The 72,089-nt window shown below is 42.9% G+C and overlaps 2 protein-coding genes across 2 annotated transcripts; both read right to left on the reverse strand.

Moving 5' to 3' along the window:
• Positions 1 to 10,080: 10,080 nt before the first annotated feature.
• On the reverse strand, positions 10,081 to 29,916 carry LOC127571922 (deleted in malignant brain tumors 1 protein-like). Its single transcript, XM_052018671.1, has 8 exons — positions 29,880 to 29,916; positions 28,690 to 29,004; positions 28,542 to 28,616; positions 28,118 to 28,423; positions 27,383 to 27,514; positions 25,439 to 25,525; positions 25,271 to 25,354; positions 10,081 to 10,136 (listed from the first exon to the last, which is right to left on the reverse strand). The coding sequence occupies exons 1-8, from the start codon at positions 29,914 to 29,916 to the stop codon at positions 10,081 to 10,083; spliced, it is 1,092 nt and encodes a 363-aa protein (XP_051874631.1).
• Positions 29,917 to 29,934: 18 nt separating this feature from the next.
• LOC127571923 (deleted in malignant brain tumors 1 protein-like) lies at positions 29,935 to 38,798 on the reverse strand. The gene is made up of 3 exons (XM_052018672.1): positions 38,717 to 38,798; positions 33,321 to 33,632; positions 29,935 to 30,029 (listed from the first exon to the last, which is right to left on the reverse strand). Exons 1-3 carry the CDS (start codon positions 38,796 to 38,798, stop codon positions 29,935 to 29,937), a joined length of 489 nt encoding a protein of 162 aa, XP_051874632.1.
• Between the last annotated feature and the right edge of the window lie 33,291 nt (positions 38,799 to 72,089).

Consider the following 72,089-nt stretch of genomic DNA (forward strand, 5'->3'; position numbering starts at 1 on the left):
GTAGTTTTAAGTTAAGACATCATCTATGCTTTCTTGCTCCATACACAGACAGTCAATTTGTACCCCATGGGCCTTCCTCTATTTATCATTACCGTCATCAGTACTTTCCTCATCCGCCAGCCAGTGATTACCATTGCCCCCTCTTAATCCTTCTTTCTATATTCCAGAAGGATGTCCTTGCTCTTAATTTCTTGACCTGTCATTTCAGTGCTTTTTTCATCCCGTCCTTGAAATCCGTTGCCATCCAGCGTTTCCTTGAATGTCGCTCCTTTCCTTTTACACTGAGGGGAACACGTTGACGTGCTCTGAACTCTCACTGTTCCACATTTCAATTCTCCCGCTTCATTTATAGACTGAATTGCAAGCAGCTTCCATCAGACTAATTTAGTCTGTTCCTGTTTCATGATACCGAAATCTACCTCTCACCGACCCAAGACCTTATAATTGTCACACCACTGAAGTAATTTATGATTGATTAGTTCAATGTTCCAACCTCTAATCATGTTCTTCCTTCTCCGCAATTACATAATAGTCTGTTGCCCTCAATCCTAATTTTCCTTAACTCATGCCCCTCCTCATATGACTATCTAAGAGTCAAGTATTCCCACTATAGCTAAAGTTATTCATCAACCTTCGTGCATATCTACTCCAAACCAAGTTTAATTGTTGATCGTTTCTAATCCTCAGCATGTGAATCATTGCATACATTAATATTACTGGTCTATCTAATCCACCATACATTATTTTTTCATCGATAATATTTCATACTGGTTCTCCTTTCTTTGTCAATTTCTTTCTCCAAGATTCTGACCTTCCAGCAATTCCCAGTTCTGTGTACATGTAAATGTATGACATCAAAGGATTCTTCCATTCCTGGAGTCGGATGTATAACCCACGGAATTCCATTGCAACATTTGTCCAGCCACGAATGAACACATATTATTCAACAATTACCTTATGATCTTATTCCTACCATCACCATGGGATGATCCTGGTAGCAATTCAGAGATGGCGACCATTGATTTTTAATTTCTCATATTTCTCTTTCTTTCCTTAAAGTCTGGCTGAAGAATTCCAACAGCTTTTCTTCCTGTCATTAGGTGCCTCATAATCAGGGGCTCTGGTTGCTGCCATTCCTCCTCAAAATTCTTGGCACATTTGCAGTTGTGTTTTCACTTTAACGTCAGAACTCCAAGGTTAAGATGCATGTGAAATCGAAGTAGGCAAACACTAGATTATTATCAACTCTTCCCGACTCTCGTTATTTCGAATTGGACACACCCCCTGTGTCCCGACAAATGTTACTTTTTGTATTGTGGTGGATATGCCCTAGATACTTTACTTAACATTTGCAAACACAAGGGACGGCAACTGCTCTAATGTGGAGCGAGATATATTATGTTGCGGGAATTCAACTGGTGAAGCAACATGTGTGGAAGCAAAGGGACGATGCAGGGTATCGACCCAAATCGTCGATCGTCCCTTTGCCTCCTTAGTTGCCGTTTGACCCGGCGCGTTGCTCCAATGGTTTTTGGGGTTTTTTTTGCTTAAAATTTGGAAAGTCTCTAGGTTATTTATCGTAGACACCTGCTTCAGAGTGCGAAGCGACCGGCTCCAACTACAATGTCTGCCTCTGTATAATCCGCTGAAAGAATATCAATTTACCAAACTTCTGAATTCTCCTCAGTTGCCAGATAACTTGTAAATGGTCTCCAGGACATTTGGAGTCCAGGATATTTGAAGCTCCCTCACAGCTTAGATATTCTGTGCTCAGGATTGTGCAAATAAATGCCCTTTCAGAAATGAAGCCATCATCTTGGAGTTGCCACAAAGCTTAGAAGTTCCAGGCAGCTGGATTGAACAGTCTCCTTGTTTTTCCTACAGTGGACGAAAAAACGTGTCTTTGATTACTTACATAACGACAGAATTTGGCATGGCTTACTTTGTTCCACCGCCATGTCTGCCTTTCCCTCACAAGCGAGGGCCCAGGCTCATACGTACTGTTTATGCATCGTTATCTTTTTGAATAATCTTAATTTACTGTGCAGCCGTTACCAACAGCAATTGGTTATCTGTAAATCGTTCAGCATGTCAGGCAGTACCTGCAGAAAGAGATTTCCATCACATGCGCTTGTTTTTTCATCTGCACATCTCTGGTTGGTGTCGGTGCGATTTTTCTGAAGTGAAGCCTGTAAAAGGGGTGCATGGTGCAGCCACCGAATGGGTGCAGGATTAACGTTCTTGTCTGATTAATGACAGGGATTACAACAATACTGCAGTTCAAATGCAGATTTATTTGCCACGGACAAAATCTGAAGCAATTTCAATTTAAAATTTGTCATTTCGAAGATCGTGTGACTTTTTATGCCTTTTATTTTTCATCGAACGATGGCCCCCAATTTGTGCAGTTTTCTGAACCTCGGAGCTCCCCAAATCAGTTTTCAATTAGGTGGGGTTGCGTATCACACTGGAATATTTCAGCTGAACTCCGACACAATGCAGGCGGTTGGAACGTCTATTCCCGACACAGGAAAAAAAAATGAAAAGAGACAGTATCAGGGAGTAAGGGTAAACACGACAAAGGACATTAAACGACAAAGGAAAACAAAGAAAAGAACATGTCAGAAATACAAAAGAAAACCTAAGAAATTCTTCAGCTGCCATGTTCATCCCGGTTCTACTTCCGCTGACGGGGATGAACTCATTGTTCTGTCATGACTTTTATATTTCAATTTATTCTTTTGGAAATTGATCTGATTTGCTGCTGATATGCAGTTTTATTCAGCAGCTTCTAAACAGAAATAACTGACGATTCATGAAGGAGGCAACTTGAATATTTCATTGAAGTGGAGGATACTGATTAACGCCAATAAAACTACACCTAATGGCATATCTACCGGGTTGATCCAAAGCACTTGAAAGCAACAACAGAATAATATTAGGCATTTCCATGCACCTGCTTCCATCTTCCTTATTGGCAATGCATGTCACATTCAAAGAGAATAGAGCACAGTAACAGGAACTTCTGCGCAGAGTGTCTTGGTCAACCATAGAACCATAGACTCGTAGAATAATACAACAGGGAAACAGGCTATTCGACCTCCACGTCCATGTGAACAACCATCCGCTTTCTACCATCTTCCCATAGACATCCCACACTTGCCTCGTTACCTTCTATGCCTAGGCGATTTAAATGCTCGTCTACACATTTCTTGGAAGTTGTCTTCAACTCTGTTTTCACTCTTTCCGGTCGTGTATTCTAGGTACTCATTATTCTCTGGATGAAACGGTTCCCCCTCAGATTCATTCCAATTCTCTCCCTCCTTATCCTAAATCTATGTCTTCTAGTTTTATTTACCTCTGATAAGGGGAAAACTTTCCTGCAGTCTGCTCTATCTTTGCCCCTTATAATGTAATATACTTCAATCATGTCCCCTCTTAACCATCTGTTCTCCAGGCGAAATAGGCATAGCCTCTCCACTGTCACCGCATAACTTAAATGCGCCATCCCAGGCAATATCTCGGTTTATCTCCTTTGCACTTTCTCCGTGAGATCACATCTTTCCTTTAGTGTGGTGATCCGAACTGCATTCAGTTCTCCAACTGAGAACTGATCGCTGTTTTATGATTTCGGCGAAGAATTTCCCTTCTCTAATAATCAATGACCCGACTAAGGAAAGCCATCTTCCAATGTGCCATTTGACAACGCCATATACCTGTATCACCATCTTCAAGAATTGTTAGGCTCACACACCAATGTCAATCTACAATACCCTCCAGGAATTTACCAATCAAGGTAAATGTTCTGGCCTCATTAGTACTAAAATTAATTACCTCACATTTATCAGGACTAAATTCGTCTGCCATTTCTCAGAAAATTTCAACAACACATCGATATCACGCTGTAGCCTCAGACTACTTCTACACTGTCAACAACTCAATCAATCTTTGTGTTATTTGAAAACTTACTGATTATGCCATAAGTGTGTGTGTGTGTGTGTGTGTGTGTGTGTGTGTGTGTGAGAGAGAGAGAGAGAGAGAGAGAGAGAGAGAGAGAGAGAGAGAGAGAGAGAGAGAGAGAGAGAGAGAAACTGCAGGGGATCCAGCACCGCTAACTGGTTAAAGGCATCAAATAACAAAAGGAAATACTCTATCATCATCCTGACTCCTATTGCCAGGCCGATTTTGGATCCAATTCGCCAAATTTCCTGGAACCCATGTGCCCTAACCTCACATATGGGACCACACCGATGGCCTAACAAAATCAATGTGCACGACATCTACTGCACTTGCCTCGTCAATACATTTCAAAATGCAAAAATGCAAAAATGTCATCAGATCGATCAGACAAGATCTCCCTTTGGCAAAGCTATACTGACTATCACTGCTTAGTGCCCACCTTTCCAAGCAAGAATGAATAATGTCCATTAGAGTTAATTGCATTATCCTCCCAATTGCTAATGCTAACCTTACGGGTCTGTAATTACCAGAGTTTACCCTGCTGCCGTCGAGAAAACGGGGATAATATTTGGCGTACTCCCGCCATATGTCACCTCACTTCGGCTGGAGACTATTTAAAAGATTCAAGAAGAGCCCAAGCAATCCCGTTCCTTGCCTTCCATAGTAGCCTGGGATAAATCTCATTCGGCCATAGGGATCTATCTACCCGTCAAGGCATCGAGCACTTTCTCTTATTTATCAGGACTTGCTCTGGAATTTCAGCTTCCCCTCAATGAGTTCTCCAATCGCAAAATCAATTTCATTTGTGAACACCGGTGAAATGCATTATTTTAGGACCTCATGTACACCTTCTGGCCATGTTTCCCCACATGGGCCCAAACCTTTCCTGATTATTATTTTATCCTGGAGATTCTGAAAACGCCGCCTTCAGTTTACCTTAATCATGTCTGCCAGTGATATTTTGTGACTCTAGGTTGCCTTCTCAATTTACTTTTTAAGCACATCTATGCAATGTTTGTACTCTTGATGAGTTTTCACTTATTTTCATCTCTAATCCTGCCAAATACTTCCTTCCATCTTTTGATAAGATGGCGCCGTGCTTGGTGACTTGTTGCATGCTGCTCTCTGCAGATCTACACTTTAATTTTGCTATACTCGTTCTACACTTTTAAATTTAAATTCTATGTCACTAACTATAACTAATAATGTTCTGTTAAATCTTCTTACAGGGCTGGAGATCCTCCGAACGTCAGGAGCGCCTGTGAAACAAACGCGATTCGCTGACCCGGATGGAAACAACCAGCGAGGCCTTGGACGGGCCGGAACACGCCGATGCCTTCGCAGTGTGAAGCGCCAACCCCATGGAACCCCATCGCCGAGACCCGATTCCCGGACCCCACTGGAGCTCCTGAGGCTGAGACCCGAGTACGCGGAGTGAACACCAGACTAACCGGAGCACCCGACGCCGACCCTTGTGTTCCAACCTGTCCGGAGGCCCGACCTGTGGAGGCCGAGTCCTGGGGCCCGACCCGACGGGAGGGCCAACCTGCGGGGATGCCTGATGCCCGAAGCCCGACACTATAGAGCACCCGGGGCCGAGTCCCAACGCCAAGGCCCCCCGAGACGTCCCCACATACCTGCTGGGACTAACCACTTTTCTTCACGACCCTCAGACCTGCATGGTAACAACAACTTACCTCACAGGCTATTACTTCCACTCTAGGTCTTCCAGGTATGTTCACAAGCAGCCAGTTACTTCCATTCCAGGTGCATCCGCTCCAGGTCTTCAATGTCTGTTCTAAAGCAGTCACTTCCAGCCCTGGTCAATCCGCTCCTGGTCTTACAGTTATGTCCGAAAGGAATCACTTAACCAGGTGGCTCCACTCCAGGACCAACGAATCGCAGCCACTTACCTGGAAGCGTGGTAAGAGGGTTGAGCTGCAGGTGAGGCTGAAGCAGCGTGGGTACCAGACCCACCTCCCAGCATACTACTGGCTAACGTCCAGGTCGTTGAGAACAAAGTCGATGAAGTAAAGGCAAGACTGGCCTATCAAAGAGAACTGCGGGGCTGCTGTATGCTATCTCTCACCGAAACGTGGCTTACACCTGCTTCACCTGACTGTGCCATTCAAGATGAGGGCTTCTCAATCCATCGAATGGACCATACAACGTCCTCGGGCAAAGTTAAGAGTCGGAGGGGTCTGCTTCCTAAACAATAACTCATGGTGCTTGCACGTGACAGTCCTGGCGATCTCCTGCTCACCCAGCCTGGAATATCTAACGGTGAAGTGCCACAGGAGTTCCCTTCAGCAATCTTGATGGCAGTCTACATCCCACCCCAGAAGGACATGAAGCCTAAACTCAATGAACTCTACTCCGTGGTCAATAACCTCGAGACAGGATACACTGAGGCTCTCTTCAACAAGGTCTACCTTAAGGGTGTGTTAACAAAGTATTACCAGCACATCTACTGTCCCACAAGGGGTCCTCACATCCTTGAACATTGCTAATCAACCATCAAAGCTGCCTGCCGAGCCACCCCTCGTTCTCAATTTGGTAAGTCTGACAGCCAGACTATGCTTCTCTTCATTGCATGCAAAGAGAAACTGAAACTGGAGGATCCAGTACAGAGAGTCGTACAGTGCTGCTCTGAGGAAATAGACGAGCTTCTATTACCTACTTAATAGCGACTGCTTTGAGTCAGTGGACTGGTCCGTGTTCAAGAACCCAGCTGCCAGCCTTCATGCGTATGTTACCACCATCACGGACTTTATCAGCAAGTGTGTTGAGGACCAAAGAGGATAATATTCTGTTCCCAAACCGGAAACCATAGATGAACAGGGAGATCCACTCATTACTAAAGTCAGTGACTGCTGTATTCAAATCAGGTGACCCTAACCTTTACAAGAAATCGAGATACGACCTCCGGAAAACTATCAGGATTGACAAGAGACAATGCCGGTTCCAACCAGAGCCCCAGACCAACTGTCAGTTGTGGCAGGCCTTACACGCTATACCGGGATAGAAAACGAAGTCGGGAAGCACGGCTGACACCAGCGCATACCTTCCTGGTAAGCCTAACGCATTCTATCCGCGATTTGAACAGAAGGGGATAGGATTGTCACCACCCAGCCTTACAGCCTCCAATGCAAGTGAACCCGTAGTCACCGTCCAGGACGGAAGATCAGTATTCCGGAAAGTGAAGCCGAGGAAAACATCTGGCTTGGATGGTATACATGACCGCTTGCTCAAATCTTGTGCTGATCAGCTGGCCGGGGTATTTTCAGACATATTTAGTTTCTCCCTGCTTCAATCTGAGGTTCCCACTCGTTTTGAGAAGAACACTATCATCCCGGTACCTGAGAAAAACAAGGTAATAGACCTTAATAACTACCGACCCGTGGCTCTGACATCCGCCATCATGAAGTGCTTCGAGAGGCTTGTCAAGGCACGCATTAACTCCAGCCTCCCAGACTACATCGGCCCACTGCACTTTACCTACTGCCGAAATGGTTCAACAGTGGATGACATCTCGCTGGCCCTACACTTATCTCTGGAGCATCTGAACAGTAAAGACACCTACATTAGACTATTGTTTATTGACTACAGCTCCGCCTTCAATACCATAATTCCAAGCAAACGCATCATCAAGCTCCGAGACCTGGGACTCAACACCTCCCTCTGCAACAGGATCCTTGACTTTCTGACCAACAGAACGCAATCAGTGAGGATAAGCAGCAACACCTCCAGCACGATTATTCTCAACACTTGTGTCCCACAAGCCGGCATCCTCAGCCCTCTACTGTAGTTCCTATACACTCATGACAGCGTGGCCAGATTCTGCTCTAACTCCATCTGCAAGTTTGTAGATGATACCACCGTAGTAGGTTGTATCTCAAATAATGACGAGTCGTCGTACAGGAAGGAGATAGAAAGCTTAGTGACATGTTGTCATGGCAACAACCTTTCTCTCAATGTCAGCAAAGAAAAAGAGCTGGTCATTGACTTCCGGAAAGGCTGAGGTGTACATGCAACTTTCAACATAAATGGCGCTGAGGTCGAGAAGGTTGAGAGCTTTAGGTTCCGATGAGTGAACATCACTAATAGCCTGTCCTGGTCCAACCACCTAGACACCACGGAAAAGAGAGCACGCCAGCGCCTCTACTTCCTCAGGATGCTAAAGAAATTTGGCATATCCCTTTTGACACTCACTAACTTTTATCGATCCACCATAGAAAGCATCCTATCTGGATGGATCACAGCTTGGCATGGCAACTGCTCTGCACAGGACCGCAAGAAACTGCACAGAGTTGTAGACACAGGACAGCGCATCCCGGAAACCATCCTTCCCTCCATTGAATCTTTCTATACCTTTCGCTGTCTTGGTGAAACAGCCAGCATAATTAAAGACTCCACCCACCCAGGTCATTCTATCTTCTCTCCTCTCCCATCAAGCAGAAGATAGAGAAGCATGAGGGCACGTACCACGAGGCTCAAGGACAGCTTCTATCCAACGGTGATAAGACTATTGAGCGATTCCCTTATAAAATGATATGGACTCTTGACCTCACAATCTACCTCCTTTAACGTTCCACTTTATTGTCTACCTGCAATGAACTTCCCTGTAGCTGTGACACTTTACTCTGTATTCCGTTATTGTTTTTACCCTGTACTACCTCAATGCAATCTGTACTACCTTAATGCACTGTGCAATGAATTGATCTGTACGAACGGGATGCAAGTCATTTTTTTCACTGTACCTCGGTACAAGTGACAATATTAAACCGATACCAATACCAATATATAACTCTCCATATCCCTCATTCAGATATGAATATTTGATTTCTCCCCGTTGGTGTCTAGTTGTTTAAGCAGCAACCTAGCTCCCTAAACAGTACCTCATCCTTTCCCTACATATATGTTTGTTGCCAAGTATGTGCAATGACCGCTGGCTATACACCCTCTCCCATCATAATGCCTCGCAGACTCTCCAAGACATCTATTACCCCCGCACTAGGGAGGCAACATGTCATCCTACAATCTAGATTGCATCCTCTCTAATAGTTTGCTCTGTATATTGATAAAGGAAGCTTTCTGGTACACAGTTCACAAATTGAATTCCGTCCAAGACATTATTTCAAAAGAGTACTGTCATCTTAAATCCACTGAAATTAACGATCAGCTAAAATATGTTAAATAACTAGCTTATAAGAATAGCTTATAAGTAAGACAAGATTCAATGGGGATTATCAATTCTATTTTCCTTACGTTAAGTTGTAGTTTCGCTCATTTAATTATGTGGTAAGACAGACGATCCATGGTGATTATTGTATGCATTTGTATCATCGAATAGGCTTTGTTGGTTGAAACATGCTTGAGTCTTTGAAAATAGACATACTGTATATACCAGGAAGCCATGCTATTATATTTAACCAATAGATTTCTGAAGACTGGTTTCAAATGTGTAGACCTTTATTTATCTCAGGAGTAAATTGGTACCAGTTATTTAATAATAATTCAACATCTGATTGTCAATCCAACGAGATACATGTTTGCATATCTGCAGCTCATGAGGAATGGAGAACTCTGCAGTGTACAACTGGGAAAGACAGGACCAGATCAATAAAGATAGAATTATATATAATCCTTCTGTTAGTTCCCCGATATATTTCACAATTGTCTGCATCAGTCTGTTCTTACGGTAGGTCAAACTTATGTGAATGTACATCAATAGAGTTACCCCTTCATAAAAATCAAAAGGAGCGAAATTTCACGAAATGTATTTCCTCGCAGCATGTAAGCTTTAAAACAGAAATAAGAAGGAAGGTGCCAACGGTGGATGAATAAATCCTGTGAGCTGTGTAAAAAGCGATATACTTAACGACAATAATAAATTCAAACTGAAAGATTTTATATTGTGAACCAGCGACAGCTGCCAAAACGTTTTGGAGTTATCTTTTCCTCGAATTCAAGAGAAGATCTCACTGCAGAACCCATTGGGTGTCAAATTCCATTTAAAATAATACTGTCAAAATAAATTCAAAACATTGGAAAAATGGAAAAATTTTTGCAGCAGATGAATAGCTTAAATGATGGTAATTCTCACATCTTCAAGCATATTTATTCAGCATCGTCATATTCTTCTCCGAAATCACCGTCAGGGGGCGAAAAGGCTCCTGAAAAGCAAATGAAAATTCCTGAGCATATTGCAGACAATACTGCCACAAAATAATAAATTGTGTGAATTTAACTTCTTGTTAAACTACCATTTAAATATCATTTCGAAATATTCCCGATAAAATCGTTTCAAAGTCACGGTAGCGTGGCGGTTAGCGCGACGCTATTACAGCGCAGGCGATCAGGGTTCGATTCCCGTCGCTGTCAGTAAGGAGTTTTTACGTTCTCCCCGTGTTTGCGTGGGTTTCCTCCGGGTGCTCCGGTTTCTTCCCACATTCCAAAGACGTACGGGTAGGTTAATATGGGTTTAAAATGGGCGGTGAGGACTCGTTGAGCCGGAAGGGCCTGTTACCACGCTGTAACTAAAATTTAAATAAAAAATTTAAAAACAGAAAGCTAAATAATGCAGATGTTGTATATCGGAAACAAGAACAGAAAATGTTAGGAATCGTCAGCAGATTAGGCAGCAATTGTTGAGACAGAAAGAGGGCTAATGTTTCAATTTCATAAGTTCTCAAAAGAAGTGCTGATGAAGGATCATAGACCTGAAAGTTATACTCTGTTTCTCTCTGCACAAGGTTTTCCTGACCTGCTGAGTATTTACAGTAATTAGAATTAACATTTCAATGTAGTCAATAGTGAAATTTCTTCGTTCTAAATATTGAGGAGCTCTGCTTTCATTTTTTAAACGTGAACGTCATCTTATTGATTTCATGTCCATCATATATGGTGATTATTTTCAATGAGTTCATTCATTTTCCAGCATTGGACCTTACTGCCAAGTGAAGAATGTATTGCCATTTCCATTTGCTTCTGAATTCTAGGGATGAGACTTGACATTGAATCGCTCTAGTGGTGCTGGTGAGACTATTGCCAAACTGTTGTTCCGAAGCATGTTCCCTGACTTTCTTCAACGGTTATTAAAGTCAATCTAATTTGAAGGTAGGACTTCACGCAACTTGGAGGGAAACTGTAGTGGTGCATCAAGTGGAATATCAAGGGAAAAGTGACCACAGGTCCTTAAGTTTTAAGATGGCTATAGATAAGGATGACTACCTGTGATTGCCTCCAAAGTGCCAGCTCCCAGGAGGCCTCTGATCGGGTCCACAGCATTCTTGAGCGGGAGGGAAAGCAGCCAGAAGTCGTCGTACATGTTGGCACCAACGACATAGGTAGAAAGAGGGATGAGTTCCAGAAGAGCGAGTAAAGGGAGCACGGCAGAAAGCTGGAGAACAGGACCTCAAGAGGAGCAACCTCAGGATTGTTGCCAGTGCCACGTGATCGTGAAGGTAACAATAAGAGGAGATGGCAAATAAATGTGTGGCAGATAAGTTCGCACAGAGGGCAAGGTTTTAGATTTTTGGATCATTGTGATATCTTCTGGGGAAGATGGGACCTATACAGAGTGGACGGGTTACACCTGAACCCGAGGGGAAGAAATATCCTTGCAGGCAGGTTTGCTAGTGTGGTTCAGGAGGGTTTAAACTAGTTTGCGAGGTGTTACGGACTCAGTGAAAGTCCCTTTAAGATAGAGAGTGTGTGTGTATGTGTGTGTGGGGCGTGCTTACGTCAATAGAAGATAAAGGACGTAATGACGTTGTTGAAGAAGGCAGAAGAAGAAGGAGAGAGAGAGAAGGGAGAGAGACACCAGCCTGCTTGTTTTCTCTATCGATGGATGAGAAACAATAACTGTGTTTGCCACTGAAACCCATGTATGGAAGTTGGAAGTAATCCGGTGGAGTTCACTTTGTTGCTGACCTGTAGCAGGAAACAGGTATTTGTGTGTGGACGACCACGGTTCGGATGCTTTTTGGGGTGAGGAAGTCACTACCGAGTAAACACTGCAGTGTCGTTTGGGTTCCATCGTGGAACATTTGGATTTCGTTTGTACTCTCTCTATGTTTTTCTACATCTACATCTTATCTTCAGACAACGGTGGTTGTTGAAGAAGCCCTTGCTCATGTTTCACCTTATGGCTTGCGCAACTGAACTTTAAGAACCATTCCGGAACTGGGAGTTTTGGACTTTGTCACACACACACACGAAGAGTTTAGTTTTGGGGTTAACATTCGAGGTTTAACATTTTTGAATTCTAACATACTAACATTTTTACTTTTATTTTACGTATTATCATAAGTAGTGATTAATAAAATAGTTTTTAACACTAAATCATGCTCAGTGTGTTTCTTTTGTTGCTGGTTCGTGACAAAATTGGGGGCTCGTCCGGGTTCCCAAGGTTAACGAGATTCGTCCGGGATCCAATCCAAAGATTAACGAGTCTCATCTGGGATCGTTCCCCAGATTGACGAGATTCGTTCGGGATTCAATCCAAAAATTGTTGAGGGAGGTCTAATAAATTCTTTCTAATTGGCTTGTGTGTGTGGAAACCAGCAACAATGGATACATTTTTGAAAAAACCCTCTCCTGGAGGATTGCAGGGGATGAGGAAGCCTGATTTGGTGAAAATTGCTGCAGAGTTACATCTTGAGGCAGTAACGCGATTTATGAGGAAGGCAGATATTCAGAGACTGATAGCTGGCCATTATGTGGAAAAGAATGTGTTTGAGAAGGAAGTGTTAAAACAGTTTCCTGGCAGTGAAATAGCAATTTCTGAGGCACAGGTGCAGATAGCAAAGATGGAGTTAGAACAAACACGACTGAAGTTCGAGTTGGGACAAAAGAAATTAGAGGCCGAACAAAAGCTAACTCAGATGAAGATAGAGGCTGATCTAGCAATGAAGCAGATGGAATTGAAGAGGATGGAGCTGGATAGTGAGGAGAAGGAGAAACAGAGGCAGCATGATTTACAAATGATGCAGAAGAGTGTGGAATCTGATTCTGATGATGGTTTTTCAGCCAGTAGGGAGGTTCGATTAGTCCCTACTTTTGAGGAAGATCAGGTTGATCAGTATTTCCAACATTTTGAAAAGGTTGCTGTGAGTTCAAACTGGCCAAGGAAAGGATGGGCTCTTATGGTACAGAGTGTGATTAAAGGTAAAGCTCAAAAAGCTTATTCTGCTTTGTCTGCTGAGGATGCAGCTGATTATACCAAGGTAAAACAAGCTATATTGAAGGCCTATGAATTGGTACCTGAGGCTTATAGACAAAAATTCAGAGATTTGAGGAAATCTGCAGATCAGACTTATATGGAATTTGCCAATGGAAAGAGAATATGTTTTGAACGATGGTGCCTGGCTAAAAATGTAGATGGGGATTTTGATAAATTGAAAGAATTGATATTGGTGGAAGACTTTAAATATGTGTTCCAGCTGAATTAACAACATATTTAAATGAAAAGGCAGCGGAAACTTTACAAGAAACTGATAGGTTGGCAGATGATTATGCTTTAACCCATAAATCCAAATGGGGACAACCTAAAACCTTTCAAAAGAGTTACAAGGAAATCCAGGTAAACCGGAGATTAAATTGGGAGGTAATCAAAAAGGAAAAGATGAAAAGAAGCCAGGGCTGGAGAAACCTGTTGACCGTACTTGTTATTACTGTAGGAAACCTGGCCATGTGATATCTAATTGTGCCCTTTTGAAGAAAAAGAAGGAAGCTGTGCCCAATGCTTGCTTTCAGGCAATTAAAAATCAAAAAGGTTTAGGAGATGCTATTAAAGACCAGTCCTTGCAGGAGGGAAAAGCGGAAAAGTTGGAGGAGGTGAGAAAAGAATTCCGTTCATATGTATCAGAGGGTTTTGTTTCACTGAATGATGAGTCACCCCAGGTGCCAGTGAAAATTCTTAGAGATACCGGGGCTAGTCAATCTCTCTTGCTGGACAGTGTTTTAAATTTTGGTGAAGAAAGTGACACTGGTGAGGTAAATCTAGTGCGAGGCGTTACAGGTGAGACCATGTCTGTCCCTTTTCACAGGGTGATTTTAAAGTCAAAGTTCGTAGAAGGACCAGTCGAGATAGGGATAAGACCTAGTTTGCCAGTGGAAGGAGTTTCTTTGTTATTGGGAAATGACCTTGCAGATGGAGAAAGTGATCCTGTGGTACGGTTAACAACCAAACCAAGGATTGATGAGTCTGAGAATGATCCAGATGTTTACCCATCATGTGCGGTGACTCGAGCTAGAGCTAGAGAATTAGCCAAGACAGACAGTCCGGTGCAGTCTGATGTGGTTCCTTGTGACAGTCCTAAACAGGAAGAAAATTATGATGCCTTATCTGAGACTTTTCTGTCTTCATTGGAGGATCAACATCCTTATAGTGAGCCTGAATTTAAAGATTTGTCTTTGTCGAGGAAGGATTTTATGGTGGAACAGACAAAGGACCCTGAGTTGACAGAATTGAAAGAAAAAGTACTGTCATGTGAGGAGATTGAGAAAGTGCCAAGTGGATATTATGTCAGAAATGGAGTGTTAATGAGGAAATGGAGACCTCCCCATGTCCAAAAAAATTTAAAACTTGGTTGGAAAGGGTCTGCCAGCTAGCGAGAGAGAATTTGAAAACAAGCCAGATAAGAATGAAGACATATTTTGATAGACGTGCTCGGCCTAGGACATTCGCAGTGGGGCAAAAGGTGTTGGTATTTTTCCCTAGCCAAAATAATCCCTTGCAATCTCGTTTTTCTGGACCCTATGTTATTGAATCTCGAGTGACTGATCTAACATATATAATCAAAACACCAGATAGACGCAAGAAAACACAACTCTGTCATGTAAACATGCTAAAACCTTATTATGTGAGGGATTCAGTTGTGGCCTTGGTGGATGGTGTAAAGGTTGTTTCTAGAATGTCTGATGTTGATGTTGAGGAAGGCCAATTTAGACCAAATATTGTTCCATCGAAACTAAAAAAACAAAATATCCTGGAGAACCTTGAAACGAAGTTGGACCATTTACAAGTTTCACAAAAACAACAGATGAGAGAATTAATTATAAAATTTAAAAATCTGTTCCCAGATGATCCAAACAGAACATCGATAATTACCCATGATGTTGATGTTGGGGATGCAAAACCAATCAAACAACACCCATATCGAATGAATGTAGAAAAAAATAAACTTGTTGATCAGGAAATCAAATACATGTTGGAAAATGATATTATTAGACATTCTACTTCAAATTGGAGTTCGCCCTGTGTTATTGTACCTGAACCTGATGGAACTGTTAGATTTTGCACAGATTAAAGGAAAGTGAATGCTGTAACAAATTCAGATGCTTACCCTATTCCTAGGGTGGATGATTGCATAGATAGAGTGGGAAAGGCAAAATTTCTTACAAAGATTGACCTATTAAAAGGGTACTGGTGTGTTCCATTAACAGATAGAGGAAGGGAAATTTCAGCCTTTGTAACCCCTTCTGGATTGTATGAATACAATGTTTTGCCATTTGGAATGAAAAATGCTCCGGCAACATTTCAAAGAATGATTAATTCAGTGATTCATGGGTTAAAACATACAGATGCCTACATTGACGACTTAGTGACTGGGAATGATACTTGGGAGGATCACATCTCTGCGTTAGAAAGGTTGTTTGAAAGACTTTCCAAGGCTAACCTTACAGTTAACTTGGCTAAAAGTGAATTTGGCCATGCCACTGTGACGTATCTTGGTTATGTTGTAGGTCAAGGCAAGCAAGCTCCTGTTCAGGCAAAAGTTCAAGCAATATCGGAGTTACCTATTCCCACAGGTACGAGGTCTGTTAGAAGATTTTTGGGAATGGTTGGATATTACCGAAAATTTTGTAAAAATTTTGTTGATATTGCTCTTCCCCTAACTAATCTTCTGAAGAAGGGAGTAAAGTTTGTTTGGACAGATTCTTGTCAAGAAGCATTTGAGAAGCTGAAAGCCATTTTATGCTACCATCCTGTGCTCAAATCACCTGACTTTGAAAAGCCATTTTCATTAGCAGTAGATGCCAAGTGATGAAGCTGCAGGAGCTGTGTTATTGCAGAAGGGTGACCTTGATGATATTGATCATCCTGTAGCTTACTTTTCAAAGAAATTTAATGAGCATCAAAAGAATGATTCCACCATAGAGAAAGAATTACTGTCGCTTGTTTTAGCCTTGCAACATTTCAGTGTATATGTTTGCACCGCTCAGAAACCATTGACTGTGCATACAGATCATAACCCATTGGTGTTTCTGAGCCGAGTCAAAAACAAGAACAGAAGGCTGTTAAACTGGAGTTTAATTTTGCAAGAGTTTGATCTCATGATAACTCACATTAAATGCAAGGATAATGTGATTGCTGATTGTCTTTCTCGATGTTAAATGGGAAACATGTATCTGTACTAATCTGATAGTCTGTAGTTGTGTAGCATGATAATTATTAACATTACTAACTGTATGCACGGTTAAAATTTTCTTGGGAAAATTCTTTTTTAGGTGGGAGGTGTTACGGTCTCAGTGAAAGTCCCTTTAAGATAGAGAGTGTGTGTGTATGTGTGTGTGGGGCGTACTTACGTCAATAGAAGATAAAGGACGTAATGACGTTGTTGAAGAAGGCAGAAGAAGAAGGAGAGAGAGAGAAGGGAGAGAGACACCAGCCTGCTTGTTTTCTCTATCGATGGATGAGAAACAATAACTGTGTTTGCCACTGAAACCCATGTATGGAAGTTGGAAGTAATCCGGTGGAGTTCACTTTGTTGCTGACCTGTAGCAGGAAACAGGTATTTGTGTGTGGACGACCACGGTTCGGATGCTTTCGGGGTGAGGAAGTCACTGCCGAGTAAACACTGAAGTGTTGTTTGGGTTCCATCATGGAACATTTGGATTTCGTATGTACTCTCTCTATGTTTTTCTACATCTACATCTTATCGACAGACAACGGTGGTTGTTGAAGAAGCCCTTGCTCATGTTTCACCTTATGGCTTGCGGAACTGAACTTTAAGAACCATTCCGGAACTGGGAGTTTTGGACTTTGTCACACACACACACGAAGAGTTTAGTTTTGGGATTAACGTTCGAGGTTTAACATTTTTGAATTCTAACATACTAACATTTTTACTTTTATTTTACGTATTATCATAAGTAGTGATTAATAAAATAGTTTTTAACACTAAATCATGCTCAGTGTGTTTCTTTTGTTGCTGATTCGTGACAGAGGGGAATGGGAACCAGAGGGGTAGATCAGTGGACGAAGCGGATAGAGTAAACTCAGATCTAACATATCGAGAGGCTATGAGGAAGAAGAAGCAGAGTATAGGGTATAAAAGTATAAAGGTGGATGGACTAAAGTGCATTTGCTTAAATGCAAGAAATATCAGGAATAAGGGTGATCAACAGAGAGCCTGGATAAATACGTGGAACTATGATATTGTGGCTCTTGAAGAGACTTGGCTGTCACCAGGGCAGGAATGAATACTGAATATTCCTTGATTTCAGTGTTTTAAAAGAGATAGGAAGGGGGGAAAAGAGGAGGAGGGGTGACGTTACTGGTTAGGGATACTATTACAGCTGCAGAAAGGGTGGATAATATAGCAGGATCCTCTCTAGAGTCAGTGTGGGTGGACGTTAGGAACAAGAAAGGAGCAGGTACTGCACTGGGAGTAATCTATAGCCCGCCCTCCCCCCTTTCCCGGTAGGAGCAAGGATACTGAGGAGCAGATTGGAAGGGTGATTTTGGAAAGGTGCTTGAATAACAGGGTTGTTAACATGGTAACTTCCAACTTCCCAAATATTGATTGGCACATGCTTAGTACCAAATGTTCATACGGGGCAGAGTTCTTTCAGTCTGTCCAGGACGGATTCCTGTTACAGTATGTTGACAGACCGACTAGAGGGAATGTCATATTAGATCTAGTATTAGGTAATCAACCTGGAGAGGTGACAGATCTCTAAGTTGGTGATAATTTGGGGGACAGTGACCTCCGCTCCCTAACCTTTAGCATTGTCATGGACAAGGATAGGAGCAAAGAGAACAGGAAGATATTTTATTGGGGAATGGCAAATTATGGAGATATAAGACTAGAACTTGCAAGGGAAAATTGGGATGACATTTATGACGGCAAATCTACTATGGAGATGCGGTCATTGTTTAGGGATCTCTTGCAGGAAGTTAGGGATAAATTTGTCCCGGTGAGGCAGAGAAAGAATGGCAGGGTGAAGGAACTTTGGGTGACAAGAGAGGTGGAACAACTAGGTAGGAGGAAGAAGGCAGCATACATACGACATAGGAAGCAAGGATCAGATAGGGCTCGAGGAATATAGGGTAGCAAGGAAGGAACCTAAGTAGGGGTTAAGGGGAGCAAGAAGGGGACATGAAAAGGCCTTGGCGAGTAGGGTCAAGGAAAATCCCAATGCTTGTTTCACATGTGAATAGCAGAAGAATGACGACAGTCAAGGTAGGACCGATGATAGACAAAGGTGGGAAGATATGTCTGGTATCTGTAGAAGTGGGTGAGGCTCTAAATTAATACTTCTTTTCAGTATTCAGCAAGCAGAAGGGTCTTGATGACGCTGAGGACAGTGTTGATAACGTTAATGTTCTAGAGTATGTACTGTAGATATCAAGAGAGAGGATGTGTTGGAGCTGTTAGATAATATTAGGACAGATAAGTCCCCGGGGACTAACGTAATATTCCCAAGACTGCTCCAGGAGGCGAGGGAGGAGATTGCTGAAACTTTCGCTCGAATATTTCAGTCCTCGCTGTCCACGGGAATGTTAACGGAGGATTGAAGGGTGTCAAATGTTGTCTCCGTATTCAGAAAAGGTAGTAGGGATAGTCCAGGGAATTATAGACCAGTGAGCCTTACATCTGTGGTTGGCAAGCTGATGGAAAGGATTCTTAGAGATAGGATCTATGGGCATTTAGAGAATCATAGTCTGATTAGGGACAGCCAGCATGACTTTGTGAGGGGCATATTATGTCTCACAAGCCTTATATGGTTCTTTGAGGAGGTGGCCAGGCAGATTGATGAGGGGCGTGCTGGAGATGTGGTCGACATAGATTTTAGTAAGGCATTTGGCAAGGTTCCATTTAGTAGACTTCTTCAGAAGGTCAGCGGGCATGGGATCCTGGGAGGCTTGGCAATATAGATTCAAAATTGGCAAGATGATAGAAAGCAGATGGTTGTGATGCAGAGAGTGCATTAGGATTGGAGGGCTGTGACTAGCAGTGTGGAGGACTGTCGAAGAATATTGATAAGATGCAGAACTGGGCTGACAAGAGGCAGATGGAGTTCAATCCGGAGAAGAGTGAGGTGGTACACTTTGGAAGGTCAAACTCCAAGGCAGTGTACAAAGTTAATGGCAGAGTTCTTGGTAGTGTGGAGGAGCAGAGGGAGCTGGGGATTTATATCCACTGATTCCTGAAAGTTGCCTCACAGTTGGATAGGGTGGTTAAGAAAGCTTCTGGGATGTTAGCATTCATAAGTCGTCGGATTGAGTTTAGGAGCCGTGAGGTAATGATGGCAGCTCTACAAAACTCTGGTTCGACCACACCTGGAGTACTGTTTCCGGTTCTGGTAGCCTCATTATAGGGACGTGTAAGTGCTGGAGAGGGCGCAGAGGAGATTTACGAGGATTCTGCCTGGTTTAGAGAGTATCCATTATGAGGAGAGACTAAGGCAGCTAGGGCTTTACTCTTTGGAGAGGAGGAGGATGAGAGGAGACATGACAGAGGTATACAAAATATTAAGAGGAATAGATAAAGTGGACAGCCAGCGCCTCTCTTCCAGGGCACCAGTGCTCAATATAAGAGGGCATGGTTTTAAATTAATGGGTGGTAAGTTCAAGGAAGATATCAGTTTTTTTACCCAGAGAGTGGTTGGGGCGTGGAATGCGCTGCCTGGGGCAGTGGTGGAGGCAGGTACATTGGTCAAATTCAAGAGGTTGCTGGATAAGCATATGGAGGAATTTAAAATGGAGTGATATGTGGGAGGAAGGGTTTAGATAGACTAAATGGTTTAAAGTTCGGCACAAAACTGTGGGCCGAAGGGCCTGTATTGTGCTGCGCTGTTCTGTGATTCTATGACTATGGACATTGCGGGAAATCATTAAATTGGACAGGGCAATTTATAAGTCTATCAGGCAGTAAATAGGGAGAGCCAAGTGGGGACAGCTGTTCATGGACAATTCCACATCTGACATGCGGAGGGTGTTTAAATACAAATTGCACAGAGTATCGGAGAGGCATGTTCCGATAAGAAGGAAAGGCAATCATGGCCGAAAGAGAACATTGGATGTTGAAAGAAGTGGTGAATTTCGTGAAGAATTAAAAGGAAGCATATGTAAGGCTCAAGAAGCTAAAATCAAAGTGAGCCCTTGTAGTTGATAAAAAAACAAGAAAAGAATTAAGAACGCCATAAGGACAGCCAGGAGGGGCCATGAAATGCCATTGGATTAAAGAGAATATGAAAGCATTATATGCATACATCTCGATCAAGAAGATAACTCAGGAGATGGCCGGACCGCTCAAGGATGCAGGATATAAAGTGCTGGGAGGTGGAGGATGTGAGACAGGCCCTAACTGAGTACTTTGCCTGAGTGTTTCCCAAGGGGAAGGACGTGGAGCATGGTGTAATCTGTGTGTAGAATTCTAATATGCCAGGGCATTTTGAGATAAAGGAGGTCGTGTTGGATCTCTGAAAGAACAGGAAGGTCAATGTCCCGAGAGACTGATGGGATATAAGGCAACGGATAAGGTTGCTGGGACCTTGACCAAGCACCCCGTGTACTCTTCAGCGAATTGCTTGTTCCCGAAGGACTGGCGAGTCTCTAATGTTGTTCCGTTATCCATGAAAAGACATAGGGATAATCCTGGAAGCTATAGACTGGTGAGATTCACGTCAGTGGTAGGGACGATATTGGAAAGAATTTTATGGATAGGATTTATGAGCATTTGTAAAACCATGGCCTAATTAGGTACAATCAGTATGACTTTGTGCAACGCAATTCATGTCTTACGAACTCGATTGAGTTTTTCGGGGAGGTGAAGAAGGTGATTTTTGAAAGCAAATATGTGGATGTTGTCCACATGTCTCTTCGTCAGGCAATTGACAAGCTTCTGCATAGTAGGCCCATTCAGAAGATTAAGGTGAATGGGATCCAGACCTGATCATTTGTATTCAGAATTAGCTTGCACACAAAAGACAGGGGGGTGGTGGTCTTTTGGACTTCTACTGGTTGGAGGTCCATGAATAAGTGCTGTTCCGCAGGGATCCGTACCGGGACCTCTGTTGTTTGTGATATATAAATGTTCTTAAATGACTTTTTTGAAAATGGAGATGGGTGGGTTATTAAGCTTGCTTATGATACAAAGGTTGTTGGTGATGTAACAGCGAAGAATATTGCCAGAAGATACAGCGGGATATAGATCAATTGCAGATATGGGTGGATCAATGGCAGATGGAGTTTTATCCCGCCAAATGTGAGGTAATGCACTTTCGGTGATCAAATGGAAAGGGATGGTACACTATTAACGGCAAGACAGTGTTATGTACCGAGGCATCCTAGGGTCCAAGTGCACAGCTCCCTGAAAGTGGCTGCACGGGTTGATAGGGTGCTAAAGAAAGTGTATGGCATGCTTGCGCTTTGAGTTCAAGAGTCGGGAACTTATGTTTCAGCTTACTCTGGTTATTCCACATCTGGAGGTTTGTATTCAATTATGGTACCCCAATTATATGAAGGATGTGGAGGGTTTGGAGAGGTTGCAGAAGAGGTTTACCAGGGTGATGCCTGGATTAGAGGACATGTGCCATGAGGACAGGTTAGACAAATTTCGGTTACTTCCTCTGTAGCGGCGGAGGTTAATGTGAGATATCAAAGAAGTTTATAGGATTCTGAGAGACAGAGATCAGAGCAGACAGCCGGTATCTTTATACCAGGGTCGAAATATCTAATAAGAGGGGGCATGTATTTCAGATGAGAGGTAGTAAGTTCAAATGATATGTGCGAGGCAAGTTTGTTCCACAGAGAGTCGTGAATGCCTGAATGCGCTGCCAGGGCTGGTAGTGAAGGCAAATACGATAGAGACGTTTAAGAGGCTCTTAGTTAGGTACATGAATATGCAGATAATGGAGGTATATCGACATTGTGTTGGTAAAAGTGATTAGTTTTGTAGGCATTTAATTTCTTGTTTATCAGTTCGACACAACATCATGGCCCAAAGGGCCTGTTCCTGTTCTGTACTGTTCTATGTTCTACGGTGCGTCCAGGTGAGTACGGTCAATGATGCCAGAGGGATACTTGCTGATGCACCCATTGAATATCAAGATCATGTTACTTTTTTCATTCATTCTTCTTAGGGTAGGTTATTTCCTGGCTCTTTTGAGGCAAGAATAGTAACAGCGCCCCTATATAACGCACCCTCCAAAGGAGCACATGTGAATTTTCTTATTGCAGTCGTTAAATTGATCACCCGCTTTATCGGAATGCAAATACCTTTTGGGTAAAAACTGGCATTTCAAAGTCTATATTTAGGTAACACCTATAACAAGCTTAATATCGGTAACATTTAATGGGTGTAGATTTGAGCAAGAAATTTGTTTGCATGGCATGTATTTTACATTGTGTTCATGTTAACCAGATTAGTGCAATATAAACCGTCTGATTTTCGATTAATAAACTCCGGATGAAAGGGGTTGGACCTCACATATTACCTCAGTTTTCTGTCTAGAACATAGAACATAGAACACAGGAAACCTACAGCACAATTTAGGCCCTTCGGACCACAAAACTCTGCCGAACATGTCCCTACCTTAGAAATTACTAGGCTTACAGGTAGCTTTCTATCTTTCTCAGATCCATGGAACCATATAACCATAGAATACTACAGCACAATACAGGCCCTTCGGCCTATCTTGTTATGTCGAGCTTCAAACCACACCTAAGGCTATCTAACCCCTCCCTCCCACATATCCTTCTCTTTTAAATTCCTCCATATGCTTATCTAACGATCTCTGGAACTTAACTAACGTATCAGCCTCCACAACCACGACAGGCATCTCAATCCATGCACCAACCACTCTCTGGATGAAAAACTTCCCTCTGACCTCTGGCTTGAACCTCCCACCCATTACCTTAAAGCCATGCTCTCTTGTGTTGATCATTGGTGCACTGGGGAAGAGGGGCTGTCTGTCCACTCTATCTTTCTCTCTTAATATTTTGTATACCTCTATCATGTCTCTCCTCATCCTCCTTCGCTCCAATGAGTAAAGCCCTAGCTCCTTTAGTCTCTCCTCATAATCCATACTCGCTAATCCAGGCAGCATCCTGGTATATCTCCTCCGCAACCTCTCCAACGCCTCCACATCCTTCCTATAATGAGACGACCAGAACTGGTCACAGCACTCTAAGTGTGACCTAACCAGAGTTTTTTAAGCTGCATCATCACTTTGCTGCTCCTAAACTCGATCCCCCTACTTATGAAAGCTAACATCCTCCAAGCTTTCTTAATTGCACTATCCACCTGAGAGACAACTTTCAGTGATCTGTGGATATGAACCCCGATATCCCTCTGCTCCTCCACACTACCCAGAATACAGCCATTACCCTTTTACTCTGACTTGGAGTTTGTTCTTCCAAAGGTATTAACTCCATCTACCAGAGCTCCGCATCGTATCAATATCCCTCTGTAAGCTTCGACAGGCCTCAACACTATCCAGAACACCACCGGTCTTTGTGTCTTTGTGTCATCTGCAAACCTGCTAACCCTCCCTTCCACCCCCTCATCTAAATCATTAATAAATATCACAAAATGTAGCGGTCCCAGAACAGATCTTTGAGAGACAGTACCAGTCACAATCCTCCAATCCGAATACAGTCCCTCCTGCACAACACTCTGCTTTCTACAGGCAAGCCAATTCTGAATCCACGCGGCCAAGCCTCCCTGGATCCCTTGACCCCTGACCTGCTGAAGAAGCTTACCATGTGGAACCAAAAGAAATGCCTTACTAAAATCCATGTAGACCACATTTACTGCACTACCCTAATCAATCCTCCTGGTCACCTCCTCAAAGAACCCTACCAGGCTTGTGAGGCAAGATCTTCCCTTCCCAAAAGCCATGATGGGTGTCCCTACTCAGTCCATGATTCTCGAAATGATCATAGATCCTATCTCTTAGAATCCTGTCTGACAGCTTACCCACCACAGACGTAAGGCTCAGCTGTCTGTAATTCCCTGTACAATCCCAACTATCTTTTTGAATAAGGGGACAACGTTCGCCACCCTCCAATCCTCCGGTACCATCCCCGTGGACAACGAGGACTCAAAGATCTATCCAACGGTTCAGCAATCTGTTCCTCGCCTCACGAAGCAGCCCGGGGAATATTCCGTCAGTCCGTGGGGACTTATGTGTCCTAATATTTTCTAACAGCTCCAACACAACCTCTCTCTTGATATCCACATAACCCAGAACATTACCCTTACCAACACTGTCCACAGTGTCATCCAGACCCCTCTCCTTGGTGAATACTGAATAGGAGAATTCATTGAGAACCTTACCCACTTCAACAGCTTCCAGGCACATCTTCCCACCTTTGTCTTTAATCGGACCTACCTTTACCTATGTCCATGTACCTACATGCACTTATGTACATATATCCATATAATATCCAAAAGTCTCATAAAAGGTCCCATTGTATCCGCCTCCACCACCGTCTCCGGCAGCATATTCCACGCACTCACCACTCTCTGAGTAAAAAAAAATATCTCTGACATCTCCTCTATACCTACACCCCAGCACCTTAAACCTATGTCGTCTTGTGGCAACCATTTAAGCCCTGGGAAAAAGCCTCTGACCATCTACCCGATCAATGCCTCTCATCATCTTCTATACCTCTATCAGGTCCCCCCTCATCCTCCGTCGCTTCAAGAAAGAAGAGGCCGAGTTCCCTCAACCTGCTTTCATAAGGCATGGTCCGCATTCCAGGCAGCAGCCTTGTAAATCTCCTCTGCACCCTTTCTATTTCTTCCATATCCTTCCTATAGTGAGGTGACTAGAACTGATAACAGTATTCTATCTGTAGATATTACCTGCCTAATAGGTTCCCCGGCATTTTCAATTCATTTAATAAAAATTAAGCTTACAGTCTGTGCATTTGCTTCATCTAATTTTAATTACGTTGTTTGTTATGTATTTATAATTTTCCTACGTCTATTTCAAAGCAAATGCCTGACTTTAATTATCTTTGTTCTGACGGGACTGTCTGATGGGATAGAACTTCTATCAAACTTACCTTCCACGTTTTCATTTTTGTGTTCATGCAAGTCACTATCCACATAATATTGCAATTTATTCTCTGAGCCGAGAGATTGCGAATCTATTCACGAAACAACAAAATAAATGTAAAAAGAACGCATTTACATTGGAATATATCTCATGCATTCAGTTTAAATATAATTACCGAGTACTGCCCCAGACTCCTGAATGCCAATCTCCTCATAAAACGGCTCAGGAAACCCAGTCAGAGAAGGTTGCAATTTTCTAACGCCTGTAATACCAAGAAACGGAAGATATCAGGTGAACAAAAGGAGACAGTAATTCCCTTGATATTTCCCTCTTTTCTCTTTACATCTAACAGCATCTGTTCTTTCGAGGGTCGATTCCTTGCTTATATTGTTATTGTAACTCATTTCTTGCGTGTTTGATGAACTATGCAGTCGTTCTGATTTCTCTGTGTCCATTTTTCTTGAATAAATCAATTGGAATAGCCTGGGAATACTTTGAAGACAAATTAAGTTACTGGCTCTATACTCTGGTTGGACCTACAGTTCTGAAAGGAAACAGACTGTCATATTGCTGTCATTGCTGTCCTGTTGTGGGTTAAATATTCTGTTGAAATTCATGGAGGTGCGAATAACATTCCGAGCTAACAAAAAGACTTGGTAATTCCCGCCATTATTTAATCCCGTTGCACTCACGCACTGGAAATTTACACAATCTAGAGAGTACCAATGAACTGGTAATCACTTTTAATGACAAAGGTTAAGCGTGCCGATAACATCGCGGAGAACTCTTCTGCTTCTATATACACACGAGTACATGAATAGGGAGCAGGAGATGGTCTCTGGACCGTTTGAACCTGCTCTACCATACATAAAGGCAATGGTTGTAATGATTGTAATCTCAAATTTGCATTCCACTCCGCTGGTAGTAGCCACACAGACAGCAAACCACCACGCTTCCCCAACGCACACACACACGCTCGTTCGCCCACACACAAACACTCACACACATTTAACTTTTTAAATATGCATCCGCCTGCCTCCATTATGTCTAGAATCTGTTTCCACTCCGCCAACCACCTCCCCCCACCAGAGTTTCAGGAACAGAATCCCAAACACGCAAGACCATCTGAAAGAAGATTTCACTCCAGCTGTCTCTTCGGAAGGCGAGCTCTTGACTTTAAACACACCTTCAAATTCAAACTCTTACTTTAAATGGTGACTGCGAGTTCACACAAAAGGGGGAAAAAACACTCTCTCTACCATCTACCCCTCCGCCGCTTTTTATGCTTCACTCAAATTAGTCGCTACTGCCTAAACGCCAACGGTTCTATGTTCAGCCCGGCCAATATGTGCTCACAAGACACCCGGCCCTCCGCATCTCAGAATTCCGAATTCATGACATTTGAACAATTAGGTTCCTCTTCTTCTCGTTACTGAAGTGTATAATCTCACATTTTTCCAAATAATGCTCCACTTCCCAGATCTCCGTCGACTTCCTTAACCTATTCCCCTTCGTAAATGCATTGCGTTGTCTTCAAAACTTACTTTTCTATCCATCCTCGTGTTATCAAAGAAAAAAATAACAACCACAATTTCTGCGCCTTCATCGAATTCACGTATAAACTGCAAAGCTCAGGATCCATTCCCAGTGGCACAACATACGTCACATCATCTCAATCACAAACAGAAACATTTATGTACATTTATGTTAAGCAACCTTCAATGCACAGCGATATCTAATATCACCACCACCCCCATAATGTATTATTTTCCGCAATAATCTTCCAGTTACCTTCCTGAGCATTTTATTTCGTCCATCTGAGAGAGTAGATGGGCTCTCCAGCAACATCTCTCCGGAAATATATCACAATCAACAGCACACTCAAACTGCGTTGAAGTACCAGCTTGCATTTCTCAGATCATATACTGGAGTAAAATACGAACTTTACAACCTGCATTTACACAGTTGATACTGGAGTATTCTGGGTGGCCTTTTATAAGCTAAGTTATGTATTTTACAGTTCTCGGTTCCTTGAATATACCATTCAGTCAGGAATATATAAGATCAAAACTAACTTCTCTAATTCCTCATCGAGCTTTCTTATAATAGATTTACCAACCATTCCGGAAACCTCTCAGCAGCCCTTTGACGAGATAAAGTGACATAACGACCAGAAGAGAACCCAGAATGCAAGGGGTAACGTAAATGAAGACTCTCAGATAACTGAAAGGAGCAGCGTGCGGCTGATAACCTGAAATAAATAGAATAAAGATGAGAAAACAAAGCTTTCCTTCCATTAAATCACAGATGCAACTAACAGATCTGACGGAATGGTCAAGGCTATATTCAGTAAGATTTGCATCATATTGCAGGCGTTTTAATTCTGATCATTTGAATGTTAGTTTTTAATCCCACATTTTAAATAATAACCTCTTAAGATAGAGTTTTCTAAAGTTGAAACTCATCCTGCTGTTCCTTCTCCCACAAACATCCAACACCACCCCACCCCCTCACATCAGCGTTCAAATTAGTGAGAACATTTTATATCTATTAACCACCGCATCATGGGAGGAAAAATTAAACGTAATATAGTTGCATGAAAGATTATCGAACACCAGATCAAAAAAATGGCCTTGGAAAAAAAAGGAAGGAAAGACACGTCGAGGTGGAACATTTTGAATAGAAGTAAGTAGAAGACGGGCACAGGCAGCTGAAGACTTCGGTGGCCAACGGTAGGATGATTAACCAAGAGAAAGAGAGTGGCGTTTCATGTAGAGTTGTGGTTCAGAGATAAAGAAGGGTCAAGGCATTGAGTAGAATTGACAGAAACGATCAGAATGGTTAGATTACTCACCAGAACATATCACTCCAACGTCTTCTTTATATCCACAATCATGACGGCCCATTGCAGAAAATTGGCAATCCCACAGGAAGAACTCACTCCCTTTACATTTAACCTCGTCCATCCAAATAGTGCCGTTTCCTTGGGCAAACATCCTCCCACCGGAAGCCAGGACTGGATATCCACAATTTAATTGTTTACAGACGACAGCAGCATCCTGACTATCCCAGGAATCGTCGCACAGCGTTCCCCACGTCCCACCGAAGAACACTTCAACCCTTCCGGAACAATTATCGAACCCTGCCACGAGCCGCAGTTCTGAAAAGTAAATTGCATCCTTTTAAGACTACGATTAAAAAAATGCATTGACCTGTCTGTATGAAATAATTCAATGCATAATTAGCACAGTTTTAATAATTAACATATCAGTAATTACCAGAAATTTCCGGAACTGAGTAGATTATCGTTTCCTTCCTGTTCCCCTCAATTCGGTTTTTCGACGGATGTGATTCTGTAAAACAAATTCCACACATCACTTGAGTGAAATATTCCAAATGCGGGTGGCTTCGTTTTCAGATTATTACCTGAACAAATGACCGCAACGTCCTCCCCGTGGTTGCAGTTATGTTGGCCCCAAGGTGAAGATGGGCATTGCCATAAAAGTGAGTCGTCTGAGCGACATTTCACGTCATCGAGCCAGATCGGTCCAGATCCCTCTCCAAATGCCGCGATGTTCTTTACAGATGCCGCTGAGCCGCAGTTGAGTTGGGTGCAAACCACTTCTGCATTCTTCATGACAAAAGAATCAGAGCAAACCGTGCCCCATGTCCCGTTAAAGAATACTTCAAGTCTGCCCTGGCAGGGATTCTTCCCATTCGCCAACCTTATATCCCTGTGATCTGAAGAAGGAAGAATAAATTTGAGCCTTTTATTCAATTTGAAGCTCATAATTAACTGGACAAAACAACATATCGCTCTCTCTCTGTACTTCAAAATCATACTTAAAACGCATTTTAAACTCGGAAACTTCGAATCACCAATGCATTCCATGTAGATTTACTTAGAAGGAAGGGAACAATAAGTCTCTCTAGGTCGCAGGCCATGCACCACCAGCTTGTGTAGCAAGCGTTCTGTACCAATAAAACCTTAACTTGATAAACAGTTTTCGTGCTGGCCTTTGCTGCATAAATTTCAGCAGATTCATAACCTAAGGGAGCTTCTTCAAAATTCTGCCATTGGTGTTTCAAAGCTATTTGAGAGGACAGGCGGTTACGGCTCATCCCAAGACAGCACATGGAACAAGGCAGAATTACTTCGACCTTGCACTGAAGCATCTCAATTGAACCCGACGTTGAAACCGTTGGCAAGAGACATGAAGAAAAAACGATATTTTATAGTCATGATGGATAGTGGAATATCCACTCAAAATATAACCTACGATTTCTCCGCTGTTAATATGTCGAAACGTTTGTTGTTGGTTGTTTTGCCATCACAGAACATAATAATAAATACAATGATTATCATGAAAGGAACTCGCTGACCCAAGTATGTTGAAAATTGAATGGAATAAAACATTGTGCATGTCTTAAGTAATTTCTCACCCGAAACAGATTACTCCAGCATCTTCTTTATGAATGCAATCGTTCTCGCCCCATGGGTCTCGCCAGACATTGCCACAGGGCCGAATTATTCGCTGAACAGTTCACGTTTTCCAAGCCAGATAGGACCTGAACCTTGACCAAACCAACTGGACACAGTGGCATTAACAGCATACCCCACAACTCAGTTTCTTGGCAGACAACGTGGGTCATCTTGTTAAATCCCAAGAATCATCGCACACGGTTCCCCAGGTTCCGTTGTAGTAAAACTTCCAGCCTTCCGGCACAACGACTTCCGCCGTCCACCAGCCTTATGGGAATATGATCTGCGGAATGAAATAATATTAATTCAATGTATTTGCTTTCTGAAAACAAACTGAGTAACATTTGCATTCGAGTTCTCTCAACAGATATTTATCACGTGTATTTTCGTTACTCTATGTTATATAAATTCGGCAAACATTGGCCGTTTATGAGAAAACAACTTTAAAGCTGGACCTTCGGCCCACGGTGTTCAGTGCATTAGAACTTTCTTCCTCGTCGAGCTGGTATATATGCGATTCATTGCTTAGTTTTCACTTCAATTCAGGAATCCTCTGCACTTCTTGAGAATGAAGATTATCTTAAAGATTTTTCCACGTTTTTGCTTTAATTATTCACAGCATTGTTGTGGCAGGAGTGTAAAGCTCTTGTCTTTATTTAGCCATTATTGCTACTGCGCTTAGAATGCTATTTGGTACTTTAATTAGAACAGGTTGGTGCTCTAACTGTGGCGACAGTACAACGGATTACTGCCAAACCACGTAATTAAAGATTACTTCGTAACATGATTCTGCTGTTCCTGAAGCAACGTAAAAAATCAAGGATTTGCTCAGTATTAAGTCCACATTTTGTCTCTACTGGGATAAAAGTCATACCCACCGGCATTGAGAGCTATATATTACAGGTAGACTGGGTCAATTTTTGGGAAAATGTTGTCTGGGTTTACATCTCTCTCTACTTACAGATTTGTCCTTCAGGACATTACCAAGTTGCATAGTTATGGTACTGTTAAGCCAATCTAAATGCTAGATATTTAAATCCTGACCAAGCCTCCTTTCATCCTTTTGCTGCTGTCTGTGCGAGAGAAGGGAGGGAGGTTTTATTGATTTATTTGCTGAGAATCCAAATGACTTCCCCATACGGACGCAGGAATGCGAACAGCTGATCATTCCCAGCATCCAGAGACTCAATAAGTCCTTCAGGTTCCAGATGCGAATAAATTTCGCATCAAATAATGTAGTACATTGTACTCGGTGCTCACAGTGAGGTCGTCTCTACATTGGAGAATCTGCAAAGGGATCGGCCGCTACTCTGTGGAAAACCTTCATTCACTTGACAAGGGTAAAACCGAGTGTGTTGTTGCATGTCATTTTAATTCTCCATCCTACACACTCTCTCTGAATGACCTGCATGCAACTTCCCACCGTTCTATTGATGAGTCCCAGCATAACGTTGAGGGAAAACGCTGCATTTTCCATCTCGACACTTTGGATCTTCAGAGATTTAATGGCAAATTGAATAATTTCAAGTAACTTGTCGTTTCAGTGTAAACAGCACAGGCCGGTTACAGTCGGCTGTAAAATTGTTCTTGCTCTTCAGTCAATGCCTGCTCTGCTGGACATATCCAGGATTATCCTTATGGATTCGCGTTTAGCAACGGCTCTGACAAGCATTTCACCACCATCAGATGTCCCTTCATTTGTTTTAGTCCTCCCTGGCTATCCCCATTAATCTATTAACCAAACCATTCCATTTCAGTTGGAGAGCATTTTGAGAGCAGTGATCCCAACTCCACAAGTTTTCAGATAGTTATGGATAAGGTGGAAAGGCCAATTTCAAGAGTATTAGTCAGGAGCTGGAGAGAGTAATTAGGAACAGCTATTAATTGCTAAGTCCACATCAGACATGTTGGAGTCATTTATCGGCCATCTCGTTAGAATATGGGACTTACAAGTATCTGTGAAAAAGTAAGACAACTACGCAAGGTTATGGAATCTTGGACGATGATTAATGTTGCAAATTTAGTCAAAAAGTAAATGGAAGCGTATGGAAGTTTGAGGAAGTCGAACAGGGCCTTTCAGGAATATAAAGAAACCAGTATATAACTTAAACGGGGAGTCAGGAGGGTTGGTGATCAGGAAATGTCATTGGTGAGAATGCTTAAAGAGAATCTCAAGGTATTTTACACATACAATAAAACAAGAGGGTAACTAGTTAGATGGCAGGACGATTTGAGGACAAGGGAGGGAATTTATGCCGAGAACTAAATGAAGTGGGCGAGGTACTAAACGAGGACTAAGTGTTCACTAAGGAGAAGGACATGAAGCATGGTGAGATCAGTGAAGAGTATGGTCATATTCAAGGGCGTTGATATCCTGAAAGGGGACGTTTAGGGCTCCTGGAGAAGATTAAGCTGGAGAAGTCCCCAGTGTCAGATGGGATCTATACTGCGTTATTGAGAGAGGCAAGCGTGGAGACGGCGGTCTTGTCAGTGATCTTTGACAACGGGAGGTTGCAGAAGACTGGAGGATAACCAACTATGTCCTGCTCCTTGAGAAGGGCCACAGAGTAAAACCAAAAAATTGTAGTCCAGTGAATCGTATGTCAATGATTGGAAAATTCTTGGGGAAGATTATTAGAAATTGAGCGGAAAAGTCGGTAAATCATGCTACACATGTGTAAAACCCTCGTTTGGCCACATTCGAAGCATTGTGTGGAGTTCTGGTTGCTGCTTTATAGGAAGGATGTTGCGGCTTTGGAGAATTTGTAGAAGACTTTCCCCAGGATGCTGGATTAGAGAGTATGAGCTATAAGGAGAGGCTAGAAAAACTCAGATTGCTTTCTCTGGAGTGCCAGAAGCTGAGGGCCGACGAGATTGAAGAATATTAAATTATGAGGTATTGATTAGCGAGGTAGCCAGAGTCTTTTTCCAAAGGTGGGATATCATAGCTTTCATGTGAGACGGAGATGTTCAAAGGGGATTTGTAAGGTAGGTGTGTTAGCCGTTTGGAACTCGCTGGCAGGTGAAATGGCTGAAATGGATACGGTATCAATGTTTGAGAGGCATTATGAACAGGCACGGAATTGAAAGATACAGAACGTGTTCAGGAAGATAGTATAATTTAAAATTGGCATCATGGTCTGCATAAACATCGTAGGCTGAAGAGCCTGTTCCTGCTCTGTACTGTGCTCTCTGTTCTAATACTGGAGTCGGCCAAGATAACGGCCCGTCCCCTGTCTGCAATATTTTTGGTCGGATCCATAATCTCCACACGAAATCTGCATATAAAGACCAGTTTAGTCACTTTTCCAGCTCTTATGAATGGGGTTTGCCCTGAAGCGCTGAATCTATTTACCTTTGCACAGACGTCCCTGACCTGCTGAGATTTTCCAGTATTTCGGTTTTATTTCAGATTGCCAGCCGTCTCTGATGTTTTGTTTTATTTCCAATTGCGGATAATGTCGTTGGTTGGTATCCGACTAAGTCACTGGAATGTGCAACGTCCTTGCGAGAGGTAGGAATCTTCTATGAATGTACACCAAATATATTTTATGCAATAACAAAATGTTCTTACCAGAACAAAACACGCCAACATCATCACCGATAGGTAAGTGTTTAAGTTGTGTGAACGTGCAGTTCCAGAGGTGGGGTTCACTCCCATTGCAACTGGCATTGTTCATTAACACTGGTCCTTTCCCAATTCCATACTTTGAGTGGTTGTAAACATTTATTGCGGAGCCACAGCTCAGCTGTCTGCATACCACATCTGCATCTTTGAAATCCCACAGACCGTCATTTACTCTGCCCCAGACGCCTCCGTAATAAACCTCCACTCGGCCATCACAACGGCCCACTCCATCAGCCAGTCTCAGCTGCCAATGATCAACTGTAAAAATAAGATGTGAAAGATAAGATATCTTAGTCACACGTGCAACGAAACATACAGTGAAATGCATCTTTTGCGTAGAGTGTTCTGGGGGCGGCCGGCAAATGTCTCCACGCTTCCAGCATTAAGATAGCATGCCCAAATCTACTTAAACAGTACATCTTTGGAATGTGTGAGGCAACCGGAGCACCCGGGAGAAACCCACGCAGAGACGGGGAGAACGTACAAACTCCTTACAGACAGTGATTGGCACTGAACCTGGGCCGCTGGCGCTGTAATAGCTTTACACTAACCGCTTCACCACAGTGCCTGCCCCTAATTGGGTAATCCATGTCATTCAATATTTCACAGCAGCATATTGTAAACAGAAATCATACTTTCAAATCACTGGGGAGCCAGGACCAGACTGAAAAGCTGAGGTTCTAACCGACGTATTTGTCCGAACTGCTGTAGCCAAAGGACAGTCTTTTACTGATAGACGCCAAGTAATGTGATGGTTCAGGCTACTTCAGAGAGAAGGATGTCTGGAGATTCGTGAACGCCAGAAGTGGTGATATTAAAAGTATGCACTTCGAAAATTAGCAAATACATGGATGACAATATATGTTGTCGACCCCCCCCCCCAAAACTGGAGACCCTGAAGACAAAAATAGATTCTAATAATATCTGCTTAATTATTTCAACTGTAATTTAATTCGTCATAAGACGTGTCTCCCTCCAGTTTGTGAATACGAAACAGAGACAGTCCATGCATCTTTTCACGCATATGCCGAAAGCATTCCTCCGTTTTATAATCCAAATTGCTGAATACTAAATTGCCATTTTACATCCCGATGATTTTCCCAGTTAACCGGCTTTCATTATTCTGTGTATAGACATGCGTTAGTTTCACACGACTGTATATTCTCCTTGCCCCCTGCTTCTGAATTTCTTCCGTCATTTATTTCTTTACATTAGAAAACCTGCGTATTTTCCATTATATCTGTCTGACTCTTACTTTCTACCTTAATCCAATGAGTATATCAGAATCTTTGTGCCTCTCGATGACCTTTGGTCTGTTCTGTTTTACATTCCTCCCGGCCAGATTTATCGTTAGTCTTACTTTAAACACCTTACCTGTCATTTTAGGCACGTATGAGCAAAACAAGGACGCTGAAAATATTTCAATGCGACAAACTCCTTGACATACCATATGTATGCACGGGTTTGAATGATTTCGATTTATGAAGTGTATCCATTACTTTGAAATTATTGTTAATTGGTGGCAATAAATGTTCTAAATTTGATTATGTGTGGATTACAAATAACTATAATAACTAAATTATGCGTTCAGTAATTATTGATGAATTGGGGTTGCATTTGAGAGCTGGGAGGTTATGGTGCAACTGGACAGGGTACTGGTAAGGCTGCAGCTGGAGTCCTGTGTGCAGTTCTGGTCTCCTAACTTGATGAAGGATATACCGACACTGGAGGCGTTGCAGAGAAGGTTCAACAGGTTGATTCCGAAAATGAGGGGGTTAGCCTCTGAGGAGAGATTTAGTACTGGGACTATACTGGTTGGAATTCAAAAGAATGCGAAGGTATCAAATGGAAACATGTAAAATTATGAAAGGGATGGATAAGGGAGGCAGGTAATTTGTTTCCACTGGTAGGTCAGACTGGAACTGCGGGATATCGCCAGAAGATTCGGGGGATTAGATTTAGCACCGAGATGAGGAGAGACTGTTTTTCCGAGAAAGCAGTGAATCTACTGAATTCTCTGCCCAGGGAAGCGGGAGAACCTACATCATTAAATATATTTAAGACACAGATGGACAGATGTTGGCATAGCAGGGGAATTAAGGGTGATGGGCGAAAGGCAGGTAGGTGGATCTGAGTCCACCGACAGATCAGGAATGATCTAATTCCTGACCTGGGGCAGACTCGTATTCCTGATCCAGAGCAGACTCGACCAGCCAGACGACCTACTCCTGCTCCTATTTCTTATATTCTTATGATGTTTTCCACATTAAGATTCGGCACCTAACATGATAAATATGTTCGTCTTTCTTTCATTGGTTCGAGTCTCCATCCAATCTGAAGAGAAAGAGCCTGCACGCCTTCACCCCGTCTATACCCCACATAATCTTGTATATTTCTAGGAGATCTCCCGTGATTTTCCTGCGCCTCAAGAAATAAAGCCTTAACTTATTTAACCTTTCCCTATACTTCAAGTCCTCAAGTTCCGGCAATACCTGTGTAAATTTTCTCTGCACTATTTCAAGCTTATTGACAGATTGCCTGCAGGTAGGTGACCAGAACTGCACAAAAAACTCCAAGTGTACCAACGTCTTGTACAACATCAACATTAAGGTCCAACTCCTGCACTCAATTCCCTGATTTATGAAGTTCAATGTGCCAAAACCTCTCTTTGCGAGCCTATCTACCCGCGATGCCACTTTCAAGGAACTATGGATCGGTATTCCCAGGTCCCTTTGTTCTACCGCACTCCTCAGTGCCCTACCATTCACTGTGTAAGTCTCACCCTGGTTTGTTCTCCAAACGTGCATCACCTCATACTTGCCTGCATTAAATTATGTCTGCCATTTTACAGCCCATTTTCCAAGTCGGTCCTGATAACTGCAAGCTTTTATAGCCTTCCTCGCAGTCCACTTCGCCTCCAATCTTGGTGTCATCCGCAAATTTGCTGATCCAGGTTACTATATTATCATTTAAATCATGATTGTAGATGATATACAACAACGGGCCCAACGCCGATCCCTGCGGCACACCGCTCGTCACAGGCCTCCAATCAGAGAGACAACTATCTACTTCCACTCTTTCGCTTCTCCCGCTGAGCCGACGTTGAATCCAGCTGACTATTTCATCCTGAATGCCAAGCGACTTAACTTTCTGAAGTAGCATTCCATGCGGGACTTTGTCAACGGCCTTGCTAAAGTCCATGTACACAACGTCCACGTCTTCCCTTCATCAACCTGCCTGGTAACCTCCTCGAAAAACTCTTGATTAGATTGGTTAGAAATGACCTGCCACGCACAAGGCCATCTTGACTATTTGGAATCAGGCCCTGTCTATCCAAATACTTATATATCCTGTCGCTCAGAATCCATACAAATAATTTAACCACGACTGACGTCAGGCTCACAGGCTCTACTGTCCCAGATTATTCTTAGATCATTTCTTAAACAACGGAACATTAACTGTCCTCCAGTCCTCCGGCACCTCACCTGTAGCTTAAGGGCGTTTAAAATAACTCTGCCAGGGCAGTTGCAAATTCTGCACTAGCCTCCCACTATGTCTGAGAGAACACCTCGTCAGGCCCTGGGGATTCATCCAGCCTAATATGTAGTAATGTTATTTTCTTTTAGTAATTATTTGTGAGTTGATTTAGATTTATATATTTAATTAATTTACTTGTATGTTTATATAATAAATTTAACTATAGATTATATTAATTCCATTATTAACAACGAATAACGTTGTTAATGTTTTTTGATTAGCGCATGGACCTCAGTGATATTCGGGTTTATTAAGAAAGCAAATTGGGCTTTACATTCCTAATGGCTACTTCAGTAACCATGAGTGAATTATAATCATTTTTCGTTCTATGGCATCTTTTATGCAGCAAACAAAGAGGTTCATGTCGTTTCACATGAACCTTATCAAACGAAAGTTAACTCCGGGTCACGTGAGACCTGTGCAGTGGATTGTTCAGCGATGTGTTGAAGATGTACCCACACAGTAAAATGTGACCGAGGGAGATGGAATAACAATGGTGAAAAATTCCAAACTTAATACCTTGGAACGAGTTTGAGGTATGTGGAAAGACAGAATTGCACTCTGCCCTCTCTACCTCAATGGTAATTTCTTTCAATGTATCAATGATGCGAAGATTTATTCTTACATCTCATAAAGTAACTCCTATGATTTCAAGCTGCTGTATGAAGGAGCATTCATTTGTATTATCTTTCAATTGGTTGTAAGTTTCGGAATCTCTTGAAATCGTTTCTAAAATATATTATACTGCATCACGGAGACAAAACATAGCAAATAGAACACTAGAGCACAGTACAGGCCCTTCGGCCCACAATGTGTGCCGACATTTTGTCCTGCTCTAGGATATATCTGACTCTTCCATCCCACGTAGCCCCCTATTTTTCTATCATTAATGTTTTCCATAAGAAGTGTTCATTTCACAGATCGCTTGACCTTCCATTTCATAACATTTCGGACTACACAATAACAGCCAAGCACATGACAGCTGCATAATTCAAACAATTGCGCTTAAACACATTTTATGTACATTCTGGTGCGAGGTAAAAACCTTCTGCATTTGTTCTCAGCTCAAACCAGAAGCCACTTCACCAATTAAAATTACGTTGTGAAATATTTTGCACGGTAATTTCCGATAAATTCATGTCAGGTGCTCATATTTTCTCCCTCCGCACATGCTGCTAGATCTGACGACAATTTCGCATTTATTTAGGATTTCTAGCAAATACCGCATCTGTATCTCACCGTTGCAGAATTTCGTTGGTTTTTCTTTGCTCTTACTGACATCATTCACCTACCCCTGTTTACACGTCACTAGAAAAGTATCTACGATTAAGCTACAGCGTTGAAATTTAATGTTCCACCTGGATAATCTGGGCCTCCACCCTCATAAACATTCTGTTCATTCCCTCCTAACTTTTCCTTTCTTCACCTTAACATAAGTTATTTTTATTTCCACTTTTAAATATCTGTTGAAGGGACATTGACCTTAAAGGCCAACGCTTTTCGCCCTCCACTAATGCTACGCAACAGGCGGAGTATCTTCATCATTTCCTCTTTCCATTTCAGATCTCCAGCATCTGCGATCTTGTGCTTTCCAATTATTGCTCTTCGGTGAGGGCATATTGAAGAAGATTAACTATCCTGGAACTCTGGGCACAAAATACCACCTGATAACTGAACCTACAACTCCCACAGTATTCGAAGATTTCGAGGAAACGACAGCATACATTGTTTAGCATTAATTCCTGCTAGAGAGTTATTGTTTTATCATAATTAACGTGTCTGAAACTTAATAGTAATTCACCTACCGGAACAGATAACGCTGGCGTCATTTTTGTGTGTGCATGGATGTTGTCCCCATGATGCAATGGGGCAGTCATTCAAGCGCATCTCGTTGCCCCGACATTCATTGATATCGTTCCATATCGAACCATTTCCCTCACCGAAGAATGCTCCTCCAGGCGCAGATATCGCAGTTCCACAACGGAGATGATTGCAGACGACAGCAGCATCCTCTAAATCCCAGTAAGAATCGCAGACCGTTCCCCAAGTTTCGCCCCGAAGAATTTCCACTCTACCTGAGCAGCCGTCCTCGCCACCAACTAACCGCGGCCCTTTTTGACCTTTAGATTAAAAGAATGAAAACATACGAGCTGTTATATCGTTTATTTGTAAGCTTATTCATTGCTCACCATGAAAAATAATGGACTTTAGCAAGAAAAGCTAAGCATTGCATGTAGAATTGCATGTCTCGTAAACACGTGGTCAACCGCAAAAATGGCTCTGCATGTCTCCGTAATGCTGCCAAAAGGAACGCCCCACTGCAGCGCCATTGGAAATAAGAATTGTTGTTTGAAGAATGACAGAGGAAATTCGCTTGTCCAAATGGCAGCATAAACTGGATGATGCATCGTTAAAGATGCATGAGTTCAGTGGTTTTCAAATTCATAACAAACCACCACCAAATATGAAAAGCTAAAATGAAATCAGCAAATCCTGGAAGTACTCAGCTGGTTAGCCAGAGCTTGTGAAAAACAAAGATCCAGCTTAATTTTCTTTTCATCAGGAAAGAGGAAAGCTAAATATAAAACCAGTTTTTATTAATCAGAAAAAGGAAGGTGAAAGGAAGACACGAGCATGAATAGCTGGAAAAAGCTGAAGGCAGGAGATGGTATTTCACCAATCGGTCAATTTTAAATAAAACTGATCCATTAGATCAGATATCTTATGTCGATATCGACGTTCATAAAACGCCACTGCAATCCGTAACTGCATTGTTCGCCATATTTTTCAGCCTACCATTACATTTCAAGCAAAGTGATCAATCATGAGTTCATGCAGGATGTAGACGTGCATGGCGGAGCAGGGAAACACTATCGGAAAATCACGGCGTCAAATTTGCGAAGATCCAGTTCAAGTGTATGTGCACGCTGTAAAGTGATTTCGAGTCTATTTTGACATATCCGAGACAAAATACAGGGGTAAAGTGAGAGTCACTCCCTAGCTACCTTGGTATAAAGCAACAGTGCAGGAGCAACAAAAGAAAAATGTCCAAATGTTTGGAGTCACATCTTCAACGAAAGAATAAGGCTGTGTTATTTGGAGGTCAATCATCCCACCGCAGGAATTCAAGTCAGGCGTTCCATATGGCAGAGTTCTTGCCTCAGCTACCTTTAGCTGCTTCATTGATGACATTGCATTCATCACGATGTCACATCTAATGATTGTGTAATTCTCAATTCATGACTCAGCTTCTGAATAGTTAAACATTGAATGCGTGTAACAAGTCCAACACGGCACTATACTTCAGCTGACACTTGGCGAATAACATTTGTTCCACACGTGGCAGGAGAAAGCTCTTTACAGCGATATAGAGACTAGCTACCTGAATTTAATATCGTCTGGCATTACAATGGTTCACCACCATCAAAGTGCTGATCTGAAAACCAACTGAACCAACCACATGAAAACTGTAGGGAAAAGAGTAGCTCACAGGCAGCTTATCCTCCTGAAGGACGCTCATTATCTCAGAGGAGGAGGAAGACTAGAGCGTCAGAATATATTCTCCACTTTCAAAGTGACCAATTCCAAAACTGTTATACAAGATGGACATCATCAAGGACAATGTTTTATAGCAATACATCCACAAATCTAAACTTTCCTGTGACATTGTGGTAAAATGTGCCATCCAAAAAGCACTGCAATTTCCTGCTTGGCATCCACAACTATCACAAATAATTAACGCGGCAAAGGTATGGTGACGCTATCACCGGTCCCTGAGCAAAATCGCCTACCACACTGACTTGGATATATATTGCTGATCCTTCATGGACGTCAGGTCAGAACTCTGAAAACTGTTGCGCTGCAAGTTTGCAGAGGACTTTTCACTGGAAAGACACTCATGGCACGAGGTTGGTTTGCCGCACCTACTCAATGGCAGTATAGAAATGATAATAATGCGAGAACTTGCCAGCGCCGCTCACATGCTGAAGTATGGTAAACCGGGGCTGCATGGAACAAGTGATAGGACAAAATAACCACCAAAATGAGTAGTAAATGGAGATAGATGTTAATAACCAGAAGTTGTCAAAAAAACGATGCACTAAATGCCATAAATCGGAAGAAAAATGCTGGAAAATTGCTTATTTTACTGAAATTATTCGTCACTACTCTGTAAGGCTGTAATGATGCTTCTTTGCAGAAGGTGTACTGTTCCTCAACAGTGTGGTTCTTCCGCAAGTGTGTGTTACCACAATACTTTCAGCACATCTCCTGCTCCACCAGGATGCCATCACCCTTAACCACTGCCATACAACCATCAAAGATGCCTTCCGAGCCACCCCTCGTCCTCACTTTGGGAAATTAGACCACCAGGCTGTGCTCCTTCTCCCTGCATACAAACAGAAACTAAAACTGGAGGATCCAATATGGAGAGACGTGCAGTGTTTCTCTGTGGAAGCAGATGAGCTCCAACGTGACTGCTTTGAGACAGTGGACTGGTACATGTTCAGAGACTCAGCTGCCAGCATTGATGAGTATGTCACCACCATCACGGACTTTATCTGCAAGTGTGTGGAGGACAGTGCACCAAGGAAGACAATACTGGTGTTCCCAAACAGGAAACCACGGATGAACCGGGAGTTCCACACCCTACTGAAGGGGAGGACTGCTGCACACAAATCTGTTGATACTGATCTGTAAAAGAAATCGAGGTATGACCTTCGAAAAGCTATCAGGGATACCAAGAGGCAATACCGTCTTTGACCAGCCGCCAGTTATGGCAGGGCTTACATGCCATAACAGGCTACAAGACGAAGTCGCGCTGCATAGCTAACAATAGCGCATCACTTCCTGATGATCATAACGCATTCTATTCGCGTTTTGAACAAAAGGGAAGCAGATTGTCACCATCCACCCTGACAGCCACCAACGCAGCTGAACCAATGATCACAGTGGAGGACGTACGATCAGTCTTCCGGGGAGTGAACACGAGGAAAGCACCTCGCCCAGATGGTGAACCGGGCCGCCTGCTCTAATCTTGTGCTGATCATCTGGCAGAAGTATTTGCGGACATATTCCAACTCTCCCTGCTTCAATCTCAGTTTCCATCCTGTTTTAAGAAGACCACTATCACCCCGGTATCAAAGAAAAGCAAGGTAACATGCCGCAATTACAACCGACCAGTGGCTCTGACATCCACCATCATGAAGTGCTTTGAGAGGTTGTTCATGGCACCCATCAACTCCAGCCTACCAGACAACCTGGACCCATTGCAATTCGCCTATCATCGAAACAGGTCTACAGCGGATGCCATCTCCCTGGCCGTACGCTCAGCTCTGGAGCATGTGGACAGTAAAGACACATACGTTAGACTATTGTTTATTGACTATAGTTCTACCTTCAATACAATAATTTCAAGCAAGCTTGTCACCAAACTCCGAGTCCCAGGACTCAACACCTCCCTCTGTAACTGGATCCTTGATTTTCTAACAAACAGACCGCAAACAGTGAGGATAGGCAGCAATACCTCCTGCACGATTATTCTCAACATTGGTGCACCACAAGGCTGCGTTTTCGGCCTTCTACTCTACTCATTATACACTCATGACTGTGTGGCGATATTCTACTCTAACTCCATATACAAGTTTGCAGATGATACCGCCGTTGTAGGCCGTATCTCAAACAGCCATGAGTCGGAGTACAGGAAGGAGATGGAGAGTTTAGTGGGATGGTGTCATGACAACAACCTTTCCCTCAATGTCAACTAAACAAAAGAGCTGGTCATTGACTTCAGGAAAGGTGGCGGGTGTACATGCAACTGTCCACATTAATGCTGCTGAGCTCGAGAGGGTTGACAGTTTCAAGTTCCTGATAGTGAACATCACCAACAGCCTGTCCTGGTCAAATCACATAGATGCCACGGCCAAGAAAGCTCACCAGTGCCTCTACTTCCTCAGGAGGCTAAAGAAATTTGGTTTGTCCCGTTTGATTCTCCCCAACTTTAACCGACGCACAATAGAAAGCATCCTTTCTGGATGTATCACGGCTATGCGCAGGACCGCAAGAAGCTGCAGAGATTTTGGACACAGCCCAGCGCATCACGGAGACCAGCCTGCTCTACTTGGACTCTGTCTTTACCTCTCGTTGTCTTGGTGTAGCAGCCAGCATAATCAAAGACCACACCCACCCGGGACATTCTCTCTTCTCTCCTCTTCCATCGGGTAGAAGATACAGGAGCCTGAGAGCACGTACCACCAGACTTAAGGACAGCTTCTTCCCCACTGTGATAAGACTATTGAATGGTTCCCTTATACAATGAGATGGACCATGAGCTCACGATCTACCTTGTTGTGACCTTCCACCTTATTGCACTGCAGTTTCTCTGTAGATATGACACTTTACTCTATACTGTTATTGCTTTTACCTGCACTTCATCACTGCACTCTGTACTCACTCAATGTAACTGCACAGTGTAATGAATTGACCTGTATGATCGGTTTGTAAGACAATCTTTTCACCGTACCTCGGTACAAGTGCCAATAATAAACCAATAAACCTCCGCGCTACGTTGGCATTCGTTCAAAAACAAAGGAGGGAGAGAATAGATAGTTGAGAGAGGGAATAGAACTAGGGAAATTGTTGGCAGGATTCTGGAATTTTGACCAAACTTTGTTCACAAAACAGAAGTGCTCTACAAATTAGCATATAAAACTTCCCCAGAAAAAGACAGCAGGACGTACCCAGCGAATAGGTGAAAAGTACTGAGAGTCTCCTTGTTTGGGGACATATTTTATTCATTTTTAGATGGAACTGAGAAGTGATGACATAGCTGGAGTTAGTTGCCATTGCTTACTGCCCTTGACAAAGTGATGCAGTCGCCTTCCAGCATTTATGCATCTGATCTATGTGCTTTCCAGCTGCTACTGGCAGGGAGTTCCAGATTTACACCAATTAATGAACAGCGACTGACACTTTGCTGTTAGGAGCCATAATGTTCAAGTTGGAACTAAAACTACACCTCGTTATATTTCAGTGCACCAATCCCCCATCCGATCTTGCTGTCAGAAGCCGTGGGTTTGAGATGCTGTCGTTGCAGTTTAAGATGGTGTATAGAATTCCAAAGAAGTAGACTGCTTTGCCTGAATGCTATTGAATACCTCGAGAATTGTCGGAGGTCCATTTGTCCAGCAAAGTGGAGAGTATTCCAACAATGGTCTGACGAGAAACTTGCGATATCAGTGTTCTGATTTGTACCTTGAGGTATCAGGAGGTGAGGCAGTATATCGAACCAGGATCTGCACTCTAGCCAAAGTATTTCTGTGGTTGGTCCGTTGGAATTTCTGGTCGATGGTGACCAGCATTTTAATCATGGATAATCTCATACAGTAACCCCACTGAATTTCAAGCGTAGTATCTTATATTTTGTTTGGTTGGAGATGATGATTTATTTTCATTATTGTGGCCTCGTTGTTACCAGATAATTCTCACTCCATGCCTGAATGAAACCGAGGTTATGCTGCATGCAACCATGGACGATTACTTTTGTTGGCGAATTGCGAATTGATAGAGTGTGATTAATGAAAGGAAAAACGCAGTATCTTCTTTGCTCACAGAGCAACATGCCGTGTGAAGCGATCTAACCATTGGTGACTCAGAACGTCCTAAAATCACAGGGTGAGTGCAGGAAAAGATGCCAATGCAGTCAATCAGAGTGAATTAAAACGTTAGGTGGAAATCCTGTGGATAACTAAAATAATGAATGCTTCATAAATTACACAGAGAAGAAAGCTATCTTGGTGCTATAATGCATTCTCTAGAAGCAATATTCAATGACAGGAAATGTGCGAAATCTGTAAAGAAACTGTTGGATGTGAGGATAATTACAGACAAGTGAATGAGAGTGATGGTGTATCTATATTAGTTTATTAGCAAGGGCACTCTCGCCAACGTGATTGGGGCTTGGGTGTGAAGGGTAGCGGAATTTCACTTCATTTATGAAAATTAGACGGTCATGGCTGTGAAGAATATTGCCATTGGTGTCAGCTCAATTTTTCACTGCTTTTCTTATTTGTTGGTAACACTGTCTGAGCATCGTTATTGCCTTGACACTCATTGCGTTTGGCCAACACTTGCGAGGTACCAACAGCGGAAACTGCCTCCGCTGAGCAGAATAATAAAACATTACAATACAAATGGACTATTGCAGATTCACGTTCAGCTCCCCAGGACACAATTCTGATGTTGCCTGCCTCTTTTGATATATACTTATCTTTCTATGCAAGAGTTAGCATTTAACGACCAGAGGCATTTAGACTAAAAGCTTATCTATTTTTTTAATCCGTTCTCTCCATTACCTGAATCCATATGTATGAACGAATGAAACACTTACCCGAACAAATGACGCTTACAACATTTCTATTCGTGCAGTGTTGTTCATTGTTTCTTGTAGTAGCGCAATCCCAGAGAATGGTCTCATTGCCCTGACATTCATAGGAATCCTGCCAGATTGGACCACAGCCCTCTCCAAAATGTGCCCCTCCGAGTACTGATATCACTTCCCCACATTTCAACGATCTACACACCACACGTGCGTCCTGCAAATCCCAATGGGAATCACACACAGTTCCCCAGGTCTCTCCATGCTGTATTTCCAATCTCCCAGAGCATCCGTCCGATCCGCCAACCAGTCTTGGCTTTCTGTGTCCTGCGGTATATTGGCAGAAGATAAAAGATTTCCAAGGGAAAGTGATTAGATGAATAGTTACAAACTAGAGTAAACAATGTTTTTGAACTGGAAATATATGACGAATTCAAACACGTTAGACGTGATTTTAGATCATGTTCCATTCATCAAATAATTTTACAATTTTTAAATGGTTTACATGTTTGTATCTTCCACAAACTCAAGTGCTTTCCTGAAAAATCTTCGATATTTCCCTTTTCATTTTAATCGTTCTTTTTAGTGAGAGCTGCAGCGACAAGAAGGCAATATGTGTTGCTACGATAACATGCAAATACACAACCAGACTTCCTACAATTAACTCCAAAGAATATAACATGAAAATATAACAAAATAAATTAAATTTTGCAATATTTTTTCGTTGCTGCGAGAAAATGACTATAATCTATTAAATTGCTGCTTTAATCATTGTGCACATCTAGATTAATGAACTATTCAATAGATTACAAAGATATATTCGAATTATGAGAGTCGTCAGAACATTTGATCGGTGTGCACATTTACCTCCTTGGAAATGAAGTGAACTAACTGAAAAAAAATCAAATTCGATGCAAATTGAAAAATCAAAGGGACAACACGAAGTAAGCAATGGGTATAAAGGTGAAAGAATGTGTCTGTTTATTTTAAGACGATTGTGACAAGTTCACTAAATCTTGTATTCTCTGAACTGGATACATAAACTGGTACTATAGGTCCTATTCGTATCTCAATGTGTTGGCAGTGCCATTCGTTCAGTCATTAAACTAGATAATTATTTAGCGTTCCGAAATTTTTTTTAAAAAATCCATGCATGGAAGGACTCCATAACAAGCCGAATTGAGTTTTTGGAGGAGGTGACAAAACAAATTGATGAAGGTGGAACGGTGGTTGTGTTGTGTATAGACTTTAGCAAGGCGTTTTTTCCAGGATCCCCATGGCAGGCTTATCCAGAAGGTCATGAGGCATGGGATCCATTGATACATGGTTTCCTGGATTCGGCATTGATTTGCCCACAGAAGGCCGATGATGCCTGGTGTTTGTATTCTGCTGGAGGTCGGTGACTAATCGTGTTCTGCAGAGATCTGTTCTGGGACAAGGATTTGTAAGTGGAAGAATGGGTTAGTAACTTCAGAAATAACACGAAGATTGAGGGTGCTGTGTATAGTGTAGAAGGCTATTGTAGGTTACAACGGCATGCAGAGTTGGGCGGTGAATTGGAGGATGGTGTTGAATGCGGTTAAGTGTGAAGTAACATTCTTTGGAAGAACGAACTTGCAGGCGGAGTACAAGGTTAATGACAGGATTCTTATCAGTGGGGAGGAACAGAGGGATCCTGTGGTCTAAGTGCATGGATTCCTAAAAGTTGCCGCCCAAGTTGATAGGCTGGTTAAGAAGGCGTATGGAGGGGTGGTGTGCTGGTCTTCATTAGTCGGCGGATTGAGTTCAAGAGCCGAGAGGTAATGTTGCAGCTCTATAAAAGTCTGGTTTGACCACACTTGTGTTCAATTCGGGACCCTTCATTATACGAAGTATGTGGAAGCTTTAGAGAGAATGCGGAGAAGATTTAACAGGATGTTGGATAATGGAATATGTCTTATGAGGAAAGGTTGAACTGCAGGGAGCGACGCAGCATAAGAGGCGGCTTGATGCAGGTGTACAAGATTCTGAGGGGAATAGATCAAGTGGACAACCGCAACTTTTCTCACGGGTGCGAACGGCCAATATCAGAGGACAAAAATTTAAAGTCAGGGAAGGAAAGTTTAGGGAAGATGTCAGGAGTAGGTATTTTACACAGAGAGTAGTGGATGCCTCGAACGCACTGCTGGGGCTGGTGTTGGAGCCTGATACCAGAAGAAAATTTAAAAGAAAGGCGCATGGATATGAGAAAATGGAGGATCATGGGTTGGTAGGAGGGACGCGTTACATTGATCAAGGAGTTAGTGTTTATGTAGGTTGGCAAAACATGGTGGGCCTTAAGACCCGTACTGTGCTGTACTGTATTGTTCTATGTTCGATAACACGTCTAAGATCCTGTTCTTAATTAACTTCGGGTTGAAGGATTTATGTGTTTTCTTTACCACATGCAGCGTACTGGTTCACGTCTTATCAAGATGTCCAGAAATCAAGCGTGTCAAACACTGACCATCAACGAATTCCGAATTGCGAAGAAAAATCATTGTCTCTCAGAAGTATCAAACATTTATGCCTCTTACATTCTCTATATACCTTCATAAATATTCCAATTGCCAATAGGGTAATTTGACTAAATTAAGATATCATCGTGCGAAGTGATCACACAACACTACCTGTCACGACGATAATTGAGCATTATTTATATCCTGTAACTGTCCTCCAATTTTCGCATTTACTACAAAGTTAATCCCATTGTTCTCTGGAAACTCTTTCTTCTGTGGTTAGAGCAAACGTCTACTTTTTCTCTACTTCATTTTCCCATATTTTTAGAGTTCTAATTAAACATCATAAATGTGAACAAAGACGGATTTTTTAATTACAGGAACAGTCAAGAGCTCACTTGAAGCTGTCACACATAATACTGATTTGAACAGCGTATGTTAATTTTAAAGGGTGACTTCTTGTCCAGTTTTGTCTTTCAGTGCTTTGGGCGGCGTTAACGCCATATTACAACTTCATCTAAAATATCACGAACAGAAAATTACCCGAACAAACAACTCCAGCTGTTTCGCTTTCCCTAGAGCAGTTAAGGTGAACCATAGCTCTCCTTTCACATCTCCAGGGGTCATTCTCGGTGCCATTGCAGTGAATTTCAACTTGCACCATGGGCCATTTTCCATCTCCAAACTGTGAATTTCCTGATGCAGATACAGCGTCACCACAACCAAGGTAGTTGCACACAACTTGAGCCTCATTCATATCCCAATTGCGACCACAGATAATGAACGAGTAATGTAAGTCATTGCCGGGTTCCACTCTTCCAGCACAGGGGCTGCCTCCATCCGCCAGGACCAGGCGCTGTACAACTGTTGTGTAAGAAATGAAAGCGTCAAGTTAATCCTCTTCAAAATGCTGCCGAAATGAAACTGCAATCAGGGACCGTATCTCAGTCAGTGGTTTTAACTATCGTTCGAAGATATCACGGTAAATAAAGCCCATAATAAAGCTTTTGGAATTATGAATAAAATGCTGAAATTATCAAGAAATCAAAAGAGCACGGGAGGCTCCCTCAGTGTATCATCACATTCACCAAATTCCATAGCTTCTTGCGGGTTTAAGAGATTTGCTCCCTTAAAACACCCTGCCTCTGTGTTCTGGATATCAACGGGCCTTGTGGATCTACGAGCACGAAAACGTATTCCCACAGTACAAGATGAGTGGCAGATGACCGGTTACCTTTTGTACGTAGTGCATGTTATTCCAGTATGCTGACTTCAAGCATTTGAACTCCACGAGCATACTGGAAAGCCCAGTACAAGAGTACTTCCAGGTTAAACCGGAGAATATTTCTCCTATACAAGTGATAAATTACCAGATCCTATCGTTTTGGCATCTCATAAGATTTTCATAAAGAAGGTGCGGAATTTAAGTGCGTGTCCAAAATTTACATTTTATGAGTTGAGTTTCAAAGAAAGTCGAACTTTTACAATGCCAGATTTATAGCATTCATTCTGACAATGAGAAATAATGAAATTATAAAACTAATGGAGAAAAGTAAATGACAGGAAAAGGGGAGAAGTAAATAAGAATAAAGGTTTTCAAATCTATTTGTCAAAATTGAAAACAGATAGATTGAATATTGAGAACAAATGGGTCAACCTTTGCTTATAAATGACTTTTTTAATTTTTATTGACTTCTTCCTTGACGTTTTATAAATGACTTTTTTCCGATATTTATGGAACAGAATTGATCAGATTGTGCTCACTGCGTGCCAGTGGATCTGAAGGGAAGTGGATTTCTTCTTAAAGCTGAAAAATAATTCTACTGATTTCTGTGTCTCCGCATTGAAACGCAGACTCAAACACGGATAAGCTCCGCGTTTGAGCTGCGAGCGGACAAGCTCTGAGTCAGGTGACAGCATATCTGATCTCATTTAAATTTCCTACTCTGCCGCTGGCCTGCCTTTTCTCTCCAACACCAGAACACTAACGTGCCGAAGTGTAACAGCTCTGATACACGTCGAATTCAGACCCTAATTCGACAACCACCCCGGCCGCGCAACCGAACGTGGATCAGGTTACTCGGGGGCGGCGAGAAGAACAAGTGACAGCGAATTCCAGCGGGCCCCAACTTTTGCCATTTATTCAGATGCAACTTCTGAAAGATGTTGGAGAGATTGGCTGAAACAGCAACGTCAACCAGGAACCAACAGGCGGAAAACAAAATCTGAGCACAATAATTTCCAATTAAAAACATAAATATCAATTACAAGAAGCCAATTCTAGAAGGCCATTCTTATTTGCTAAGAGATAAAAAGCGAAATTTATCTCTCAATCTGCCCCTTTTATGTACGACTTCGGCTGGGTTTGTTCCCGTGAGTGCAGAGCCGATCTAAGAAAGTCAGCTGTTGACAAAGACATGAAATCTCATCGACTGCTTTAAAGCAAACGACCAAAGTCAGTGAACTAGAATAATTAACTAAGTTACAAAGTGCAAATACCTTTACAATAGATGTTTACGATCGCCCCAGATTCGCAGTCCTCCTGGTTCGAGACAGTGAATGAACACTCCGACAATGAAGTCTCAGTTCCATTGCACTGAAACTTGTTCAACAAAGCAGGTCTCTCTCCGGGTGAGAGAGGTTTGACTGCTAATGTGTCGTAAGACCCGCATCCTGCCTGTTTGCAGAGCATTTCTCCATAGAGTGTGTTCCACTGACTGCTGCAGACAGACATCCACTGACCTCCGTATTTAATCTGTAAATCTCCGTTACAAGGTTGTTCCGGTCCAACCATTCTCACTTCTCCGAAATCTTAAAAAAATGAGACAAAGTGGGATTATGGAACCTGAAACAAAATAATATTCTTACGCTTTAAAAAAAATGCTTAAACTAGACTCAAATTAGACTCGTAAATTATTAAAAGTACGTTTTGCTTTTGTCACGAACCAGCAACAAAAGAAACACACTGAGCATGATTTAGTGTTAAAAACTATTTTATTAATCACTACTTATGATAATACGTAAAATAAAAGTAAAAATGTTAGTATGTTAGAATTCAAGAATGTTAAACCTCGAACGTTAACCCCAAAACTAAACTCTTCTTGTGTGTGTGTGACAAAGTCCAAAACTCCCAGTTCCGGAATGGTTCTTAAAGTTCAGTTGCACAAGCCATAAGGTGAAACATGAGCAAGGGCTTCTTCAACAACCACCGTTGTCTGAAGATAAGATGTAGATGTAGAAAAACATAGAGAGAGTACATACGAAATCCAAATGTTCCACGATGTAACCCAAACGACACTTCAGTGTTTACTCGGTAGTGACTTACTCACCCCGAAAAGCATCCGAATCGTGGTCGTCCACACACAAATACCTGTTTCCTGCTACAGGTCAGCAACAAAGTGAACTCCACCGGATTACTTCCAACTTCCATACATGGATTTCAGTGGCAAACACAGTTATTGTTTCTCATCCATCGATAGAGAAAACAAGCAGGCTGGTGTCTCTCTCCCTTCTCTCTCTCTCTCTCTTCTTCTTCTTACTTCTTCAACAACGTCATTACGTCCTTTATCTTCTATTGACGTAAGCACGCCCCACACACACATACACACACACTCTCTATCTTAAAGGGACTTTCACTGAGTCCGTAACACATTCCATTGTTACTTATTGCTTTTTCAGCGTTTTCGAATACTGTCTCCTCCCCTCCGATTTAATACTCTGTGACGACGTGTCATAGACGAAATTGAAGACAATATAATGTGCCTGCTACTTGCCCATATTGCGCTGCACCGATGATTCTTAAACCATTCTTTTCATTGAATTTTTCGAGAGAATGAGATGGTTGGAATCACACTGAATTTTATTCATTTCCACGTGTGCGTGAAGCTCAATTAAAAACAATGTCAATGAATTTGCAACAGACCCAATAACCGAATGGAAAAGTACGAAAACAATGGAGAAATGAAGGGAGATATGTAATGCCAGGGATACTGCGTTAGTGGCTGAGGTGAAACATTGACTTCAGCAGGCGTCAAGTAGACAAAATGTAACATATCTCGGTTCCTTTCGAGTAAACTACCTCAATTTACACTGTCCCAATTCCCTCCTGCCCTGCAAGGTGTAGTTTTTGTAGTGACAAAAACAATCGTTTTATACAAAATTATTCTGAAAAGTATCATACATTGGCATCAATTTCTGGCATCAAAAGCATCAGTTTTCTTTCCATATACACGTACGATACCTTTCGCAATATTATAGGATGCTATTCGGATCATTGAGTCTATCCCGGCTCCGACAGCAAACATATCGATTCCATCCCCCGAATACTCACCCAAGCCCAATACAATTTTCATACGCCGTTCCAGGAATATCGATTGTTGTTTTTAACTGAACAATGCGTAGCGATGAAGTTATGCCCATAAACACCAGATCGACTGACCAAACATAATTTAAAAACCATCCGGTAAATCCCAATTGATATCATATGATTTATTCAGAGAGTTACAGCGTCACATGACAGCAATCCGGCTCATCGTGTCTCTGCTGGCCATCGATGACCTGTCTGCATTAATCCAATTTGCCAACACTCAGCTGATAACTTTCTATAGCATGGCGATTCTAATGCTACTGTAAATATTCCTTCAAGCTCTGAGCTCCTGCTTTCAACCATCGTCTGGGAATATCTTCCACAAATGTCGACTAAACCAGTTACCCCTTCCTTCAAATCTAAGCCGTCCGTTCAAAGACCTTAGCAAATGGCAGACGTTTCTCACAGCTGCCCTATCCATGCACCCAGATAACTTTGTATTCCTCGGTCAGGTTACTCCTGAGCGTTATCCACCTAAAAAAAACCGGACCTATCCTGCCGCCCCTGCACACCTACAAATGCTCCATCCTGATAAATCATTTCTGCATACTCCCCGGTTTAGTTACAACGTTTCTATGGAGACGATCAGAAATACTTCAGCTGTTGTCTAACCAACCCGCAGAAGAAACATTTTCAAAAGAGGACCAATCAGAAAATTTAAAATTCTGAATTGTGTCCAGTTCGAGGTAAGCGGGAAATTGAGGCACTTACAGCCTGGAACTTGCAGGACCAACAAGAGTATCCACAGACGTTGCATTTCACGTTGTGAGCATGGACGAAGAAGGATTTTATCGAACGGTCTTTGGAGAAACTGTAATTCAGTTAGCTGCTGGATTCAACAGAGATCTGTTCGATGAAATCACCGGATGAATACGTTTAAATAGTTGACAATGAACCCTGGAAGTTGTACTGGTGATTACCGGAATCGAGACACCAATGGCAAACATCGTTTCCATTTTAGGCAAAAAACAATGCAAGAAGAATCTTTGAGTGGTGGGGGGGGGGGTGGTGCGGGTAGGCGGGGGTTGGTAGTGCTGAGGATGCTTCTGATGACCGTCGACTTCAAAATGATCCGATCAATTCATGCTTAATAGTTAACCGAGCAACCATGATGGAGTTGGGAAATAAAAGGACCAATTTCGTTACTGATGATACAAAAGTCCTTCTGCAGATGTAATCAGAATTACTCGGCAGTACAGAACGTAATACAGTGTTTAGTAAATCCGTTCACATCAATGATCGTCAATTTGACACAGGATTCATATTAAGAATTCTTATGGACCCGATTTAATATAATGAAGGGCATTTGTTAGCCCATTTGTTCTTCACTCTATTTATTTCATTAAATATGTTTTTGTTACGGCAGGATTTATGGATTCCCATTTATTTTAGAAACTTAACTATTCATCTACGCATCACCGCTGATGTTCAACGTAATGTCGTTTTCCTCTGAATATTTCATATTCAGCATACTGTCTGAACAGCCATTAGCTTCCACCATGTGCTTCATTTCTTCGTATATCGAAGCCCTCTGTTCTGTTCACACAACTATCAATTCCTCATAGTATTGTGATCACCATATTTGAAAATTTGCCCAGCTGTAACTGGCTCCCCCTTGCCCATTTTATTCCTCGTTAAAGCAAAACATGTAACACTTTTCTAGCATTTCTCCTCCTCATTCTTGAACCGTCAGGTCCATGTTCTGGAAAACAAAGGGCCGCGTGATTCCTATACTCCAGCACATGCAGCGTTTTGTAAGTTTCTTGAATAATTTCTGCTGCCTTGCATTTCTCGTATTTGATGCACAGCGTGTCAATTCAGTGACGTACAACTCTCTTATATGACCAGGTAATTCAAACAAAGTGGATTCTGTCTTTGGACCTGCAGCCACACAGCACAGAGACAAGCCCTTCAGAACATGATGACCATACCGCCTATGCGCTTAAATTCTACATGCAAGCAGTTGCTCCGTAACCTTCAATGCATTGACAATTAAAGTGCTAATCCATTAAGTATTGTGAGAGGACCCTCTTTCACCAGCTGCTCAGGTAGTGAGTCCCAGAAAGCAAACATCCTTCCAGTGAAAAATATCCTCCTCTGATCCAATATCAACGTTTTGATATCATTGATATCAATAATTGATATCATTGATATCAATGTTGATATCATTGATATCAATGATATCAACAATATCATTTGCCACAACGTTTAGATGGGAGAATGTTTCCTCCTATCTAACCTTTCTATGAGCTTCATAATTCTGTTCATCTCTGGCCAGTCCTACTCCCAACTGTAGCGTTTATCGCTGATGACTCTCCTGCGTACTCTGTCCCATGCATTCATATCCTTCCAAAACTGTGACGACCAGACATGCACACAGTGCACCACCTGTGGCCGAACCACTGTTTTATAGCCTCCCTGCTCTGATGTACTTTGCTCTTGCTTATCCTCTACGCCTTCTTAGCGCCTTATCTGCCTGTGACGCCACTGTCAATGGTTGTTGGACTTTTCGCTCAGTTTCTCTGTTCTCGGTACTCATCAGGTCCCAAGCATTTATTCTGCGTGCTCCGCTTATTATTGCACTTAAAGTGCAGAACCTCACAGGTATCAGGAATAATAGCATCTGCCAAGGCTGTGCCCATTCTACTAGCTGATCAACATTCATCTGTAACCTCAAACTATCTCCCTCACTATCAACAATCCACTAATTTTCATTTCATTTGCAAACTTGCTAATGATGTATCCATATCAAAATGGTTATTTATGACAGATAGTGAGCGTCTCGGTAATGATTCCTGTGGTAAAACTACTTCTCATAGATTTCCAATCACAAAAGCAAGCCTCCAATATCACCCTTAAATTACTATCACTGAGCAGATTTTGGATCGAGTTTGACAAAGTGTCTTGGTTCTTGTGAGCTCCAAGATTTTTGACCAGTATTCAATGTATAGATTTCTGAAAGGCTTAACTGATCCTTGCAGATGACATCAACTCACTACCTTCATTAATAAAGTGTGTTCCCACTCAATAACAGGTTTTCCGCTTTGGAGGCTGTTGAGGGGGATGACTTTCAGGGATCAAGCAGCAATAGCCAGGTTTCTGGCACTGGGACCGGTCCTGCTGCTCAAAAGGGAAGGGAGGAGAAGAGGAAGGCAGTAGTGATAGGGGACTCGATAGACAGGGAAACGGATAGGAGGTTCTGTGGCAGTGAGCATGAATCCCGGATGGTATGTTGCCTCCCAGGTGCCAGGGTCCGGGATGTCCACAGGATTCTTGAGCGGGGGGTGGGGGGAGAACTGCCAGAAGTCGTGGTTTATGTTGGTACCAACGACACAGGTAGGAAGAGGGATGAAGTCCTGAAAAGCGAGTTCAGGGAGCTAGGAAGAAGGCTGAAGAACAGGACCTCAAGGGTAGTAATCTCTGGATTGCTTTCAGTGCCACGCAATCGTGAAGGTAGTAATAGGATCGGATGGCAAATAAATGCGTGGCTGAGAAGTTGGTGCAGGAGGGAAGGTTTTAGACTTTTGGATCATTGGGATCTCTTATGAGGAAGGTGGGACCTGTACGAGAGGATGGGTTGCACACGAACCTGAGGGGGGCCAATATCCTTGCAGCCAGGTTTGCTAGGGTGGTTCGGGAGGGTTTACACTAGTTTGCGAGGGGGATGGGAACCGGAGAAGTAGGTCAGGGATAAGGAAAAGTCAGATCTAACAGGTAGAGAGGCTTTGAGGAAAGAGTACAGGCTATAAAAGTAGTAAGGTGCATGGGCTAAAGTGCACTTACTTAAATGCAAGAAGCATCAGGAATACGGGAGATGAACTGAGAGCTTGGATAAATACATGGGACTATGATATTGTGGCTATTACAGAGACATGGTTGACACCAGGGCAGGAATGGATATTGAATATTCCTGGTTTTCAGTGTTTTAAAAGGAATATGGAGGAGGTAGAAGAGGAGGAGGGGAGGCGATACTGGTCAGGGACACTTATTACAGCTGCAGAAAGGGTGGATAATGTAGAAGGATCCTCTCTAGAGTCAATATGGGGGGAATTTAGGAAAAAGAAAGAAGCAGTAACTCTACTGGGAGTATTCTATAGGCCCCCCGAGAGAAGTAGGGATACTGAGGAGCGGACTGGGAGGCAGATTTTGGAAAGATGCAAAAATAACAGGGTTATTATCGTGGGAGATTTCAACTTCCCAAATATTGACTGACACCTGCTTAGTGCCAGAGGTTTGACGGGGCGGAGTTTGTTAAGTGTGTCCAGGACGGATTCCTGTAACAGTATGTTGACAGAACGACTAGAGGGGATGTCATATTAGATCTACTTTTAGGTAATGAACCGGATCACCTGGCAGATCTGTGGGTGGGTGAGCATTTGGGGGACGGCCACCACTGCTTAATAACCTTTAGCATTGTCATGGACAGGGATAGGAGCAAAGAGGACGGGAAGATATTTAGTTGGGGAAAGGCGAATTATGAGGCTATAAGGCTAGAACTTGAGAGTGTAAATTGGGATGACATTTTTGAAGGGAAATGTACTGTGGAGATGTGGTCGTTTTTCAGGGATCTCTTGCAGGATGTTAGGGATGAATTTGTCCCGGTGAGGCAGAGAAGGAATGGCAGCGTGAATGAACCATGGGTGATAAGAGAAGTTGAGCAACTAGTTAGGAAAAAGAAGGTGTAAGCAGCAAGGAACAGATAGGATCGTGCGGAATACAGAGTAGCAAGGAAGGAACTTAAGAAGGGTCTGAGGAGAGCGAGAAGGGGACATTAAAAGGCTTTGGCGAGTAGGGTTAAGGAAAATCACAAGGCTTTTTACTCGTATGTGAAAGCAGACGGATGGTTAGAGTAAAGGTAGGTCCGATAAAAGACAAAGGTGGGAAGATATGACTGGAGGATGTGGAAATGGATGAGGTTCTCTTCAGTATTCACCAAGGAGAGGGGTCTTGATGACGCTGAGGAGAGTGTTGGTAAGGGTAATGTTCTAGAGTATGCAGCTATCAAGGGAGAGGATGTATTGGAGCTGTTAGAAAATATATTAGGGCAGATAAGTCCCCGGGGACTAACGGAATATTTCCCAAGCTGCTTCCTGAGGCGAGGGAGGAGATTGCTTAACCGTTGGCTCGGTTCTTTGAGTCCTCGTTGTCCACGGGGATGGTACCGGAGGATTGTAGAGGGGGAATGTTGTCCCCTTGTTCAAAAAAGGTAGTAGGGATAGTCCAGGGAATTAATGACCAGTGACCCTTACATCTGTGGTGGTTAAGCTGCCAGAAAGGATGCTAAGAGCTAGGATCTATGAGCATTCCGAGATTCATGGACTGATTAGGGACAGCCAGCATGGATTTGTGAAGGGAAAATCTTGCCTCAATAGACTGATAGGGTTCTTTGAGGAGGCGACCAGGAAGATTGATGAGGGTAGTGCGGTAGATGTGGTCTACATGGATTTTAGTAAGGTGTTTGACAAGGTTCTGCATGGTAGGCTTGTTCAGAATGTCAGACGTCAAGGGATCCAGTGAGGCTTGGCCGTGTGGATTCAGAAATGGATGCCTGTAGAAAGAAGAGGGTTGTGATGGAGGGAGTGCATTCGGATTGGAGGGCTGTGACTAGTGGTGTCCCACAGGGATCGGTCCTGGGACATCTACTTTTTGTGATATTTATTAATGATTTAGATGAGGAGGTGGAAGGGTGGGTTAGCAAGTTTGCAGTTGACACAAAGATCGGTGGTGTTGTCGATAGTGTGGAGGGCTATTGCAGCTTATAGAGGGATATTGATAGTATGGAGAACTGGTCTGAGAAGTGGCAGATGGAGTTCAATCCGGAGAAGTGTGAGGTGGTATTCTTTGGAAGGACAATCTCCAAGACGGAGTACAAGGTAAATGGCAGGATTCTGGGCAGTGCAGAGGAGCAGAGGGATCTGGGGGTTCATATCCACAGATCACTGAAAGTTGTCACGCAGATGGATAGGGCAATGAAGAAAGCTTATGGGATCTTAGCTTTCATAAGCAGTGGGATCGAGTCCAAGTGCCGCTTAGTGATAATACAGCTTTACAAAACTCTAGTTAGACCAAACTTACAGTACTGTGTCCAGTTCTGATCGCCTCATTATAGGAAGGATGTGGAGGCGTTGGAAAGGGTGTAGACGTGATTGACCAGGATGCTGCTTAGATTGGAGAGTATGGTTTATGTGGAGAGACTAAAGGAGATAGGGCTTTACTCGTTGGAGAGAAGGAGGATGAGGGGAGACATGATAGAGGTATACAAAATATTTAGAAGAATGGATAGAGTGGATAGCCAGCGCCTCTTTCCCAGAACACCAATGCTCAATACAAGAGGGCATAACTTTAAGGTAATGGGTGGGAAGTTCAAGAGAGACGTCAAAGGGATGTATTTCACCCAGAGAGTGGTTTCTGCATGGAATGCGCTACCTGGTGTGGTAGTGGAGCCTGATACGTTGGTCAGGTTCAAGAGATTGTTAGATAAGCTTATGGAGGAATTTAAGATAGAGGGATATGTGGGAGGAAGGAGTTATATAGTCAGGTGTGGTTTGAAGGTCGGCACAACATGATGGGCCGAAGGGCCTGTATTACGCTGTATTGTTCTATGATAACCTCTCAGTATAAAATTAATCAAATTGTACAGACAAGATACAGTCATCCAAGTCATTACTATCTTGTATATGACAAACAGATATAGTTGGTCTGATTTGTAAGTTTTCACATAATACAAAAATTGGCAGAGTTCTGAATAGTGAGGAAAGTTGTCAAAAGATAGAGCAAATTATAGACCAGCTGGATATTTTGTCAGAGCAACAGCAGGTGAAGTTTAATTTGACAAGTGTGAGGTATTGCATTTTGTGAAGTCAAGTGCAAGAGGAAAGTATTTCGTAAGTGGATGGACCTTTGGAACATTAATGAACAATGGGACATTGGGTTGCAACTCTGTAGCTTCCTGAAAGTGGCAAAGCAAATGGATAGGATGATAAAGAAGGCATAAACAATGCTTCGTTTCATCTGTCGGGACACTGAATATAACGTTGATAAGTCATGCTGCAGCTGTACAAAAGTTTTGTTTGGCAACACTTGGAGTATTGTGTCCGCTTCGGCCTCATACCAGAGGAAGTATGTGGAGGCTTTCGAGGGGTAGAGAAGATGTTCACCAGTATGTTACCTGCATTGGAGTGTATTCTCTATCAGTAGAGGTTGGAGAAACTTGATTGTTTCCTCTGGAGCGTTGACAGTTTCGTGGCGACCTGATAGAAGATTTTTTTTAATTATGTGACATGGATAGGGGAGATATCAGTGTTTTTTCCCAGAGTGGAAATATAAGGTACTGGAGGACATAGTTTTAAGTTGAGAAGTGAAACGTAGAAAGGAGATTTGCAAAATAAGATGTTTTTACACAGAGAATAGAAGGTGCCCGGAATGGACTTCCAGGGGAGTTTGCAGAGTCAACAATGACAGCAATGTATACACGCATTTGGACAAGCACAGGAACACATGGAGAATAAACCAATACTGACCCTGTGTATATAAGATTAGTTTAATTTTGCATTCTGGTCAGCAAAGCATGGTAGGCCTGAGGACCTGTTCATGTGCTGTACCGTTTTAAGTCCCAAGTAAAGACGTGCTATCTTTGATTAATCTCTGCGTTTCTATCCATAAATTAATCGAGTCCTGCGTGACTTTTACCAATTGCTTCCCTACTACTGACGTTAGACACAGGCCTGTAGCTTACGGCTTCTCCCTTCTGACTTCTTGAATAAAGGTAGTCGGTATACTGACCTCATTTGGTAGTTCTCCCGCGGCCAACAAAGAATTAAAACTATGCGTTAAGGCTCAGAAATCTCACCCCTTTCATCCCATCGTATATTCGAATGCACCTTTTTAGGCTCTGGGAATTTATCTAACTTTAAGTCCGTTGAGACATTTAACGTGTCCCTCTTTTCTAATGCCAATGTGAACTAGAATTTCACCGTTGCCCTTCGAGAATTCGACAGCTGCAATAGTATTTTCTTCAGTGAATAAAGATGAGAAATATTTATTTCATACCATCAATGGTTTCTTCCATTCCTGGAGCTGGATCGCCTACATCAAGGGCATATCAGGGCAACATTTGTCCAGTCACGCATAATCCCATGTTATTCAACTATTCTTATCACCCGATGACCTTCGTCCTACTATCAACGTATGATGCTGGGTGCAATTCAGAGATCGCTAACATTTCGTTTTAATTTCTTTGCTTATCATTTGGAAAGTCTCGCGGTTTTTCACCGCAGACACCTGCTTTAGTGTGAAGCGACCGGCTCAACCTCCACTGCGAGCCTCTGTGCACCCCACTGAAACAGTACCTATTGAACAACCTTCTGAATCCTCCGCTGTTTCCAGATGACTCCTTCATGAGCTCCAGGACACTGGAACTCCTGGATATTTGAGGCACGCTCACAACTCGGACATCCGTGCTCAGGAATGTGCAAATTTCGGCGCTTTCAGAAAAGCAAGCACATTGCCATGGAGTTGACACAAAGCTCAGAAATTCGAGGCAGCTGGACTGAACAGTTTAATGATTTTGCTGAGTTTTAAGGAAGAACGGCGTCTTTGATTAATTATATGACGACAAATTTTGGCTTTGCTTATTTCTTTCACCACATGTCTACTTTTCTCATACAAGCCCTGGCTCAGAAACACAAACAAACACTGTTTATGAGTGCTTATCTTACTGAATCATCTCAACTCACTGTGCAGCCGTTACCAACCGTAACTGGTAATCTGTAAATCTTTCAACAGGCCGGGCAATATCTGTAGATGTAGAAAGAGACTTACAGCACATACGTTTCTATTCTCATCTGCGAATTTTCAGCTGGGGTCGGTGCGATTTTTCTCAAGCGAGGCCTGTAGAAGGGGATGCATGGTTCAGCCACTGCATGGGTGCAGGCCGATGCGTTGGATTCAAGCTCTGATCTGATTGATGACAGTAATGATCAAATAATAAATTCTAATGCAGATACAGTACGTGCCATCGACGAAAGCTTAAGCAATATCACCTTTTTTCAGGGATATTTTTCTTTTCGAACATTAGATGACTTTTCCTGCCTTTTTACTTGCTTCGAACAATGGCCCCATTTCTTCAACGACATCTTGCATTTGTACCAGTTTATGAACGCAGGAAAAAATATGACAAAGAGCCCCACAGATCTGTTTTCAATAAAGTGAAGTTGACCATTATACTGGAATATTTAGGATAAATTGTAACACACTGCAGGCGGTAAGTGAGTCTATTCCGGACACAGGAACAAAAATGAACAGGTTTGTCCCTTGAGATTCGGTCCACATCCCGGTCCCAACAACAGCCGACGTCGGGTAGACACCCTTATCATTTGAGCCAGCGGGGCTGATCGCACGTCCATCGTGAAACAGAACAAACAGCAAAACACGACTCCATCACAGACGGCGAAATCTACCGACCTCAAAATTTACAATCACGAAAGATTTGTCTTCAGGGAGAGAACATTAGGAGGGAACGGTAATAACGATAAAGACGTTAAAGCAGAGACCAAAGAAAAGAACATTTCAAAAATACAAAAGATATGAGGGGGAAAATAGCAGCAGGGTGAACTTAAGAAAGGTTTCAGCACGGCATGCCGACAAACTCACACAAAAAAAAATCAGAGTAATGTCACCAGAAGAGAGCACGGCCGTGACTGGAAAGTGGAATTGATTTCCCAAAAAGAAATGGATCCTTTGCCAACTAATATTGGGCATGATCGATTAATTTTATCTAAATACAAACACATGCACCTGATTTCTTGAACAACACACAGAAAATGCTGCAGGAACTCATCAAGTCAGGCATTATGTATGAAGAGAAATAAACTGTCGACGTTTTGTGTCGAGACCCTTCATCAGGACTGGAAAGGAAGAGGGCAGAAGCCAGAATAAGGAGGTCAGTGGAGGGGAACGAGTACGGACTGGCAAGAGATAGGTGAGCCGAGGAGAGAGGGGGAAGGTAGCTGGGTGGGGGAGTGATGTAAGATGCTGAGAGGTGATTGGTAGTTCAGGCAAATGGCTGAAGAAGAAGAAATCCCGTTGGAGAGGGCAGTAGACCATTGAATAAAGGGAAGGAGGTGGGGAATAAGCGGGTTGGTCAAGAGTGGGGAGCGGAAGAGAAGGAGTCGGAGGGCCACAGTACAGAAGGAAGACAAGGGGGAAGGAGGGAACAGGGAAGGGCTTACCGGAAGTTAGATAAATCAATGTTGAGGTCGTCAGATTGGAGACTACCAAGAATGGAAGACGTGGCAGTCGGGGTGGCCATGCGTAGACATGTCAATATGGGAGTGGGATGAGGAATTGAAGTGGCTGGCCACCGGCAGAACCTGGATTTTGAGGTTGAAAGTGCTTGACAAATCCGTCACCCAGTCTGCGTCGGGTCTCGCTGATGTAGAGGAGGCAGCAGCGGGAACACTCTGGGATTCGCAGTTGAAGCGCTGCCTCACCTGTCTAGGGCCATGAATGGTGGTGAGGGAAGACGTTTAGGGGCAGTTGTAACACGTGGCACGGTTGCAGGGATCAGTGCCGGAAGGTCATCGGTAGGGAGGGTCGGGTGGACAAGGAAGTCTCGGAAAAGAGCGAACCCTGCGGAACGTGCAGACAGAGAGGAGAGGAAGACGTGCCTGGTTATGGGATCCCGTTGGAGGTGGCGGAAGCTGCAGAGAATACACGGTCGTGTAGTGCGGTAGTATCTCGGTTAGCATAACGGTATTACAGAGCCAGCGACCGGGGTTCAACTCTGTAAAGAGTTTGTAGGTTCTCCCCGTGTCTCCGTGGGTTTCCTCGAGTGCTCCGGTTTCCTCCCACATTCCAAAGACGTACAGGTTAGGAGTTGTGGGCAGGCTATGTTGGACGTAGGCGCCGGAAGCGTGGCGACACTTGCAGGCTGCTCCAGAACACTCTAGGTAAAAGATGCATTTCACTGTGCATTTTGATGTACATCTGACTAATAAAGAAATCTTATCTTATCATAATGTGTTGGATGCGAATACTCGTGTGCTGATAGGTGAGGACAAGCAGAACCCTGTCCATGTTAAGTCAGAGGGCGGGGATGGAACAGAGGGCGAAAATGCGGGGAATGAATATGCGGGTGAGGGATGCAGGAGGTATCGACGCAAAACGTCGACTGTTTATTTCACTCCACAGATGCTGCCTGCCCTGATGAGTTCCTCCAGCATTTTGTGTTTGTTGCTCCCGATTCCAGCTTCTGCAGAATATCTTGTGTCTCCGTCTGATTTCTTGAGATGCACATATACACGTTGTTGGCTGATTTAAGAATTAGGGGTGATTTTATTAAGTGATAAAGAAGCTGAAGGAGCTTGAAATCGTAGACGCTAAAGTGATACTTCCTCTGTAAGACTTACATAGAGTTGGAACAAACTCAGATAAATTGTCAGCATTTAACACCGAGATTTGGAGGAATTTCGTCTCCCATAGAATAAGGAATTTCCAACGCCAGGTGCAGATTCATTAATTACATTCAAAATAGATACCTTTTTTGACGATTAGTGGAAAAATACTGTCTCATACTTGGCGACGGACATTAAAATATTCCAGCCAGAATAAATTCATTTCCCTTTTTTGGTTTCATAATCCACCTTCCTTTCCAATCAGATTCCATCATTTGTAGTGGCCACTTGTTGCCTCCACCTGTCACCGCCCAGCGTCTGTCGCTATTTCCACTCTACCCTCACCTATCTGCCCATCATTCCACCTCACCTAGTTCCACCGACCTTTAACCAGCTCTTGATCCACCCCTTCCCCTTACTCCTTTATACTGGCTATGCTGATTCTGATGTTTCCGTCCGGATGAAGTATCTGGACCCAAAAACACGACTATTCATTTCCCTCCATAAATGCTGCCTGACCCGCCGAGTTCCTCCAGCAGATTGTTTCTAGCTCCAAATTACATAATTGTATCAGAAGATTTCAGAGTCTTACGAACTTAAGTTACGAGGACAAGCAGTTTAGATTGGTCCATCTTTGCCCCGAAGGGGAAGGAACAATTCTAGATATATATTTGGGATAATTTCCCAACATGAGCTAAAGACCATATGGTTTGTCCTGGTAGACACTTTAACGGAACCTCTTTCTTCCCTTGTTTTACTGCTGCTGAATCAGGTGAATCTTCTCCTCGGCGTTCCAAGTGGCCTCCCATAACAAAGCACTTGTTCAGATTTTGCAAATTGATGAATACCATTGAGCACTGCAGTAAAAATGTACACAGTGAGTACCCAATTAATAACAAACTATGTGCTGGAGGAGATGATGTGACTGGGGTGGGATCTTCTTGCGGCTGGCAGAAAAGACGAAGAATGGTATACTAGATGCGTAGGATCACACGGTGCAAAGTGAGGACCAGGGGAACTTGCTTTCTCTTCTGTCTGGGAGGAGGCGGGGTAAGAGCAGAAATACAAGAAACGGAAAATATGCGATATCGGGCTCCTTCAAGCACAAAAGAACGGAAGCAATGCTTCCTGAAAAAGGGGGATAGTTCAGACTTCATGGAATAGAAAGCCTCATCTTGAGAGCAGATGCGGTGGCGATGGAAAACTGGGGAAAAGAAATGGCATCACTATAAGAGCCAGGGTAGGAAGGGGTGCAGTCTAAGTAGTTGTGAGAGACCAAGGATTTATACTAATTATCAGTGGGTAGGTTATCTCCTGAGATTAAGACACGCAGATCCAGGACAGGGAGAAAGGAGTCAGACATGGGCCACGTGAATTTGATAGCAGGGAGGATGAAAGTTGCAGGCGAAGCTGATAAACCACTGGTCACAGGCATATAATAACAAAAAGAACACTCCATCATCAACCTGTCTCATATTTACCTCCCGATTTTCGATCCAATTTGCCAACTCTCCCTGGACCCTATGTGCCCTAACCTCTCGTGTGGGAAAACACCGAAGCCCTTACTCAGTCAATGTACACCCAAACTACTTCACTGGCCCATCAATTCACTTCGATAGCTCCTCAAAAATTTCAATCGGATTAATAAGACAAGACCAGCCTTGGCAAGGCCATGCTGGCTGTCTTTACTTAGTCCATGTATTTGCAAGTAAGCACGAATAACGTCCACTAGAATTGATTTCATTAACTTCTCAACTGTTCATTTTAGACTCACAGGTTTGTAATTATCAGACTTCACCCTGCTGCCCATCTAGAAAACGGGGCCAATATTTGGCGACCTCCAGTCATATGATACCTTACTTCCCGACAGAGATGATTTAAAAATACTAGCTAGAGACCCAGATATTTTTTCCTTACCTCCCATAGAATCCGGGATACATCTCATCCGGTCCTAGGGATATATCCACCTTCAAACCCGGCAAGACATCCATCACCTTCTCTTTATTTGTGGGGACTTGCTTTACACTTCCGCCTCCCCTCTCAATGAGTTCTTCCACTGCAAAATCAGTTTTATTGTGACTACCGATGAAAAACATTCATTCAGGATCTTGTATAGAACCTTCTGGCTCCACATACGATATTGCCCCTGCTGTCCCCAATAGGCCCAAATTTTTCCTGATATTTGTCTTTGAGATTCTGATAAAACGGCTTCAGTTTACCTTAATTCTGTCTTCCAGTAATAATTTGCGACGCAACTTTGCCTTCCTAATTTCCTTTTTAAGCAACTCCCCACATCTTTGTACTCTTGATGAGTCTTCACGTCTTTTGTTCACTCATTCTGCCAATTACTTCATTTTACACGTATATTGAACTTTCTATATCCCTCGACATCCAGAGTTCCTTGTATGTGATTAAAACCTTTGAAGTACTGTTATTTACACGGCTTCCTAGCTCCCTGAACTCATGTTGCAGGACTCCATCCTTTCACTTCCCTGCATCGTTGCTGCCAAGTACATACAATGACACATGGATGTACATCCTCCCCTTCAGAACATCCTGCAGCCGTTCCAAGTCAACCTTGATCCCAGAACCAGCGAGGCAACATATCATCCTGGAGTCTCGTTTCCAGCAACAGAAACGTCCATCCTCCATCTTAATAATAGCGTCCACTGACATGATCGCTCTCCCAGTCTTCTTAGAGCAGCAAAGGCCTCCAAGGTGCCTTGAAACTCCAATCTGGGCTTCTGCCGCCATTTTATCCTCGGAGGCCATCGCCCCAACAATATCAAACCCGGTATTCTTTTTCAGAGAGGAATGACACAGGGTGTTCCTGCACTCGGCAAAGGCCAAAGCGCTGCAGAAACTCAGCCGGCAAAGCAACATCTATGGAGGGAAATGGGCAGTCAACGTTTCAAGTCAAGACTCCATATTACTGCAATACCTGCCCGCCCTTACTGCCCGCCGTATTGGCCCACCTTTTCCTCTCATTTTGTTGTTTCAGCATGACCAACACATTAAACATACTGCCTGTCACATTTTCTGTATTCTGGATACCACGCAGCAACACCAACGGAAGATCGAACTGATTTGTGCAGTCTGACTGAAGCAACAGATGGACACACTTCCTGGAGGTAGAGTCATAGTTTTACACAGCACGGAAACGGGAACTTCGGTTAAGCTGTACATCCAGCAAGAACATTTTCCTGCGTTTGGCCCAGAACTCTCTACACCGTATCCATGTACATACCTTTCAAACATTGTAATTGTCGCCACCTCTGCAGCTTCCCATTGAAGCTCCTTCTATATACCCAAAGTCCTTTGTGTACAATAGTTTCCCTCAGGTCCATTTTAAATCTGCCCCGTCTCACGTTAAGGCCGGATAATTCACACCCTCTCTCAAATTATTCGCTCCTACGACAGCTACTCCCGCTCCAACTGGCAATCTTTATATCCCACGCCACCGCCATCCCTCAGGTTATGCCGGTCCTGCTGGCACCTCTAGGCCTTGTCTGTCTCATTCGTGACGATCCTATAAACGTGTCCCGTCTCGCTGCTCTTCTAAGACTCACCTCTTCCCCTTTCTGGAATCCTTGCACACTCCGCCGCTATCATGAACCACCTATTTGATTTAATCCCTTATTAATACATTTTAGATCCTCAGCACACAATCAGAAACTTCCTTCATATTCCATCTGTCACACACACACGGGGCATTGGACGGCAGCCAATCAATCTACCAACTCGCACATCTTTGGACCCTGAACTAACAGGATATCAGTTACTCATTCTCTTGCACAAAACCAGATCTCAAATAGTCTGTATATTCATATGGTACTCAATATACCAATCAGGGAAACTGCCTCTACTCTTCCATGAACTCATCCTTCGCAGTTTCATTGGCCATTTGTCTTCCAACATCAATATCTTCTAATCCATTGCAGGATGTTTAACATCAGTGCTTGAAAAGTTACTAGAGAAGATGTTAAGTGTCAGTACATATCTACATTTCGAAATTCACCGACTGCTTACGAATAGACGGCATAACGTTGTCTGCGAGAAATCGTGAGGCACATGTTTTACTGAGTTTCTTTGAAGAGGTAACAATAAGATTGATGAGGGAGGAGTGATTGTCTACGTGGACTTCAGCAAGGCTTTCGACAAGATCCTACGAGGTAAACTTGTCCTGAAGGTAAGATCACATGGCATCCAAGGTAAGTAAAATGACTGGAGAAAAAAATGGGTTGGAAGAAAGTGTCAGAGGATGGTGATGATGATTTGGTGGGAAAGAGGACCAAGGAATGACACATGAATTTTAACTCAGACAAGTGGGAATTGTTGATTTTGGGAAGATCGACATGGCCGAATGAACACAATAAATGCAGTGAGAACTTGGGATACAAGCACAAAGTTCACTGAAATTTGCGACACAGCCAGAAAAAGTGGGGAAGAAGATCAAAGGCAAACTTGCCTTCGTCAAAAACGGGACACTGAGTGGAAGTCATATTACATAGAAAATAGAAAACCACAACACAGTACAGGCCCTTCAGCCCACAATGTTTTGCCGACATTTTACCCTGCTCTTAATCTATCTTACCCTTCCCTCCCACATAGCACTCCAATTTTATATCGTTCATGTGTCTATCTAAGAGTCTCTTAAATGTACCAAATGTATCTGCCCCCACAACCTCCGCCGGCAATGCTTTCCACGCACACACCATTCTGTGTAAAAAATACCCCTGATATCCCCCTTATACATACATCCAATCACCTTGAATTTATGTCCTTTCGTGTTAGCCATTGTCACACTGGGAAAAAGTCTCTGACTCTCCACTCGATCTATGCCTCTTATCATCTTGTACACATCTATCAAGTCACCTCTCATCCTCCTTCTCCCTAAAGAGAAAGCCCTAGCTCGCTCAACCTATCCTCATAAGACATGCTCTCCAATCCAGGAAACATCCTGGTAAATCTCCTCTGCACCCTCTCTAAAGCTTCCAAATCCTTTCTATTATGAGGCGACCAGAACTGAACACAATACTCTAAGTGTGGTCTGACCAGAGTTCTATAGAGCTGCAACATTACCTCGCGGCTCTTGAACTCAATACCCAGACCAATGAAGGCCAACACAACATATGCCTTCTTAACCCTATCGACCTGTGTGGCAACCTTGAGGGATATATGGACGTCGACCCTAAGATCCCTCTGTCCCTCCACACTGCTCAGAGCCCTGGAATTAACCTTGCATTCTGCCTTAGAACTCGATCTACCGAAGTATATCTCTTCACACTTATGCAGGTTGAACTCCATCTGCTATTTGTCAGCCCAGCTCTGCATTCTATCAATATCCTGTAGTTATCTACAGCGACCTTCTACACTATCCACAGCACCACCAACCGCTGAATCATCAGGTAACGTACCAACCCACCCTTCCACATCCTCATCCAAGTCATTTATAAAAATCACAAAGAGCAAGGGTCCCATAACAGATCCCTGTGTCATACGCTCCATCTACCGCCACCCTCTTTTATTCTATGGGCGAGCCAATTCTGAATCCACGCAGCCAAGTTCCCCTGGATCCTATAACTCCTGACATTCTAAATAAGCCTTCCTTGGGGATCCTCATCAAACGTCTTACGAGAATCCATGTACACCACATGCAGTGTTCTACCTCTACCTTCATGAATGTGTTTTACACATCCTGAAAGATTTTCATCAGGCTCGTGAGGCACGACCTGCCCCTCACATAGCCAGACTGACAGTCCCTAATCAGATTATGCTTCTCTAAATCCCCACCAATCCTGTCTCTAAGAATCTTCTCCAGTAATTTTCCCACCACTGAAGTAAGACTCACTGGTCTGTAATTCCCGGGGTTATCTCTACTTCCTTTCTGAAACAAAGGAACAACATTTGCCAGCCTCCAATTATCTGGCGCTAGTCCTGTGGCCAGTGAGGACGCAAAGGTCACAGCCAAAAGCGCAGCAATCTCTTCCCTAGCGTTTCGTAATAATCTTGGATATATCCCGTCCAGCCCCGGTGACTTCTCTTTCCTAATGGTTTTCAACAGTTCCAGCACATCCTCTTTCATCACATCGACATGCCCTAGCATATCAGTCTGTCCTGCGCCATCCTTACAAACGTGAATGACTCCATCTCTGGTGAATACCGAAGCAAAGTATTCATTAAGGACATCCCCTAACTCATCGGACTCCAGGCGCATATTTCCTCTTTTATCCCGGATCAGTCTTATCCTCACCCTCGTCATCCTCTTATTCTTCACATACGTGTATAACGCCTTAGGGTTTTCCCTGATCCTACTCGCCAAGAACTTCATGCCCCCTTCTAGCTCTCTTAAGTCCATTCTTAAGCTCCCTCCTGGCTACCTTGTAACTCTCTCCAGCCCTGTCATATCCATGCTTTCTAAATATTAGGTAAACTTCTTTCTTCCTCTTGACAAGATATTCTACATCTCGTGTCAACCACGGTTCCTTCACTCTACCATCCGTACCCTCCCTCAATGGGACAAACCTATCCAGAGCCTCATTAAAGTATTCCTTAAATAATCTCGACCTTTCCGTTGTGCACTTCCCAAAGAACATCGGCTCCCAATTTAGGCTCTCAACCTCCTGCCTAATAGCATCATAATTTTCCCCTTCCCCAGTTAAATGCTTTCCCATATTATTTGCTCCTATCCCCTTCCAAGGCAATGTTAAAGGTCAAAGAGTTATGGTCACTATCCCCAAAATGATCTCCCACAGAGATATCTGAAACCTGACCAGTCTCACTTGCCAGTACCAGGTCCAGTATGGCCTATCCTCCAGTAGGCCTGTCCATATACTTTGTCAGGAATCCTTCCTGTACACACCGAATAAACTCAGATAAATTGTCTGCATTTATCACCTAGTTGCGGGGGAATTTCGTCTCGGTACAACGGTACAACATTAGCTACTCTCTAGTCTGACATTACCTGAGCCATGACTGATGATGATATAAATGTCTCTGCCAGGATTCCATCAAATTCTTCGACGGGCTGTTATAATGTCATAGGACACATTTGATCAGGAGACTGGGATTTTTCCGCCTTTATTCGTTTTTAAGACTTTTAGCACTCTTCTCGTTTATAATGTGGATACATCCTACATCCCTTATACACCTCAAGGAATTCGCTTCATCCCCACTGCCTATACCTGAAGTATGCCTCATTCTTTTCCTGACCGGAGTCTCACTATCCCCCTCAATCAGGCTTCCCTAATCCCGAATATTATCCATCCATCAAACACGTTCGTGCAATCGCTACAAAATCCCAGTCGCACTTACCTATCCAATCGCTGAGTTCATTTGCCTCACCAGTCAGGCTTCATCCATTAAGAAATACAGGTTAGCCGATCAGAACCGCCTTCCTTCCTCTGCCTGTCCTGCCTATTGCATTTTTTGTATAATTGCTTCCTTCACATCAGCCACACTGCTGCGTTGGGTTCCACCCCTTCATAATTTCTATTACTCAACCTTGTACCATCCGATCTCCTCTACTCCAAGTAAAGCAGACATAGCCACTCCAACCTCTCTTCATAGCTAAAACTCTCCAACCCAGACGACATCCTGGTGCATGTCCTACGCCCCCTCTCCGCCCAATATCACCTTTACTAAGCAGTGGCTACCAGAACGGCACACAGTACTGCAACTGGTATATGACCAATGTTTTAAAAAGATGGAGTATAATAGAAAACTTCAATACTTCTTGTGTCTGAAACTTTTAAAACATAAATTTCAGTTTCCTGGAACAGAGCTTTATAACGTCTCAACATACTCTAAGTGAAGCGCGTTCCACTTATTTTAGTCTTAATTATCTTATGTTGTTTGCTGAGACTCTGTACAGACATGACCATGACATGGCTAGGAGCCAAGGCTGGATCATTTTACATTTCCCATAATGGCATGTCATCGTCATAATTCGGAACATAGTCCTCCAAAAACAATACTTTATTAACCTTCTGATTTTCAATGTTACCCACATCCTTGCTGTGCAGACTAGCCTCACTATTACACTCAGGGATGGTTCATTCTGAAACTATTGGATATCTATTTGCAGATGTCGTTGCAGATGTTTGTCAGACCTTTCTTTCCCCATCTGTCAGACGCGTAGAAAGGATATCCCTAATCTGAAACTTGATGCAATATTAAGATCACAAAATCAATATAAAATAACTATCAAAGAAAACGGGAATTATTCTTTACGTTTATTCATTTTTCGGCATCCGGATGTGGCTGGAAAGGCAAGTCTTTATTTTTTATACTTAATTCCCCTTGAGCAGACGTAGTCAACCACGTTGATGGAAATACTCCCAGTCCTTGTCGCGAAGGCACTCCGATGGTACTGGGTAGAAGGGAGTTCCAGAATTTAGAACAAATAATGAAGGTCCCGGGATGTGTTTTCAAATTAGCATGTGTGCAATATGGAGTCGAACCTGCAGATGGCCAGGTTCCAAATATTTGACTGCGTTTGTCCTTCGTGACAAAGGTCGCAGGATTGCCGGCTGTTGCCGGACAGACTCAGCAAGTTTTGCTGTGAAA

Source organism: Pristis pectinata, chromosome 6 (assembly GCF_009764475.1).
Source record: "Pristis pectinata isolate sPriPec2 chromosome 6, sPriPec2.1.pri, whole genome shotgun sequence".
Classification (NCBI taxonomy): domain Eukaryota; kingdom Metazoa; phylum Chordata; class Chondrichthyes; order Rhinopristiformes; family Pristidae; genus Pristis; species Pristis pectinata.

What these genes read in the sequence shown, in the direction of transcription:
- LOC127571922 (XM_052018671.1), bottom strand. Translation starts at nt 29,916, where the DNA reads ATGACCCACGTTGTCTGCCAAGAAACTGAGTTGTGGG. An exon ending in CGTTGCGGTCATTTGTTCAG is followed by an intron (nt 28,617 to 28,689) that starts GTAATAATCTGA and finishes TTTGTTTTACAG; the next exon opens with AATCACATCCGTCGAAAAAC. An exon ending in CAAAAATGAAAACGTGGAAG is followed by an intron (nt 10,137 to 25,270) that starts GTAAGTTTGATA and finishes TTTGCTTTTCAG; the next exon opens with GAGCCTTTTCGCCCCCTGAC.
- LOC127571923 (XM_052018672.1), bottom strand. Translation starts at nt 38,798, where the DNA reads ATGCGCTTGAATGACTGCCCCATTGCATCATGGGGACAACATCCATGC. An exon ending in CGCCAGCGTTATCTGTTCCG is followed by an intron (nt 33,633 to 38,716) that starts GTAGGTGAATTA and finishes TTATTTTTACAG; the next exon opens with TTGATCATTGGCAGCTGAGA. An exon ending in TGTTGGCGTGTTTTGTTCTG is followed by an intron (nt 30,030 to 33,320) that starts GTAAGAACATTT and finishes TTCATTCCGCAG; the next exon opens with ATCATATTCCCATAAGGCTG.